The 71,395-nt window shown below is 45.2% G+C and overlaps 3 protein-coding genes and 2 pseudogenes across 11 annotated transcripts; 2 read left to right on the top strand and 3 right to left on the bottom strand.

The window, feature by feature from the left end:
- Positions 1-3,406: 3,406 nt before the first annotated feature.
- On the bottom strand, positions 3,407-6,474 carry LOC120651068 (proteasome assembly chaperone 3-like). 7 transcript variants are annotated; one of them, XM_039928421.1, is made up of 9 exons: positions 6,243-6,469; positions 6,071-6,165; positions 5,833-5,927; positions 5,555-5,602; positions 5,427-5,473; positions 4,841-4,907; positions 4,715-4,758; positions 4,194-4,251; positions 3,407-3,924 (listed from the first exon to the last, which is right to left on the bottom strand). In XM_039928421.1, exons 3-9 carry the CDS (start codon positions 5,908-5,910, stop codon positions 3,874-3,876), a joined length of 393 nt encoding a protein of 130 aa, XP_039784355.1. In that variant the 5' UTR covers positions 5,911-5,927; positions 6,071-6,165; positions 6,243-6,469; the 3' UTR covers positions 3,407-3,873. The 7 variants fall into 7 exon arrangements, 6 of the variants coding, with proteins under 6 accessions (XP_039784355.1, XP_039784357.1, XP_039784352.1 ...); XM_039928423.1 differs by having other exon boundaries at positions 6,071-6,121; XR_005665918.1 differs by having other exon boundaries at positions 4,194-4,334; positions 6,071-6,473.
- Positions 6,475-7,387: 913 nt separating this feature from the next.
- LOC120648647 lies at positions 7,388-8,410 on the top strand (annotated as a pseudogene).
- Positions 8,411-22,755: 14,345 nt separating this feature from the next.
- LOC120651067 (ribosomal RNA small subunit methyltransferase I-like) lies at positions 22,756-27,422 on the bottom strand. Of its 2 annotated transcripts, XR_005665917.1 has the most exons (11): positions 27,133-27,422; positions 26,332-26,396; positions 25,890-25,986; positions 25,662-25,790; positions 25,207-25,315; positions 24,981-25,125; positions 24,690-24,732; positions 24,067-24,240; positions 23,815-23,922; positions 23,272-23,368; positions 22,759-23,184 (listed from the first exon to the last, which is right to left on the bottom strand). XR_005665917.1 is itself a non-coding variant. In XM_039928416.1 (10 exons), exons 1-9 carry the CDS (start codon positions 27,298-27,300, stop codon positions 23,842-23,844), a joined length of 1,011 nt encoding a protein of 336 aa, XP_039784350.1. In that variant the 5' UTR covers positions 27,301-27,422; the 3' UTR covers positions 22,756-23,368; positions 23,815-23,841. The 2 variants fall into 2 exon arrangements, 1 of the variants encoding a protein (XP_039784350.1); XM_039928416.1 differs by having other exon boundaries at positions 22,756-23,368.
- A 1,027-nt stretch (positions 27,423-28,449) lies between these two features.
- Positions 28,450-49,968, bottom strand: LOC120647901 (annotated as a pseudogene).
- A 16,835-nt stretch (positions 49,969-66,803) lies between these two features.
- LOC120651066 (E3 ubiquitin-protein ligase RFWD3-like) lies at positions 66,804-69,495 on the top strand. 2 transcript variants are annotated; one of them, XM_039928414.1, is made up of 4 exons: positions 66,805-67,272; positions 68,200-68,278; positions 68,544-68,633; positions 68,911-69,495. In XM_039928414.1, exons 1-4 carry the CDS (start codon positions 66,938-66,940, stop codon positions 69,187-69,189), a joined length of 783 nt encoding a protein of 260 aa, XP_039784348.1. In that variant the 5' UTR covers positions 66,805-66,937; the 3' UTR covers positions 69,190-69,495. The 2 variants fall into 2 exon arrangements, with proteins under 2 accessions (XP_039784349.1, XP_039784348.1); XM_039928415.1 differs by lacking the exon at positions 68,544-68,633 and having other exon boundaries at positions 66,804-67,272.
- The last annotated feature ends 1,900 nt before the right edge of the window (positions 69,496-71,395 follow it).

The following is a 71,395-nucleotide window of genomic DNA, read 5'->3' as shown; positions in this document are numbered from 1 at the left end:
TGAAAAGGAGTTCAATTCGGTTTGTGGGCCATCATAATCTTGCTTCGTCTCCTCGGCCAATGCAACTCGAATTCAAGATCGACGACGAATCACAGTCGAAACGTACTCCGGCCTTAGCTTCTACTGGCACGGCAAGGTCGCATGCACATAAATAGGCGCCGCGACGGCTTCCAACTCTTAATCTAAAACACCGGGCCGTTAATTCTTCCGTCTCCCGGCGAGACGGCTGGGGCTTGGACTCTCGGCTCGCCGAAACGGCGGCCTCCCTCGCGCGCGAATTATTTAATTATAAAGCCGGCGGCCGGGGCGATGGCGGCAGCGGCAGCAGACGGGAGCTTGACGAAGCACGGGTTCCCGCGCGGGTACCGCTTCGTGCCCACCTCGCTGGAGCTCATCTCCATCCTCTCCGACCAGATCCGCGGCCGCGCGCTCCCCCCGCCGCTCCACACCATCTTCCACGACGTCAGAATCCTCGACTACCACCCCGAGGAGCTCTACGGTCGGTCCGATCCACCTCTTCTCCGATCCCTCTTCCTCCCTCTCCTAATCCCTGTCTCTCTCCCTGCGTCTGACGTTGTCCGATCCGGCATTCCGGCCGGCCATGCCTGCGCACGCAGAGAGGTTCAAGGACGCCGCGGAGCACCGGTACATCTACTTCTTCAGCGTGCGGGAGTTCCAGAAGCCCGGGGCCGGGGCCAAGGTCCCCGAGGACAAGGACCAGAAAGAGCCGCGGCCGGTGCGCGTGGCCAGGGGCGGCGGCTGGAAGCCCTCCGGCGGCGGCCAGGTCCTGCGCTGGCCGCGGAAGCAGGGCGGCTTCGTCGCCGGGAGGATGGTCACCATGGTGTTCTACGACCGCGTCGACGGCGGCGACGGGGTCAAGAGCAACTGGGGCATGCACGAGTTCCTCGTCCCCGTAAACCCGAGTCTCACTTCCCTCCCTGATAACAAGTACATACGTGTCAGTATCGGTATCCCCCCTCCCCCCCCCCCTCTCCCTAGCTATTGACACTCTAAAAATACTACTACTACAATACATGCAGTATTAAATGTGGACCAAATAAAAAATTAATTGCATAGTTTGCGTGTAAATTACAAGACAAATCTTTTGAGCCTAATTGCGTCATGATTTGACAATGGGATGCTACAATAAATATTTGCTAATGACAGATTAATTAAACTTAATAAATTCGTCTCGTAGTTTATAAGTTGAATCTATAATTTATTTTGTTATTAGTCTACATTTAATACTTCAAATGTGTGTCCGAATGCTTCAAAAACTTTACACGTAAAAAAATAAACAAGGCCATAGCCTTTTGTCCCAAGAAAGTTGGGAGATTACCCAAAAAGAAACAAAATACTACTGCACTGCACTATTTATTTCAACTTGGAAGACTGAAAAGGTTAAGGGTCCGATTGGATACTTAGTTGGCTAATAATTAAATAGCGGCTAACTGTTTGTTATTAGTTATCTAATAACTATGATGAGGGGTTATTATTTAATTAGCACATACTAATAGGTACGGTGTTGGATAGTTTGTTGTGTACTGTTAGCAACGCCAGAGCGTTGCTGCTATGGAAGAAGCCATATGAATATACCCCATACTAGTTATCATAGTATAATCCTAAAAGTACTTTTAGAAGAAAAAAAATCCAGATTACCCCTCAAGTATCGCCAAAGTCATCCCAACTATAGCATTCGGTACAATTACCCCTTAATAAGATTTATCTTTTTTATTTATCCATGCACAAGTGAAATCTTAGTTAAAATTGTGCAAGATGAGATTGGACATCATAACATATTTTAGAAAAATGTGTCAAGAATTTTCATCATTATTTCGATAGTGTATGATATTTAATAATAAATTAACTTTTATGATACAAGATTAAGATAAATATGAATAAAAAATTATAATATATCTTTTAACATAAGTTTTGATGCCCACTACAATCCTGCAAAATCTGAAATTAAGATTCCAATTTTGTGTGGAGAAATAAAAAAAGGATAAATGTGTTAGGAGGTAAATTGAACTAAATAACATAGTTTAGGGCTAAATTGAATCAAGAGATAGTTAAGTAGGTTATCCGGATTTTGGTCACACTGGAGGGCAGTAATTTGAACTTTTTCATAATTTTAAGCAATAATACTACGCCGTCAGGAGTATAAAGTTAATTACCACGAGCTGGCATGTAACCTTTGTGCATGTAGTATATTGGCTATGTATCTTTGTTTTACCGTTTGCTCTTGATATGCAGTTCTACGACCTGGCCTTGTACCGCCTCTACATCCTCAAGAGCGGAGACATGGAAAGCGAGAACGGGGCCGGGAGCAGCAGCAGCGGCAGCGGCAGCAGCCAGCAGATGATGCCAAACGCCTATGACCACTTCCCGGGGTCACCGGCGGCGGTGTCGCCGTGTTCACCGCTTCAGCCGTGGGGGGTCTCCACCGGAAACTACCATCAACCCCTCGCCGCCGGCGCCTCGACCTCGCAGTTGATGATGTTGCCGCCGCAGCAGCATCGCCCCAGCCTTGAGCATGCCCAGTACTATCAGTATCAGCAGCAGCACGCGTTCGGTGCGGCGCAGGCTCACACCAGGCACGCCACCGAGTTGCCCGGTAACCTGTACCAGTTCGCAATCCCGCCGGCGCCAGCGCCGGCAGCCGCTGCGAACCCAGAAGCGGCACAGCAGGCCCCGGCGATGGCGGCTCACTGCGCTGGGCAAGACGAAGCCGGTCCCTCCGGGGCCACGCGCTCGCCGTCGCCGTCGCCACTGCCAGCTACCGCGACGGAGCCCGGGCGCTTCGAGGTCCCGGACTGCGTTAAGCCGATGGAGGCGGCGGCGCCGCCCACGCTGGAGGGTATTGTGCCGCCGGCCGCCAAAGACGAGAGCAGCATGGCCGACGCGGACGACTACAGCGAGCTCGGGATGCCGGACTGGAATACTAACTTCGACCTCATGCCGTTGGACGACAGCTACCTGGCGTTCACGATGGAGGAGATCCTGGGGTTCCCGGCGTTCGACGGCGAACCGCCGGCGATGGAGGGAGATGGCAACAACTCAGGCGGAGAGAACTACAGCCAGGCATCAGATGGTGGCACGCAGGAGGACCCACCAGCTGCGTTTGGTTGCTACTAGTTGTTGACAGCATCTTAATTTCAGTCTAGCAACCACGGTGTAGCGTTCCCATCCATTGATTTGAGTAATTGTACGCATGCCCATCATCGTCGTTGTGTATTGGGGATTTGTGTTTTAATATTTATTAATTTCTTGCAAACTTTCGCAAAGCCTGACCTGTGACCTGCGTAGCAAACCTTAGCAGATGGGAGGTTCCCTCCAACTGAAAATTATTGTCAGTCTGTCTCATGCTGGGGTTGTCAAATAGTTTCAAATAGACGCTGCAGAAAAGTTGAAGAAACCACTTCAATGTAAATTAATGGGAACAAAGAGCTTGTTTTACTAGCCTATAAGTGCCTAACAGGATGGGAGCTCATTCTTGCTTGGCTAGGGCAAGTGGCATTCATGTGTTTGTCAGATGAATGGATTGGATAGCAAAAACTTGCTTGCAACATGGGAGGAAAAAACAAGATGCTTCCCCCGAAAGTGATTTTGTTTAGCACGAGAGACCCGACTCTTGGCAACAGGAGAAGGCTCAACCACCACCCCCACCTCGCCCATGGTAGGACAATATCAATCACGGAACAGCTTAAAAACCACCTCTTATATTTGTTAAAGTAGAAAAGAAATTCTGCCTACAAAGATCTAGGAATTTCATACGTGATAAAATGAGGGTTCATCTTGCTCATTGTTATATGTTCACGTCAGTGTCTTCAGCGGCTCAGTGCATCCCAACTCCAGCTCAGTTGATCAAAACCATCACCAAAGACGATTCACAATCACAGCTGCAATTATATCCTTAAGTGTTCCCTGCAAAGTTTATCAGGCAAACATTGTCACTGGTCTCGACATTAATTATTTCAACTGGAAACTGTCCAGAGTGATACGCACAGAGCTTGTTTCACTAAGGATCAGATGTTAAAATTTCAACTGACCATTTCCATAAGTTTGGAAAACTAAAATCAACTGCAACCCAAATTCTAGTCGTGTTGGTTCAGCACTTATTTGGAGACTTGAGACCATCAAATCCATTAGTAAAAACAGTCACACAAAGTGAATTTCTCCAACTTGATTCTTACCTGAGAATGATCTTTCAGACCAAGAGAGATCACTAATGACCGTGCTGAGCCACTGCCACTACAAAAATGAATGTACAATGCTGCGTGAGTTCTCAATATATATGATTTCTTTGTGTACCCAATAGTACGAAAATGGTGTACCTATCATCAGCCAAAGGAACAGTTAATAGTAGCAATAGGAATAATAATAACTAAAATTTGTGATACTACAAGCATAGAAGTCATATGGAGAACAGAGACAAAAAAAATTATAATCAAAGAGCCATTTTGCTGCAGAATATTTGCATAGATGTCCAAGAACAGTACAAAAGAGGAGGCTCCTTGCTGCTGACTATTTTCAAATGGTTATCACTACTTCAACATTAATAGACAGGTACAGACATGGTCTGGCATGCAGCATAGGGTCGTAAATTGTGTGCAGTTTGCCATGACAAGTAAACATATATATCAAAAATAATTATTCAAATATGTGGAGACTGAAGAGAAACAAAACGGCAAAGTACATGGTGAAGGAAGTAAACCTTATGTGCTCAATAAGTTGGCGTGCACAAGCTAGTAGGACGGGCTGCAGTCACAAAGTTTTGTACAGTTGTTGGTCCGTGCATGTTTATACGATATTTTGACGTCTGATGGTCTAATGAGCTTACCTCATCTCTCTTCCCGAAAAGAACAGTCACATTGTAGGTCGGGTCCGAGAAAACACTTTCATCTTTCCTATGGAGGGGGCTTAAAGCTTAATAAAAAATACAGTACAGAAGTTTCAAGGTATATAAATGGAAAAAAAAACAATTACTACCAACATGTCATTTATAAGGCCAACATTCTTAAGCTAGAAATGTCCAGATACACTAACTTTCCACCTACTGTAGAAATGTCTTCAATAAGGTGTAACAATTAGTCAAGCAGTAACTAGTAAGATACCATCTACGGAGTATCTTACTGAGGTAGTAACAAAGGCGTTATTATCTTGCATGTGAACAATCTGGAAGTTATGACCTGATATGGATGTGGCTGAAGTGTTTTGCAGATTTGTTTCTTAGATGATAGTCAGTGACAGTATATGCAGAGGGAGTTTGAGTACTCTTCAAAAGGATCCAACAAAATTGCAATTTCAAAACAATGCGAACGAAATAGCATGGAGGAAGCTACTTTATGCGGAACTGATAGTGCAAATAGCAAAATTGAATTTCACACGTGCAGGAGAATGAATTTGCACAAGGATAGAAAGCATACTTGGCAGCCAGTATGGTCCCCATGCAGCCAATTTGTGTCACAATCACCTGCGAATTTAATAAAGATGAACATCCTTGTCATGTGAGAATCAGGACTCAACTGAATAAGAACTGAGATCTGCAACTTACCAGAAAGGTATCTTCATATTTACTTAAAACAATGTCTGTCTTATTGCCCTAGAAAATGCAGAAGAGGCAAAGGAATAATCAAGTAATCTTCATGTCAGAAAGCTTAAATCAAATCATACTCTTTCCACTACCAAATGACGCTAATAATTATAAATGTTAGCAGACCTTCACTCTAGGAACAAACTATCGTGTCCTACTATAAATATATTCATCATATATTCGCTTAGTCTGACTAAAATTCGACAGCCTTGGTAATATTGCTGCAGGAAGACAGGTACCTTGATGTCTAGCGAGAGGGACCGATGCTGAACTGGGAAGTGAGCACCGGACTGCGCAGAGTTCATTGGCACCTCCATCTACCGAATCAACAGAGCTGCGCATCACAACCTCTAAAGCATTAGCTTACCACGCTTAACACAGCATCCACAAAGCATCGCGACTTAGTCGCCTTTCCCGAACACAAATTTTGCACGGGGTTTTGGTGAAGCGTTACCTGGAAAACAAACTGAGCCATACCTTGATGTCGGAAGGTCCTGTGGTAAGCGTCCACCGTAATCGATCTGCGCGCTGAAGAAGACGAAGAGACAAATCGAGCCCCAAGGAGGGACGGACTGAGGAATTGGATCAGCAGCCTTCTCAGGCAGCAAGAAAATCCGCAACTAAACGGAGTGGGAGGAAGAAAAAATACTTGGATTCTCCTGATTGGGAGCAGAACCAACTCCGCCTGACTGGGAGGAAGCTAGGTTTTGTTTACTAACCGACCGACGAGAGAGGAAATCAATCCGAGTCCGGATATGTTTCCGGCCCGCTCCCAGTCCAGTTTGGCTCGGGGCAAGTATGAGTGGGGATCGCTGTGTGCGCGCCGTCGCCGGGGGCGAGGAGGGCGGCGGAGAGAGAGAGGGCGGCTGGACCTGGACGGAGCGGGCCGTTATAGAGAAGATGGGCCGTAGAGCGCGGATTCGGCCCATTGTTCGTTTTCTTTCAGAGAGACAACGGATGGCCCGTGTGTGCAAATCAGGTTAAAAATAGTGGTCCTGATTGTTTTTTTTTGTTTTTTTCTGTTTGTGCTCCAAACCACAATATGAGCGGGTCCGCGGGAGCGCCAACAAATCTGTGGCGCGTCTCTTCTTAAATTAGGTTGATTTTTTTTTACATCAATATGAGTAAAGCGCTGTCCCGATAAGGATTGTTTTTTTAATTACACAATATAACTCAGACACTCACAACACATGCACACTCACATCCTTAAATTCAATCCCACCCCTATGAGTATCTTCGAAGACTGAGCCGGCAAATCATCGAGATTGATAAAGGCACCACAGGCGTCTCGCTGTCGACGGGAACATCGTCTACCACTTATTGCACAACGTCATTAAATTCCAGAATATTTGTTTTTATGGGGAGTCGAATCCAGAACGTAGATAGTACCGAGGCTCTTATAATTATTAGGCTCCGGACCCTTTCGCCTCTCCCGACAAGAATTGATGAAGAGTCTCCCACCCCTACGGTTTTTTATATTGTGAGAACCCAATGAATACCTCGACTTCGGCTCGTTAACCTTAACGAACCAAGCTAGTTTACGAATTACGCGCACGCGCGGTTGAGGTCGATCAAACTCGAAGCACGCGCACGAGCCGGACTTGGACGCACACGCACGCAGCAGCTACCAACATCGAATCAATTAGCTCGCACCAACCCGCACGAGCTGACGAGCCCAACCCCACAAACTAAACACCGGCCGGTCAATGACGCCGACACGACTCGCCACTCAGCCCAGCCGCTCGTTTAAATTGTTGCCGTGGCCGCCGAACAGAGGCAAGCAAGCAAGCTCGCTCTCGATCGGGACTAGCCGGCCGGGCGCTGCAGCTAGCGACCGATCTCCCCATCTATTGTCCGTCGCCGATGACGGCCGGGACGCCGCCGGCGGTGAGGGTGCTGGGCGGGGAGGCGAGCCCGTTCACGGCGCGGGCGCGGCTGGCGCTGGAGCTCCGGGGCGTGGCGCACGAGCTCCTGGAGAGCCGCTCGGGCCCGCCAAGAGCGCCAGGCTCCACGCCGCCAACCCCGTCTACGCCAAGATCCCCGTCCTGCTCCTCCCCGACGGCCGCGCCATCTGCGAGTCCGCCGTCATCGTCCAGTACGTCGACGACGTCGCGCGGAGCACCAGCGGCGCCGGCGGCGAGGACTACGGCCTCCTCCTGCCGGAGGACCCCTACGAGCGCGCCATGCACCGCTTCTGGACCGCCTACATCGACGACAAGGTAACCCGATTTCGAGCTCTCGCCATGGCATGTTTGGCGGCGGCGCTTGTTTCGCCGCCGGAGGCTAACACGACGTGTCTCACTCGCTTGGCAGTTTTGGCCGGCGCTGGACGCCGTCTCCTTGGGCCCGACCCCGCCCGCCCGCGCGCAGGCGGCCGCCCACACCCGCGCGGCGCTGCGGCTGCTGGAGGAGGCGTTCAGGGACCGCAGCGGCGGCGCGGCCTTCTTCTCCGGCCGCGACGCGGCGCCGGGGCTTCTGGACCTGGCGCTCGGCTGCTTCCTGCCGGCGCTCTGGGCCTGCGAGCGCCTCCACGGCGGGCTCTCCCTCGTCGACGCGTCCGCCACGCCGCTGCTGGACGGGTGGAGCCGCCGCTTCGCCGCGCACCCCGCCGCCACGCGCGTCCTGCCGGACACCGACAAGGTGGTGCGCTTCACGAGGTTCCTCCAGGCAAAGTTCGGGGTCGATGATGTGACCAAATGATATTGTCTGTTTGTGTTCGTGTAACACCTCTCTCCTTGTTGTTCGATTTTAATGCCGAATCTGTGCACTTCTTGTTCTACTACCTTGGCTGCAAATAAACTTGTCGATACATAATTACAGATTTGTTTGCAAGAAAAAGTCGGCAGATGCTTAGTAATTTGTAAACATTACACACGTTACTTGGTTTGGTGGAACAAATTAAATTATACTAGACGGTTAGTCCTGAAGGCTGCATCTTGCGAACAAAAACCCTTCTCCAAGAAAATTTCAAGAAGATAGTCGTAGCATCCTATGTATAAACCTTTCTCCATAGAAAAATTGGACATTGTTTTCAAATTTTGGAGTAAGATTGCATGGCACAATAATAGATTAGATAGCTTCTAGCCATTTTGGGTAAAATAGGAAAACTGTAAGAATGCAAATAGAAAATGAAATGCCTTTTTCAGTATCCTAATTTCACCATTAAGGTCAATTTTACATTCCAGTATTGCCCGGGAAATGAAACCAAGTACCTGCTAAACAATTAATCTTCAAACATTGAACCAACAAAGTTCTCATACTCGAAACCATCTGTGGTGATCGTTGTGTAGATTGCATCAAGTTTTTTTTTGAATGGTCACCGGGGGGGGGGAGCATCCCCACCTGAATTGTATTCAAACATCAAGTTACTATTTATTAAGCATTAATGTATTATGCCAACAATCAAACCAACCTGATCAAAATCTAAATGGGATCCAAACTTTTGAAGTACTATATAGTGTATAATCATACAAAATACCACAACTATCTGCTATAGTGAGGCTAGATACCACTGGTGGGGTTGTGTAGCTACAGCCAGTGCCAGAGCCCCAACCCAGCGGAGGATGCAACAGGATTTGGATAAAGAAATCTGCAGCTACAACTAAAAGCAGAATGGCACTAGATGAAGGATGGCACCGATAAGGGAAGAATATAACTATTAAAGATGGCCAAAGAAGAGAAGCAAAGATGGGATTCTTGGGACATATAGGTTGTCTTATTTTGCAAGGAGGCCTCGAACTAAAGACACAAAACACATAACAGTTTTATAAAACCTATATCTTCTAGAACCAATTAAGATTTCTTGTAAATACATTATTTGACGCAACATCTTGATCCCGACATACATCAAATTCACAAAAGATGGAGAAGTAACTCAACTGGAGCAAGAGAAAAAGAAAACCCGACGCCATTTCTGCAAACTTCAGACGACTACTTTCTTTCATAAGGGCAGAATATTAACCTTACAACAAGACTTCCTGAAGAAACAATAAATATATGTATTATATAAGGTTCTGTTTGGTTCCAAATAAATCACTTACTTATAAGTCGGGTGACTTAAAACCAGTGACTTATAAGTCAGAATTGTTTGGTTCCAGATGACTTATGAGCTCATTAATGACTCTATTAACCCCACCTCCCCATCTTTCCTTCCCGCGCCCTCCTTTCCTTCCCTTCCAGTTCTAGATCCATCTCTCTCGTCTCTCTGCACTCTTTCTCGCTCTCTCCCAATATCCGGTGCCGCCTCGCCGCGCCCCGGCCGCCTCATGCTGCCTCCTCGCGGCCTCCGCGTGGCCTCCGAACTCACTGGGGCAGCAGCAACAGGGCGGGCGGGCGGGCGGATCTGCTTGGCAAGGTGGAGTGCCTCTTGGTGGTGGTGACTGAGCTGAGTAGCTGCAGCAGAGGGCGGAGGCCGGAGCGAGGCCGACGGCTCGGATGGCGCGCGGAGGGGTGGGCGGTGTGAGGAAGTGCAGGTCCACCGGATCCAGGCGGGCGGGTCGGCGGGGAGGAGCCAAGGCGCGTGGGTCGTGGCACGCGAGGCCGGCGGCGGAGGGGCCGAGCCATCGGGTGGCCCTGTGGAGGAGCCGAGCCGCGCTGGCGGAGGGGTGAGATCGCCAGGGCGCGCGGAGTTGGGCACGCGCACGGCAGCGAGTGGGGAAATGGAAATGATGGCGGGCGGCTGCGGCGGCGAGGAACGGTTGGGACGGCGCGGCGGCGGCGGCGGCAAGATCTGGAGGGAGCAGGTGGCGGCGGCGGCGAGAACGAGAGGGAGGAAGGGGAGGGGCGGTCTACGGGTGGGAGGGGGAGGCGCATGGTGTGGCTGGTGCCTCCGATAGGGTTGGGCATGGGCCCCACGTGGAAAAGGTGTGGGCCCCATGTGGAAAAGGTTGGCTTATAAGTTTTAAGCAAGGGTGAACCAGCTTATTGCTTATAAGTTGGAGTGACTTATAAGTTGGTAGTGTTTGGCAAAATAAGTCACTTTTTGACTTATAAATAGGTGACTTATTTGAAACTAAACAGAGCCTAAGGTGTGCAATTGTGAAAAGGAGCATAAACAAATATCTTCATAGCAGCATGTTTTAAGTACAATTAAGTTTAAAAAAAATGAAGCTTCAAAGCAAACCTAATCTGTCAACAACGCCATAATCATCAAGATAACCGCTGCTGAATGGCACAAGTTCCTGGCCTTTCTGAACAACTAGCTCTTTCAGTGACTGCCCAGTGAACATCTCACTAGTTTGCCAAAGTTTTCTATCATAGTCCATCCGGTCCTGCAATCTAAGAATATGAAGACTTGAATAATTTATCATTCCTATACAACATCATCATATTCATACACTAATAACCAAGGAAACATATCAGGTGCAAACCAACCTCTCCGTGCAAACTATGAAAACTTCAATCTGGACCATCAAATCAACGTCCAATGACTCAGATTGAAGTTTTCATAGTTTGCACGGAGAGGTTGGTTTGCACCTGATACGTTCCCACTAACCAAAGCTCCCACCAGTATTAAAAGATAACCATCCAAGATATTTTGGAACTTAGCAATTACTTTTAGACAGACCATACAAAATGACACAAATATTTTCTGAAAAAGAATATGTCGATTGTATTGCAAATTTCCCTTTTTACAATGTAATATATATTAGTAGTAATTAGGCAATGCTGAAAATGCACCAAGTTAGCCAAAATAAAGATGTTGCTTTTAGACAAAAGAGATAGGTAATCTGGTAAGACAAAATTAAAAGGAGAAAAGTGGCTTACCTACATGGCAGAATGCAATGCAGCTTGGATAAATGGCATGAAAAAAATAAAACAAGTGTTATTTGCAGCGCCGAAGTGTTATTTGCAGCGCGCTAATTTGTGACAGCGTTGAGTAAATATCAAGCAATATGGCTGAAAACAAACAAGTGAAAGATTGAGAGTAATCAACTCAAACACCACTTACATTGTTCATTGTCCTCCACATCGCATCAGGGTAGTTTTCTAGAACTTCTTCTTCTTCTTCTTCTTCTTCTTCTTCTTCTTCTTCTTCTTCTTCTTCTTCTTCCACCACCAAGATATCAAGATTTCACCACGCTGAATGATCAAATTAAAAATAAACTTATTGGCCATAATGCACTTAAGTTTATGGCTTGGAACAAAATGCTTCAACAAATATGTTTCCAATGCGGAGCTTTCTGATGTTCCTAGCATTGAGGACCATGTGTTGCATAGTGATACCACTTGACACATTTTAAAACACACACCAAAGCAGATAAATTCCAGCTCCCTACAGAAACTACCACTGTAGAAACCCCATCCCCACATCTACCTAGATCTCCTTGAATGGCTTCTCGTGTAAATCTGTTTTTATATATAAAGAAATGACACTTAATTCTATGGTACTGGATGTGAGCAGTCGATACATAGGTCAACAAACAATGCTGGGTCAAAGACTTTGATTTTTCTTCTATTTCTACTTTTTTAATGAAAAAAAATAATCGATGCTCTCATCATTTGTAATCACACTGACACCTTACAACACATGTTGCTAAATCAAGAGCTCAGAGATCACCGACAAATTCTAGACTCGGACAGAATATTCCTAACGGAGAACGTCTAAAGTATTTTCATGGATCACTTTTAGTCCCAACTTGTGATCAAATATCTTTATAATATATTGACAATTTATCATTAGGGTTTCTACCATAGTGCTATCTTCAAAAGAAAAAGGCAATGACACCATTTTTTTTAGAAAGGAAAGATGAATAACCTTATATAGAACAGCAATACTATCATTTATGAATAGAAGAGACAATTCTTCTTCTGGGACGTCCTTCTACAAACAATATAGCCTGTAATGTTGACAAAATGCTGTAATTTTGGGACAACACCATTAACAATACACCTAAGAAAAGCAGTAAGGCAAAAACCACATAGCCATAAGAGGTAATCTGGGACAGGTTGCTCAAAATCTTCTTAATCAGTGACACGCGGTGCACATCACCTTCAACTTCAGATGTCTCCAACATGTTTACTTCATCAATCAATTTAGCACGAGTTTTGCTGGCAACAAATTCACTAGAGACATTATCCTAAACATGAAAGTGAGTCATTAGGGATACTTGTTTTCTTCAGCAGAAGGCTAGAATGTTAAAGCAATTGTTCTTGATAGCCTATGTAAATTTCAACAGAAGTTTGGTGTCATATATGTACCAAATATGAACAAGTTGCCATTTCTGTTGTCACGGAAGAGAAGATATTCATATCGCCAAATTGAAATTTTGGGATGTGACAGATAGCATGTTGGTTCAGACTTCAGATCCTGAGCTAGTCGAGAATAGACATGATCATCCGTCGGGTCGGGTCGGGTTAAATTCGGCCCGTTGGTTTTTTCCTCCGGCCAGATTTTTCGGCCCGATCCCAACCCGGCACGTGGTTGGGTCGGGTCAGGTAAAACCCAATTTTTCATGTGTAAATTTCGGGTTGGGTTAGGTTTTTTCGGGTTTTGGGTCAAAAATTTCAGCCCGTACCTGGCCCGACATTTATGGCGGGTCAAAAATTTTGGCCCAAGCCCAGCCCTTATATTCGTCGGGTCAGGTCGTGTCGGATTTTTTTTGTGCGGGTTCGGTTGGGTTGGTCGGGTCGGGCGGCCCATGATCAGGTCGAGTCGAGAAATACTAAGCTACCATGATGGTACATGTTTGAGCTTGTAGTGTGTGGCATCAAATCAAACACGACTGTAACCTGTTTTCCAAGGTAATAAACATGGGAAACGACAAAATTCTACGATAGTGCCACTCTAATTGTACAAAGGCTGGTCCTGATAGTTCCATCCATTTACGTAACGGAATTAAGAACTACAACTGAATATAACTAATTTAGGCTACGTACCAATGTTCTTATGTTCATTCGCAAAAAAAATGTTCTTATGCTCAGAAAGGTCTATACATCTCATGAACGATTGGGTGAGTTGAACCATGTTCTTATGCTCTTGAGTTGAACCAATACAGCCAAATGAATGATAACCTTTTACCTGAGAACCACAATAGTAAAAGTGTGAAACCTAACCTAGCTGAGAATCATGGCATGAATTCGTTCTAACAACTAAACCTAACCTAGCTGACAATCATGGCATATATTCATTCTTACAATTAGTCACAGTGTTTATGGCACGGTTGTGAGGAACCAGCGCAAAAAGTAGAAAAGAAGAAGAGAAAATCACGAGATCAGAGGTTCCCGATGACCAACAGCAGCATGATATGGGGATATATGGTCTGGATACAAGATAACAGCCAGATTGGCTAGTCTAAAGCTACTGCTAGCCTATCAAATATCTTAGGGTTTACTTCCGCTTGCTTATTACAGAGTCCCGACCAGCCTAAATAGCAGGTGGCGTGGTCATTAACTTAAACATAGATTAACTAAATTAAATAGAGTTTAAACAGAATGAACTGCTAATTCCTACATCCTTCTCATAAGCCGTCGGATGAGCATCAAACGATCCGGGTGAAATCGCCGAAACGTCTTGAATAGCGCCAACTACCTTGCCGCTCGACTTGTTCACTTGTCTGACGAAACTGACGAACTGAATCAAGGCCTCTGTTGCCTGACAATGCCCCCCCCCCCCCCCCCCCGAAGCATCCTTGTCCTCAAGGATGGAAAGAAGGAAATATGCTGCGGATGAAGTCTGCGTCTTCCCACGTTGCTTCACTTTCTGGAAGATTAGACCACTGAATCTTCCACTGTACAACTGGCTCATTGTTTCTTGGGATCATCCTTCTTTCTAGAATCTGAAGTGGAGCTACTTTGATGTTGCCATCATCATCAACCAATGGTAACTCTTTTGTAGGAACAACCTTAGGACCAATATGTTTCTTCAACTGGCTCACATGAAACACTGGGTGAAGTTGACAGTGGTCAGGCAAAAGGAGCTTGTAAGCTGTATTTCCCACTTTCTCCAAAATTCTGAAGGGTCCATAAAACTTAGAGTGCAATTTCAGAGAATTGTGTAGGCTTAATGAAGTGTGCCTGTAAGGTTGAATTTTCAAATATACCATGTCTCCCACTTCTAAGACTCTCTCAGATCTATGTTTGTCAGCCTGGTGCTTGATTCTGGACTGAGCTTTCATCAAGGTATCCTTGATCATTTGATTTGCCAACTGCCTGTTTGCATGATTTGTCTCGCATTGTCATTTGGACGGTCCGGTAAGACCACCTCAGCAACCATTGGTGGTGGGAAACCATACAAAGCTTGAAACAGTGTCATGTTCAAAGAAGTATGGTAAGAGGTGTTGTACCACCATTCGACTAAAGATAACCAATAACTCCATCTTTGAGGTGCAGTAAAGCACATACATCTTAAATAGTTCTCCAAGCATTGGTTAACTCTCTCAGTTTGGCCATCTGTTTGAGGATGATAAGCAGTGCTTAGATGTAGTTTGACGTCCATGGCTTTGAATAATGACTGCCACATATTGCTAGTAAAGATTCTGTCTCTATCTGTCACCATGACTATTGGTACTCCATGTAGCTTGAAGACATTATCAGTAAGAATGGTGATAACACCAGCCACAGTATATGGGTGACTCAGAGAAATAAAATGTGAATCTATCCACCACTACTAGAATAACATCTTTGCCATTAGATTTAGGTAAGCCCTCAATGAAGTCCATGGAGATACGAGTCCAAGCCATGTCTGGAATAGGAAGGGGTTCCAATAATCTAGGGTAAGGAGTGTGTTCAGCTTTGTTTTTCTGGCAAATAGGACAAATTTTGACATATTCTTTGATCTGTTAGTGCATGTTAGGCCAATAGAATACCAATTTGAGTCTCTGATAAGTTGCTCTTTCTCCTGAGTGACCACCCAAAGCAGATTTATGAAAACTATCCATTAACAAATAACAATGTCCTCATGTTACCTGTAATGCCCACCAAAACTCTATTTTTGTACCTCAGAATGCCATTTTTCAGACTAAAATTTTGTACTGCATTGGCATCAATACTCAATTTGGTTATCAAATCCAAACAATATTGATCTTCTTGATAGGTTGTTGTGACTTGTTCAATCCACACTGGAACAACTACTGAAAGTGCTTGCACTTGGTGTGAATGAGGAACTCGTGAAAGTGCATCTGCCACTTTATTCTCAGTACCCTTTTTGTACTCCACTTTGTAATTGTATCCCAGCAATTTGTGCTGAATACCCTCAACCAACCTTTGATCATGGATGTATCTAAGACTTTGTTGATATGTCCTTATGATGAGGGAAGTACTGGCAAAATAGTGTTTCCATTTTTTTAATGCTTCCAAAATAGCCATGGCCTCCTTCTCATAAGTGGACATGGCTGTTGCTTTTGGTCCTAATGTCTTGCTCAAAAAGGAAATTGGTTTGCCCTGCTGCATCAATACAGCACCAATACCAGTGCCACTAGCATCAGCTTCCAGTATAAAAGGTTGAGAAAAATCTGGTAAGGCTAAGACAGGTGGGGTGGACATTATCTGCTTGAGGGTTTTGAAAGCTTGCTCTTGTGCAGTAGTCCACTGAAAAGCATTCTTCTTTAATGCATCAAACAATGGTCTGCAGATTATGCCATATGCTTCAATAAATCTTCTATAATATCCCGTAAGACCCAAAAATGATCTTAATTCAGTGACAGTATTAGGTGTTGGCCACTGTCGAATAATGGATTTTTTTGCTGGATCAGTTGCTACACCTTCCCTACTGATCACATGACCCAAATACTCTATTTTAGACTGATCAAAAGTACACTTTGAGAATTTAGCATATAATTTGTTCATTCTGAGAACTTGCAAAATGGACCTTAGATGATTGACATGATCAGACATAGTAGTGCTGTAAATCAAGATATCATCAAAAAATACCAATGCAAACTTTCTCAAGAATTCTGCTAAAACAGTATTCATCAAAGTTTGAAAGGTAGCTGGAGCATTTGTGAGGCCAAATGGCATAACCAAATATTTAAAATGACCAATGTGAGTTGTGAAAGCTGTTTTCTGAATGTCCTGTTCAGTCATCCTGATTTGATGGTAGCCAGACCTCAAATCAATTTTGGAAAATATTTGTGCACCAAATAATTCATCCAAAAAATCTTCTATAATTGGAATTGGGTATTTGTTCTTGATTGTATTAGAATTCAATTGCCTGAAATCCACACAAAGTCTCCAAGTGCCATCTTTCTTTTTGACAAAAATTACAGGAGAAGAATATGGACTCACACTGGGTCTGATCATTTGGGAATGCAGAAGCTGTTGAATTAGATTCTCCATGGCATTTTTCTGATGAGAAGGGAGACGATAAGGTCTTTGATTAACATTCTTTGTCTCATCAATCAGGGGGATGGAGTGATCCACTAGTCTTTTTGGTGGTAGGTCTTGAGGTTCCTGAAAAACATCCTCAAATTCTGAGAGAAGAGCCTGCACTGTAGGAGGTATTGGTGATGCCTGATGCTCTTCCTGAGATGCATTATTGTTTAACATCACTACAGCACCCACTGCTTTCTTCTTCAACAATTTAAATAGTTTGCTTGTGCTCAATAATTGATCAGCTGGGTAGGCTAATTGATCAGAGAATGTAATCAGTTGTGTCCCATCCTTGGTGATTGAAAACTCTCTTTGTTTTAAATCCAGCCCCACTGGACTGTGGCCATATATCCAATCAGCACCCAACAACAACAACAACAACAACATAACCTTTTTCCCAAGCAAGTTGGGGTAGGCTAGAGATGAAACCCGAAAGAAATAAGTTCAAGGTTCAGGCACATTGATAGCTAGTCTCCAAGCGCTCCTATCCAAGGCTATCTCTTTAGAGATAATCCAATCCTTAAGGTCTCTCTTAACCGACTCATCCCACGTCAGTTTAGGTCTACCTCTACCCTTCTTTACATTATCGACCCGCTCAAGAACCCCATTACGCACCGGCGCCTCAGGAGGCCTTCGTTGGACATGTTCAAACCATCTCAGCCGATGCTGGGTAAGTTTCTCCTCAATTGGTGCCACTCCGACCCTATCTCGAATAACTTCGTTCCGGACTCTATCCCTCCTTGTGTGCCCGCAAAACCACCGCAACATCCGCATCTCTGCTACACTCAGTTGCTGGACATGTCGCCTTTTTGTAGGCCAACATTCAGCACCGTATAGCATCGCCGGACGAATTGTTGTCCTATAGAATTTGCCTTTTAGCTTTTGTGGCACCCTCTTGTCACAAAGGATGCCAGAAGCTTGCCGCCATTTCAACCAACCAGCTGAAATTCTATGCCTAACATCTTCATCAATGTCGCCATCCTTTTGTAGCACCGATCCTAAATACCAAAAAGTATCCTTCTGGACCACCACTTGTCCATCTAGACTAACGGCTCCCTCATCATGCCTAGTCACGCTGAAATCGCACATCATGTACTCGGTCTTGGTCCTACTAAGTCTGAACCCTTTCGACTCTAACGTGCGTCTCCACAGCTCTAACTTCCTATTAACCCCTGCCCTACTCTCGTCAACTAGCACCACATCATCAGCAAAGAGCATACACCAAGGGATCTCACCTTGTAAGTCCCTTGTGACCTCATCCATCACTAAAGCAAATAAATAAGGGCTCAATGCTGACCCCTGGTGTAGGCCTATGTTAATAGGAAAGTCAGTGGTGTTGCCATCACATGTCCGGACAAACGTCGTCGCATTCTTGTACATATCCTTAATGAGGGTAATGTACTTAGTTGGGATTTTGTGCTTCTCCAAGGCCCACCACATGACATTTCTCGGTACTTTGTCATATGCCTTCTCAAGGTCAATGAAGACCATGTGCAAGTCCTTCTTCTATTCCCTATATCTCTCCATCAATTGTCGTATTAAGAAAATCGCCTCCATGGTTGACCTTCCAGGCATGAATCCAAATTGGTTTTGGGTCACACTTGTCACTCTTCTTAGGCGATACTCGATAACCCTCTCCCAAAGCTTCATCGTATGGCTCATCAGCTTAATCCCACGGTAGTTAGTACAACTTTGAACATCACCCTTGTTTTTGAAGATAGGTACTAATATACTTCTCCTCCATTCTTCCAGCATCTTGTTTGACCGAAAAATGAGATTGAAAAGCTTAGTTAACCATACTATTGCTCTATCTCCTAGGCATCTCCACACCTCAATGGGGATACCATCAGGGCCCATCGATTTACCTCCCTTCATCCTCTTCAAAGCCTCCCCGATCTCTACCTCCTGAATTCTCCTCACAAAACGTCTGTTGGTATCGTCAAAAGAGTCATCTAACTCAAGGGTAGGGCCCTCACTCTCCTCATTAAACAACTTGTCGAAGTACTCTCTCCATCTATCCATGATCTCCTCATCCTTCACTAGCAGTCGATCTATCCCATCCTTAATGCATTTGATTTGGTTGATGTCCCTTGTCTTCCGCTCGCGGATCCTAGCCATCCTATAAATGTCCTTCTCCCCTTCTTTCGTGCCTAACCGTTGATACAGGTCATCATACGCCTTACCCTTTGCTACACTCACAGCTCGCTTTGCAACCCTCTTCGCTAATTTATAGCCCTCGATGTTGGCTGCACTCTTGTCAAGGTGGAGGCGCTTGAAACACTCCTTCTTCTCCTTAATAGCCCTTTGCACCTCGTCATTCCACCACCAGGTGTCTTTCCCCTCCTGTTTGCCTCCCCTACTCACGCCAAACACCTCTGAGGCCACCTTCCGGACACATGTTGCCATCTTTAGCCACATGTCATCTGCGTCTTCTCCTTCTTCCCAAGGCCCCTCACCTAGCATCCTTTCCTTAAACGCTTGTGCCGCTTCCCCTCTAAGCTTCTACCACTTTGTTCTCGCAATCTTGGCACGTTTGTCCCGGTGGACACGTACTCGAAGGCGAAAGTCCGCCACCACAAGCTTGTGTTGAGGGACAACACACTCCCCAGGTATCACCTTACAATCTAAGCAATCACGTCTATCCTCCCTCCTAGCAAGGATAAAGTCGATCTGGCTCGAGTGTTGTCCACTACGAAACGTCACAAGATGTGATTTCCTCTTCTTAAACACGGTATTCGCTATCAACAAGTCGTAGGCTAACGCGAAGTTCAATACATCATCCCCCTCTTGACTCCTGCTACCATACCCAAAACCCCCGTGCACTCGCTCGAACCCTACATTAGTCGCACCCACATGACCGTTGAGATCTCCTCCTATGAAGAGTTTCTCGCTGGTAGGCACAGTACTAACCATGCTATCTAGATCTTCCCAGAACTGCATCTTGGTGCTCTCACTAAGGCCTACCTGAGGGGCATAGGCACTGATCACATTCAAAACCGAATCTCCAACTATCAACCGGATTAGGATAATCTGGTCGCCTTGCCTTCTAACCTCTACGACTCCATCCTTAAGGCTCCTATCAATCAAGATGCCTACACCATTCCTACCCGGAGTTGCTCCCGTGTACCAAAGCTTGAAGCCAGTATCCTCAACCTCCTTCGCCTTCTGGCCCTTCCATTTAGTCTCCTGAACGCATAGAATATTTACACGCCTCCTAATTGCTACATCAACTAGCTCTCGCAACTTACCCGTTAGGGACCCTACGTTCCAGCTACCTATACGAATCCTAATTGGCTCGACTACCTTCCTTACCCTTCGCACCCGTCGAGGGAAGTGCGAAGACCCTTGATTATTTTTCACTACACCCGGGCGTAGATGTAGCGCGCCATTCAGGTGACGACCCGACCCTTGCTCACTTATCATCGTACCCAGGTCATGATACGACGCGCCCTTGGGGGGATGGCGACCCGGCCCTTGCCCATTTATCACCACACCCGGGTTCCGATGTAGCGCGTCGCTAAGAGGGTTACGCCCCAACGAGTTTCTTGTGGGTTTCAAATCCATTAGAGTGGCTATTTTTATGCTGGTTTGCCAAAACCTAACACAACCCTCTTCCTTTATCCGGGCTTGGGACCGGCTATGCTGAGACGACTCAGGAGAGAGAGTCTTCCAGTCAGCATAGGCGGAGTTATCCAGTCAGCACCCAAGATGACATCAAATCCTTGGACATCCAGCAATCTGAAATCTGATACAAAATTGTGACCTTGCACCGAGTATTGGCAAGCTGTACAAGCTGTTGTACTAGTCATTGTCTTGTCATTAGCAGCAACTACCTTGACCTCAGGTACAACAGAGATTTTGTAATTTGATCTGACAGCAAATTTTTCATTGATGAATGATACATCACTGCCACTGTCCACTAATGCTATTGCCACATTCTTGTCCATTTGCAGTTTCAGTGTGAATGTGCTGGCCTGGATAGAAAGACCAGTTAGAGCGTGCATTGAGAGCTGCACTGTAGGCACTGTCTCTGCATCATGAAACTCTGCATCCTCAGAAGCAGTGTCTTCAGGTATCACAGCAAATTCTTCTTGGCCCTCGTCATTTTTCATCAAGATTACAGAATAAACTTGCTTGCCTTTGCATACTTTGGCATGACCCAGGACCCATGGTTTTTTGCACTTGAAAAATTTCCCTGCTGCTCTTAGTTCAGCAATGTTTGGTTGTGGTTTATCTTTCCCCTCTTTTTCCTTGTTCCAGGTTGGTTGTTGCTTGAATGCAGAGTTAAAGGGTTGATACTTCTTTTGAACAGGATTTGCCTGTTCCAACCTCTTAGCAAACCAGAAAGCTGTGGTCAATGATTCAGGCTTATGGCACTGTAAATGATGCTGAATGTAGTCCTTCAAACCAGAAACAAAACTACAAACAAAGTAATCATCAGGTAATGCAGGATTGTTTCTTTTGATCAGTCCCATTAATTCCTCAAATTTCTCAATGTACTCCTGAACTGAGCCATTTTGTTTTAGATGATGAAATTGGCCCACCACCTCATATGAAGAGACCTCATTGAACCTGTCGCCAATCATTCTGCAAAAATGATGCCATGGTATTGTGTTGGCATTACAGCCAATTCCTCTCCACCACATTTCAGCTTTCCCAGATATATAGAGCACAGCAATTTTTACCCTTTCTTCATTAGGTACACCCACCATTTGCAAATATTTCTCAGCTTTTCTTATCCAACCATCAGGATCTTGACCAGAAAACTCAGGAAAATGCAGTTTAGGTCCCTTCGCTACTGCTCTATGCTGCACATGCATGTGTTGGCCATAGTGGTGAATAGGAGGGGGAGGCACAAAATTGTTGTGAATCTGCTGAGTAGGGGGGGTTTGATACTGGTGCTGGGTGGGATTGATAGTATTGGTGTGGTCTTGGAGTGCCAGATCGTAGAATGCTAACAACTCCTGTTCATCCCAAGGACAATCCTCCAAACCAGGTTCATCAAAAATGTGATCTTTTTGGACATATTCATGACCCTGTGCTCTCCTAGACCACTCAAAAGGATCACTATGCATGTGTCTGACTCTAGTAGAAGCATGTGGATCATATATGTGAGCCATAACAGAATTGCTACCCATATGAATAGATCTATGTGTATGGCCAATGGGTGGAGGAGGGTGGGTTTTTGGTACTCCTTTACCTTTAATAGTGGATCCCTTGTCCTCTGGAAATACAGAAACTGGAGGCTTCGTGAGTAACTGCCTGATCTCATCAAGACTCTCAGTGATAGAATCATTCTGTTGCTTCTGTTCCTTCATGAAAAGATCCAAAGTACGCCGGATCCCGTCCACTTCAACTGCAGTTGCATAGAGTTCCTCCTGCTTCTTTTCTGTGACTTCCACCATGGTTATTCTTTGTGAATTCGGCTCAGGTAAAACCTTTACCAGTTAGATTCACAAGAACAGTCTACCGCCGCCAAGGTTGAGGAATTGAGTCCGGAATTTTACACAGAGACTTGCTCTGCAACCCTTCTCAACGTCAACCTTCCACCGTCGCCTCCACAGATCCGAACTGGTTTCTTGGCTCCCGGAATTTTACACTGGAACAGGTGCCCAGCAACCCTCGCCTCAACCAATTCCACCGCTAATTGACGGGAAATTTGGGTGTTTTCCACGAATCGGGGTGGGGTGGGAGGGATTTCACGCGAGTGAGCCATAACTCCGAAACCACCACGCCGATCAGACTCGATTCGAGGAATTGGCTCTGGAAGCGAGTGGATCTCGCCAAGGAAAGTCTGCTCTGATTACCAATTATGAGGAACCAGCGCAAAAAGTAGAAAAGAAGAGAAAATCACGAGATCAGAGGTTCCCGATGACCAACAGCAGCATGATATGGGGATATATGGTCTGGATACAAGATAACAGCCAGATTGGCTAGTCTAAAGCTACTGCTAGCCTATCAAATATCTTAGGGTTTACTTCCGCTTGCTTATTACAGAGTCCCGACCAGCCTAAATAGCAGGTGGCGTGGTCATTAACTTAAACATAGATTAACTGAATTAAACAGAGTTTAAACAGAATGAACTGCTAATTCCTACATCCTTCGCATAAGCCGTCGGATGAGCATCAAACGATCCGGGTGAAGTCGCCGAAACGTCTTGAATAGCGCCGACTACCTTGCAGCTCGACTTGTTCACTTGTCTGACGAAACTGACGAACTGAATCAAGGCCTCTGTTGCCTGACAACAGTGGTGGTGGGGCGTTCCAGCAGTGGTGAACCTGCGGCTGGTTTGCACAAGACATGACATGCAAGCCAGACTAAGTACGTTCCTTGCACTTGCACATTGTCTGACAGTTCATGGTCACTCTCACTCTTTTACAGCGTTGAGGATGAAAGATGGCTTCTGGAAGGATGGAGTTACATGGGCTCCACCTTTGGCTTTGATAGAAGGAAGCTGTCCACCTCATTCTGAAATACATGGAGAATTCGGCCACTTTAGTAATTCTTCCAGTACTAACAGCCCACGGAAGAGGATATTGTACATGAACCAAATCAGCTTAAACCGTGCTGTGCATAAGTTTTAATGAGAATCAAACAAAGTTTATCTGAAATTATAGATGGCAACACAATTAACACATGACCACAAGACTGAGATTTTATTACTATTTTAGCTAAAATGATACTTACTGCACTGTCCAATTTACAATTAATTGAACCAACAAGATTTACTTTCATTTTATTATCAATGAAATGCTTGGATCCCCTATCTTGTTCCAAATTACTAAGATGGTGAAAGGTTGTAAGGGGACATGAGAATAAGCTATGCACAGCATGTTTAAAAACTATACAAAGGATCTTCCCAATGTAATTCTGCTATGGTAGATACGCCAGTACATATAAAGAATTTCAATTACCAGATGCGATCAAAAGTTGCATTTTACTCATTTTCCAAACAACCTCAATGCAAGAGCATAAACATCTTTCTTCTTTGCTGATGTAGCTTCAGTGACCAATTTCACCGCCTATAATTGAAAACCAGCAATAATTTTAAAATAATATGAAATACCCTTTTTCAGGTATGGTATCATCTCTGTAGTTAAAACTTAAATTTCTACAATGTGCTTAAAAGCTTCAAAGTGTAGCAACGAATTGAGTTGAATGTGTACCGCTGAAAGGGTATGTCCCTTTGCCATCAATTCTCTTAGTTCATGCTCAAGGAAATCCTCTGATGGAGTTTCATCAACTGAAATTAACTGCCCCTCTATGAGCACTGTGATTTCTCCCTTAGGCTGTCGAGTTGCAAAGGCTTCATTTGCTTCACCTAGAGTTCCACGCCAGAACTGCAAATGATATGCTAAGTTCAGTACTACATATGGGGGGAACATAAAAAATTAAAGGATTGGAATGAATGTGGTCTACATTTGCACACTATTCCCTGCGTAACAAATAATAGATTAAATGCGAAGATCACTAACAGCCCAGCGTTCAGAGGGGTAACAAAAGGGGTGGGGGTTCCAACTGGATGCCAAAGGCAATGCATATGTAAAAGAGGCTGGACATGTTCTTGTATCCAATTTTTCATCAGTCAGTACCGAGCGTGCTAAGTAACATATGATCAGAATGTGGCTCACAAAACTGCAGTACTACAAACCAAAATACTTCTCTGCAGGGAAAAAGGTATGTGTAACTACCAGTTGAAATATTTTTGAAGATTATATGATCAACAGACAATGAGGAAAAGGTAAAAGGGATGGACAATTACATACAGAATAAAGAACTGGAAAGTTACCTCTTCATGTAATTTTGTTATCTCCCTTGCAATAACACATGACCTGTACATCAAAATAAATGACAGCAAGAAAAATAAACATATGTGATAGAAGGCTTGACCAAAATGCACAAGAATTCCAATATTTTTGTAGTAATCTGCTCATACAGTGATTAATGACTGCAACACCAAATGTCACATAATACATTAACATACAGAAGTGCACATACCATGATTTCCCTACACCACTTTCTAAGAAATGGAATTTCTAAATCATGAAATGGCATGCAGGAGCAACTTAGTGTCTGTTACCTTGAATCGCCAAAAGATGAAGCAGCATCAACAAGAAATTGATGAATACCATGGGGAGGAACATAGAATATTTGTGTAGCAGCTTCACGGGCAGATATCTCAAGCCTATCTCTTCTTGACCGAGCATGCTTTGGTAAAAACCCAACTAAAATTAAAAATTAGGGCTGACTCCGAGTTTTTTATTACAATTGATAAATAATCTGAATACAGTATCAGCATATTTTACCAAATGTGAATTCATTAGATGGCAAACCCGATGCAGAAAGAGCAGTAATTGCAGCCGAAGGCCCAGGAATGGGAACGACAGAAATTTTCTCAGCTGCACATAGTCTAGCCTGTGAATAATAGTACGCCATGCTTAAAGTCTCAACAATTTAGGAGAAACAATAGAGTTAGAAAGTAAGAAGTTGGTACTGTTTATTAAAAATAAATGTACATTGTCCTCTCAATTGGCTGATAGCATGTTCACTTTCCCCAAAAAGACATGATAGCATGTTCAGTTACAATGTTTCGCTCCAGGGAAACACGGGTAATGAGATAGCTATTGTTTGCTTCTTCACATGATGAGCGGATAGCAATACAGATGCAACCTGGCTATGAGATAGCCATTGTATGCTTCCTCTACTGAATACTCGCATGCAAGATGCAACTTCCAAAATTAATTGAGGTTAATCTACTTACCAATTCCATGCCAGGGTCACTAATGCCTGGAGTTCCGGCATCACTTATCAATGCAACTGCTTCACCTTCGTGAAGCCTCCTTAAGATACTGGGCTCTCTCTCACGCTCATTGAACTTATGGAAGCTAAGCTGCAAGCGTAGAGTTTAAAGATTTAAGCTGAATGTTTCATATCAAATACGCAACTATTCATAATTCAGACATGAAAGCTAATAATGTGATTGGCTCACAAGAGGTGTTTTGATGTTATAGTGCTGGAGCAGCTTTCCAGAATGCCTTGTGTCTTCAGATAATATCACATTAGCACATTTAAGGACACGCAGTGCCCTGAAGGAAGAATCATCCAAGATTAATTTCAGTAGTTTGTTTCAGGAAATGATCAATAACACAGTGATTCTAATATATAGCATGTAGCTTTTAGTTCAAACATGCAAGCCATTGTGTATTTCTAAATGGGGATAACTTGAGATCTATACACAATAATAACTTAAAAGATGTTTCAGTAAAATTAAGCTACTTATGGCCTCCTCCTCATGGTAAAGATACAGACCTGACTTCACAATAATGTCAAGTGACTTCAAAGCATAAGCACATCTACTCAAATCTTTTCCATGTGCAAAATCATTACGAACTGAGGCAGTATAAAAGGAGTAGCAGCTGAGGCAAATATACCGCAAGGTGATATCTTCCAGGTTCCCAATTGGCGTTGCGACAAGATACAGACCTGACTCCAGATTCTGCAGATTAAAATGAAACACCACAAGGAAAGGTATCACAAACAAGCAATGAAGAATGAAATCAGACATGCTTATATCCCTGTGAATCGAGCTGATGCCTGGAATGGCAAGAAAGGAGAGGTGGCAATGGGTAGCCTTACTCATTCTCTTCTACATCTCGAACATTTCCCAAACTAGTTAATCCAATTTTGAGATAGCATTGCTGCAGCCATGCAGAGCACTCATACACGTCCAGTTTCTGGTAAAAAATCTACTAAACTCATTGATTGAGCCATAAGGCTACATAGAAAATTTCTTTATCATATTACGTTCCAGATGTAATGTAACCAAGGATAAATACATTTTTTAACAAGGAGATCCATTGCGTTTTTATTATTAAAATGTCACTTGAACAAAAATCTCTTAATTGTGTCACACAAACACTAGCAAGAACATCAAATCCAAATTTCGACAACTATAACATGTCATAAAACAAATCTGCTTAGCTTTGAAATCGTAACGGCATAATGCATTAGGACTCGAGTAACAAACAAGCTAGGTAGTCATCACTCCTAACCGCGCGGAGCTAAAAAAACAGTTTTAGAGTCCTGGAATTAGCAAAAAGTTGTGGCCGCATCGAGACACCAAGCTGCACATGAAAATCACAAGTCCACACTACTGACACACCCCTACAGGAGCTACCCAAAAACATCGGCACACATAAATAGGCATCGCTGGGGTTGGGAGAGGGGATCACCGGTTCCGAGGATGGCGGCTCCGGCGAGCTGGTGGAGGCGGCGGTGGAGAGGCGGCGAGCCAGCGGAGCAGTGGCCGCGGAGGCTAGGCCGAGCGGGGAGAGGAAGCAACGGTTGCGGGGAACGTTTAGGGCTGGAGCGAAGGCCTGGAGGCGGAGCAGCGACGCCATGGGGGGGTGGCGGCGCGCGGAACGGGAGGGAGGCGGAGCGCCGCCGCGTCGGTTGCCTTGCCGTAACTCTAGCGAGAGGATGGAGGGGGAGATGGCGTGAGCATCAGGCGCCGTTGGATTCGATCCTGACGGCCGAAATGGCCTTTAGTTATCATCGGAGGCTCACAGCAGACACCATTGCTCGAAATGTAAGCAAAGGTTGTACATCAATGTTTTATCTGAACTCGAAATATGTCATCCCTGCTATCTGCAAAAAAAATTAGCAAACAAACATGGACATCTTGTTAGAAAAAAAAATCTATTTTCCTGTTATGAATAAACCACTTTATCCATTTGGAAACCCTCCCTAGACAAAAGTTTAGCTCATCTTACTCACTCGAACCATTTCAGTTAGTCCAATCCATCTCCAATAAGATTGGAGTTTTCACTTCTCTGTGTACGAATTGAGTTTTATTTTATGAAGTAAAAAAGGACATGATATCCTATGTATGAAATATATTTGATCGTGCAACTTTGTATTTGTAGTAGGGTTCATTTAGTATTAAATCCTCTAGCCTATGAAAATCAACATGAAAATTTCTTGATAGATTTTCTAATATAAGTTGCAATGTCGAATTAAAAATTCAACTAGCACTATGAGGAAGAAACAAAAAGAAACTCTTATTATGGATAGATTAAACCAATTGAAATAAATAATGCCACAGGGGTGGGTCGTTGCCTCGTTGGGCCATTTCTTAGGTCTGCATAACCAAAGGAATAGGGTGTCGTGGTTGTTCGTTTGGTCCTGCAAAACAAAAGAGCTGCCAAAAGAATTCCATGTTCAGACTCCAACGGGTTAGTCCTTCATTCTTCAGGAATTAAGACCGGCGTATTTCCTGTGAACTCATTATTTATTCACTTATAAGGTTTAAATTGTTGTCGTTTAATGTATTTAATTATGTAGGAATTATCCGTACTAGCAAACTCTGATGATAAATAATCCATGCTGGATGCTGTTAGCATATAAGACTTTACTATTACATATATCAAAATGAACTAATAATGGCGAAATTTAAATCCCTTTTATTCAAATATCTGTTTGACTACGAGCCAATTGTCTTTTACATGCACAAGATCTGCCACAAAAAGGTTTTCAAGCAATATGTCAAAGTGAAAGTAAAGGTAAACTGAAAAGAGAAAGATAGATGATAAGAAAATCAGTATTGCACACATCCTTAATTAATTTTACAACAACAACATACTTTACATTTCAAAAGGAAAAACACCAGACTTTAAAGATTTATCTCATAAGCTTTCTATGGGTGAAATCGACATAGTAGAAAAATGAGATTCTCCATGGAGCGAAGAAAACTAATGATCCGAACCACAACCACAGCCCAAATACAACTCCGGCAATTATCGAGTAGAAGACATAGATACCTTCAAATTCTTTACTGCGGTCCAATGTTTGTATACTCGAACCATTGAGACATGATATGCTCAATGGAAAGCCACAAAGCCCGAAGTTGTTGCTGTAAATTGAAGGGTCGGCTAGTGTTTGGAGTTGATTACCAGTTGGTATTTCACCTGAGAGCATATTGTTAGAGAGATTTAACGAACTAAGAGATACCAGTTCCGAGATGCCTGAAGGAATATGACCAGACAGTTCATTCCATGAGAGATCAAGTGATTCCAAAAGTTTTAAATCACCAATATTCGCTGGAATAGTTCCAGATAGATGATTTCTTGACAGGTTCAGAAACCGAAGGCCTTGAAGATTTGTTAATTCAGTTGGAATTTCGCCACTGATAGAATTGCCTGACAAATCGATACCAATCATCAGCGCAATTGCCTCCTGAAATTCATAAGTCTGCATCTTCCAGTTAACATCCACTCATAATAAAAATTAACTTCCAGATATAAAATTTGATGGTGCATTGTCGACCTCATGTTGAATTCAGTCTGTGGTTGGATCATGGAAGTTAAGTTGGTGAGACCACGTGGTATGTGACCTTCAAAATCGTTGCTAGCCAGGTCCAGCAGCTGGAGATGAGAGAGCTGTAGCAGCTGCAGAGGGATACTGCCATTGAACATATTCGACCGCAGTCGAAGAAATCTTAGCAAAGGTAACCTTGAACCTATCCATGATGGAATTGCGCCGGAAAAATTGTTACCAAGGTCCAGGACAGATAGCATCTTCAAGTACTGAATTATTGATGGGAAACCTCCTGTGAATCTATTATTTGCCAAATGCAATGACTCCAACGATAAATTAGAGTTTGCGGAAGCCAGTACATCCCCTGAAAGCGCATTGTTGGACAAATCCATGAACTTAAGATCCTGCAAGTCCCATATGCAGCTTGGGAGCTGACCAGAAAGTTGGTTGCTAGATAGGTCCAAGATATCCAACGAAGTTAACTGGCAGAATGATAGAGGGAAGCCTCCGGAGAATTTGTTACCGTACAATTCAATAGTAACCAATGTCTAACTAGCAAAGCTCGGGACAGTGCCGACGAAGTTGTTACTCGCCAAGGAAAGATAGTGAAGATCTTTGAGCAATGTCAGGGTAGGAGGCAGCTCACCTTCCAACTGGTTGCTGATGAGGTCAAGGCCTTGCAGTGCTGTCAGGCTGCCGATTTCAGCAGGGACCATTCCTGTGAGGTTGTTGAAGGACAAAACCAGGATCACAAGCTGAGTCAGGTTCCCCAAAGAAGGGGCGATCGGCCCGGTGAGGCAACTCTGTCCCAGGTGCAGCATCTGCAGGCCCGGCAAGCCGCTGATCTCCGCCGGGATCATGCCGGTGAGGTTGTTGCTCAAAAGTGATAGCCGCCGCAGTTTCTTGGCCTCTCCAATCTCCGTTGGGATGGTTCCCGTGAAGGAGTTGTAGTGCAGATAGAGCACGGTTAGGTCCGGCCAGTTAGGCGGAATCGTACCCGAGAGCCTGTTTCTCGACAAGTATAATTCCTTCATCTTGCTCATCCCTGCGAAGGACGGCGGCAGCCCGCCGGAGAGGTTGTTCCTGGAGAGGTCCAAGAAGCTTAGGCTCGCCATGCCTCCCATCTCCGGCGGCAGCGTGGATACTAGCCCCCCGGCCTGCAGGTCCAGCCGCTCCAGCGTCCGCAGCCCGCCGAGTGTGAGAACTGTCCAATTTGTGATCGATTTAGGTGAAAATTATTGATTAATTGATTAAGATGTTAACACATGACCATCTCTGGACACGCCACGTGTTAATCCACATCTTAGAGGTACTTAATCAACACAATTCACCTAAAATGATCGCAAATCCGGTAGTCCCAGTACGTGTTTGCCACATGTCTAGAATTAACCACACGTACCGTTATACAATCGCACACACAGTGCCGATGAACCACAAGAGCAGTTTTACATTATCAAAGTTCAATACAGGTTCGATATAGGAGACTTTAAATTAACTTCCATTACAAGCCTTGAGCTCACGAAAATCATATTAAACAGAAACTTAAATTTTATTGAATTTACATTCTCTCATGGAGTTCGATTACGATAAAAGCATACTAAGATAACGATGTTTTGCTTAAGAATACCATCACAGCCACAACAACCTACTCCTTCCCCGCACTTGGATCAGTGGGGTAGAAATAGCCGAACACCATTTCCGGCTCACCTGCAACTAGATTTAGAAAGCAACTTGAGTACACAGTTACTCGCAAGTCTTACGCGAATAAATAAATAAGGATTATGTAATGGCTCATATAAAAGCTTTAAGGTCAAATCATTATTGCATAAGCATAAGTTCTCTGGACTATCACCTAGCAAAATTAATTAATATTGCCTACCCCACACTTCGGCATCCTCCTATTGTCGGTCAAAACCCACCGGTGAGTAGCGAAAGGCAACACGAAGAGCCGGGAGGTCGCTGGGGAGCTGGCGGGCACTACTTCCTCGGACAACGGCCCGCAATCCGGCACACACCGAAGATTCCGGAGAATGTAAGGCGTGCCACCTGACCTATACCAGATCAGGAAGGTGCAAACGTGCTTGCAATGATTTGCCTGCATACACAAACACGTGGAAACGTAAGTCCAAGCCGTGGTCGGCTCCGCGAGACGACTCTTGCATCGGCTTTAAGGGGCCGATCGTGTCCCGGTGTCAGATTGGATCTGCATCTATCCAGATATTGATGAATAAAGCAAATAATTATGGAAAACTTGCTTCAATTAAATCTAGCTGATCTGATCCACGATGGTAAAATCCTCACTGCTAGATCGGAACATCCTATACGTAACTAGGCCTAGCGAACACAACAGATAACTTAACCATAACAAAAAACAGAGGCCTAAGAACTAGCAAGAGCCGATTCCCGGAACAATCCCTATCAAGGCTAAGATAAAGCATATATTACATCACCGGAACATCCAATCCGTTTGGAGGACCTAACCTAGCAGATATTGAGCTAATCCTTATAAAATAAGAACAAACTGTAACAGATTGGATCTACTAGATAGAAAAGAAGTAAGGTGTTGTCTCCGTGCAACTAATTCTATGCAACAAGAATTAACATAAGATTAAAACGTGACTGCACAGAAACAACATGATATTCGTAGATGGTGAGCGACAAAAGCATAATGAATCTACTAAAAGCCATGATACGAACATCAAGATAACTAGTACTACTCGCCATCAAAAACGCTTCAGTACGAGTAATACCAAGGTAAAAGCAAGAACAACACTGCCCTGTTCACAAGAAGCGATCAGGGCAGCATGGCGCTTACTTGGATGAAACCCTAGATTTAGGGGTGGCGGTGCGCCGAGAGTTGTTGTTTGCAAAACGTGACGACGTTCTCCTTTTTTTACGAATATCATGGGGTACATATTTATAGTCCGGAGACTTGGGAAACAATCTAAACTAATGTGTCCATATCGGACTCTATCTCTAACTCAATCTGAACTAAATCTAATGATACACGGCCCATAGGGCCCAAATGCTCACGCAGGAGCCGATTCGTAAGCCTTATTCAATCTCTTCATTAAGCCCAACTCACTCGCGGCTCATAAATTAACCCTGTTAATTTATGGCGATAACACATACCCCCTGTTTTTGGCAATGATAATTCCAAAACCACTATGTCGCTTCATCTTCCCGTTAATGCTCACTAAAACACACTGAAACCACCAAGGAAGACGTTGTCTCTGCAACTGGCTCCTCGTAGAATGTGAAACTGCCGATCCATCTCCCATTTTTTTTACTATTTAATCTCATCCCGAATAGGCTCTCTTCACGGCAAACTCATCTTTCTCCCAAAACCAAGTAGCACAGAAAACCCCCACCTTCAGCAGCCATGGCGATTTCTTCCTCCTCCGGCTCCAACTCCATCGGCCATTCTTCCTCCCCTCCTTCTTCTCCTTCCTCTTCAGACCTGTCTGCCTCCTCCCTCGACTCCATTCCAGAGAGTCGAGAACCGACGCCGGAATACAATCCGACGGAGGCACACGAGGCGCTCGCTCCTCTGCATTGGGATCGTCTCTGAAGACGACGAGCCCGAGACCGAAGGAGAAGACCTCCAGCTCATGTTCCAGGAGGAGCCGGAGAGTACCAGCGATGACGGCTTCTCCTGGGATGGAGCTGATTCCTCCTCGGAAGAGGAGATCGGCTCCCCCTCCAGCGACGACGAGCCGATGGGCGGAAAACCCTTCCGGTTCCTCGGGTCCTCCGAGGAGGACAGCGAGGAAGAGAGCGGCGGTGGCGGCGGCTGGAGCGACGACGCCGAGACCGACGGCGGTAGCAGCGCCTTCGACGGCGCCAGCGACGACGACGACGACGACAACAGCGATAGCGGAGATGCGCCGGCTCGAAGCCCCAAGCGCTGTAGGTACTAGGTACCTACGAGTAGTAAGTGTAGGTAGTAGTATAGGAGTAGTACTGTAAAGCCGAAGGAATTATCCTTTGTCAAATCGGCTTCTCGCTTGTAAAAATCCAATCTTTAATGAAGTCTTTTTCTTCATCTTTTTTGTTCGGATCTCACCCAAAAAGCCGATGGCATCGCATCAGGCTTTACTAATGCCCAAGAGCCGACGGAATTCAAAATTTGAAGCAATCCGCATAAGAACAGAACACCACCTCCACTCTGAATCCGACTCGTAATAGACACTCCAAGTCCGAGCGTAATTCGAGAACCCCGCTCCATAAATTCGAGCAAAAACTCGCAAAATCATCCAGAATTCGAATCAGAACCCGTAAACCAACCAAACCCTAAGTCAGCAGATCTGAACCATGGCGGATTCTGCAGCTCAGACAATGAATTCTGCAACCAGTGATGTAGGAATCTGCGGCCTGAAGGTAATATTCAGCCTACCCTTTTGACATTTTTCAGCTTGTTGAGCCTCCAACAAATTAAACTCTGAAATATGACACCACATGTAAATTTCTGAATCTTTGGACTTCAGGTGTCAGACATCCTTCTGCCGCATCCTTCCAATCCCAAATCCTTTTGTCTTGGCCCACGAACTTATGAAAATCCCACAGATTTAATCTCTTGTGAAGCAAATAGGATTCCTTTCGTAAGTCAAAACATTGATTTGAACCTCTGGGCCGACTGCTTTAGAGCCTGGCCTAACCCTCATGAGAGCTGGACTACATGGTATAGCAGAGTGACAAAAACTTATATGCCCTTGTGGCAGGAATTGAACATAGCCGATGCACTTAGCTTATCATTATCATCCCTTGACAAAGATGAGAATCTTTTGAAAACCATCGGCTATTTTTGGTCTGATGCCCTGAACTGTTCCCTCTTTGGCCACAGTCCCATGACCCCTACTCTGCTAGATGTCACCATGATCACTGGCCTAGACATTAGATCCCCTAATACAGCTGCCCACAAAATGGCAGAAGTTCCCTTTAAACTTTCATCTAAGGAAAACTGCACAAACTGGGGCACTTACATGAACCAGCACATGAAAACAAAAGGTCCAGTGACTGAAAATGAACACACAACATTTTTAAATCTTTGGTTAGAACATTTTCATCTTCTGGGTCCTTCCTTAGCTCCAACTAAGAATTACCTTCCTTTGGCCTACCACCTGGCCCATGGCAACCGCACCGGCCTAGGCAAACTTTTCCTTGGAGAAACATACAGATGTCTCCACCTGATGACCACCAATTTCTCAACCAAAGGAAACTCAGAACTAGAGGCCCTTGGTGGTTTATTCAATTATGGGCACAACTTTACTTTTAGCATCAGATCCCAAACTTTCAAAGCCTAACCAAGAACTCCTTTCCCGACGAAAACGGCAAGCTAATTAGATGCACTAGCTATGGCCAAGCCTTATTCAGCCTCCCTGGCAGCAGACTAAATTCAACAGATGTAGCAAACTGGTTCAGAATTTTCTACAGAGGTCTAGAGAATCCACTCTATTTTCCATTCACTGAATCTGAAGCTTTTGAGAACCCAACTGCCTTTAGACTGGATAGTTTTGCCGATGACGACAGCACTCGACATCTATATTCCCTGATGATTCGACCTGGTTTCCTCCCTATTGGCATGAGTACTTCCAATAGAATTATCAAACCAGGCTATGAAACCTATCAACCAGTCATAGCAGTTCGGCAATTTGGCTTAGGACAAGACCCTCCCCACTTCCATATTCACCACTTGGTGGAAAGTAGAGCCGATCTGCCTGATGGTCTCACCAGTTCAAGATGCTACAGCATGTTTGACAACCTCCACATTCCAATACCAGCCGATCTGTCCTTCACTCCCTCATCAATCGACTTCTACACATGGTGGGGAATGTGGAAAACTCATGTTTTCAGAAAAGCTCTAGGTCCTCGACTGCAGCAAATTGATCCTGAATATGTAATCCCCGAGGAAGAGGTATTGAATATGTGCACTTTATCCTGTCTGAGTCCTCTATCCCTTTACTTGACTAATCCTGCCCACCCTGCTTACATCAACAAGATGATCCAGAACCCGTGACTAGTAACGGGGAACCATTCCATTTTCTTCCAACTGTTCCTCATGTCCTCTTTTGCAAGGGATCACCATCAATGAAGAAAGTAATAATGGCTGCTCAGCCAGACTTACTCCAGTCGGCTTCTAAACGAAGACAAACCTCTGCAAGTGTTGCCCCCCGAGTCCCAACTAAGAAAAGAAAGATGATCACGAGGCGAGTCATCAAGAAATCAGCACAAGCTTCCCCGAGTCCATCAGAGTCTAACACCAACCAAGTAATTCATCTTTCCGAAACCTCTTCCTTATTGCATACATATGTGTTCTGGTTGACTGTAATTCTATTTCCAGGACGCAGCTGAAGACGACCTTAATACTCGTAGACCGGTACAACACGTAGTCATCGTTCATGAAGCTGACACTGGAGTAACTAAAACTTACAATGCTCTGACGGATGTGCATGACGAACAGGCTGACATAATCGAAGCCCCTGTTGTCACCTCCAAACCAACTGGATCGGCCACACCTGAACCGATCATCACTCCTTGTTCAGAATAGGTAACTTTATGAGCCGATTTAAATCAGTTGATCACTCCATTAATGCACTTCGCTCCCAACTAATCTTCATCATATCGGTAGGGCTTCAATATTTCAGACCTGCTCTCCTTCGACCCATCATCAATGGGTCTGAACGCACCGGATGTAGAAATGCAATCACCACAGCAGCCGATTATAATTACAAATCAGCTTCAGAATATCAAGCAACTGTTCTCTGCTCCAATTACTACTCTAGTTGGTGATTCCAGCGAAATAAAGAACATCTTCGAGCAAATAGAATCCCAACTCCCGGAGCCGCTGCAAATCAAGCTTTGGCCAGCCAGCAATCTTCCATTCTTCCGGGTAGAAGTGAATAGAGCACAACAAAGAATAGAAGCACGTCATTCTCAAGTCTCTCTGAAAGCTGACATTGCTCAAAAGTGCAAGGCCCTCAACCAGAAGAAGGCAACTCTAGATATCAAAGCTGACATGTCTGCCAACATGAACTCGACCTCCTAAAGAAAGAGTTGGCAGAGCTCGAAGAAAAGGTCCGCACCACCAAGAAACTCATCCAGGCCGAGGAAGCTTCTATTGCAAACTCCAAGCAAGAAACCCAAGAAATGACCGAGCAGATACAAGCAGAGTTTGCAGAGATAAGCACCTTGAGTCGGCAGATAGTAACAGGCGATAACAAAGATGACGAAGCAATCATAGCACGAGCAGACGCCGTTCGCACAGAAGCCATCCATGCCATAGAAGAATTCATGAACCAATAGATAGGCTCAAGAAACTTTTAGTATTGCCTGTTAACCTGAAACTTGTAACTGTTTAAAACATCTTAAGTCGATGGTCACACATCGGCTGTCTCGCTTCTCATATATTATCTCTCCTTTTTTTTTACTGGCCAACTCAACGTGTTGGCCTCTCGTGATTATTTTTTTACTGGCCAACTCAACGTGTTGGCCTCTCATGATTTTTTTTGTTTACTGGCCAACTCAACGTGTTGGCCTCTCATGATTTTTTTTACTGGCCAACTCAACGTGTTGGCCTCTCATGATTTTTTTACTGGCCAACTCAATGTGTTGGCCTATTACAATGCAGCCAGATGGATCTCATCGGCTCTTGTTAGTCGCCTTCCCACATGCTCGGAAAATATTTCTTGAGGTGTTGGCCATTAACCGCCACAGGAAACTTGACACCATTCAACTCTTCAAGCATGTAGGCATTTCCAGGCAAAACTTGATCAACCTTGTACGGCCCGTGCCAAGTTGGAGACCACTTGCCATATTTTCTATCTTTGGTTCCCAATGGTAACACTGCCTCCCAAACTAAGTCTCCAACCTGGAATTCTTTCGGCCTGACCTTTTTGTTATATGCACGAGCAACTTTAGCCTTATTTTCCTTAATCTTCTCTAACGACCAAAGTCTTAGCTCTGTAAGATCCTCCACATTATCGCTCATCAAGGCTGCATACTATTCAGCCGATAGATCATTCTGAAACTCAACACATCTCGATCTGGCCGTAATCTCCCATGGTAACACAGCATCTTGGCCATAGACCAAATGGTATGGTGACGTCTTGATGGATCCGTGACATGAAATACGATATGCCCACAAAGCCTCTGACAACACCTCATGCCAGCGCCTAGGATATTCATCGATCTTTCTTTTGATCAGCTTGATCAGGCTCTGGTTGGATGCTTCAGCTTGTCCATTAGCCTGGGCATAATATGGGGATGATCTGATCAGCTTGAACCCCGTGTCATCGGCAAACTTTCTAAATTCCTCCGATATAAAGACTGATCCTCCATCGGTCGTGATGGTCTGAGGGATCCCAAACCTATGAATAATGTGCTCTTTGACGAAACTGATCACATCTTTTGATGCCACCGACCTCATGGGTACCGCCTCTACCCATTTTGTGAAATAATCTGTAACAGCTAACACTCATTGGTGACCTTTACTAGACGACGGGTTAATCTGGCCGATCATATCCATGGCCCAACCCCTGAACGGCCACGGCTTAATAATAGGATTCATTACTGATGCCGGCACTATCTGAATCTTGCCGAATCTCTGACATGCCTGACATCCCTTATAATATTTGAAGCAATCTTCAAGCATGGTAGGCCAGTAATATCCCGATCGCTTAATCAACCATTTCATCTTATGAACCGATTGATGAGTGCCGCAGGCTCCTTCATGAATCTCATACAAGAGCCGATTCGACTCTGCAGGTCCCAGACATTTAAGCAGTAGCCCTTCCAAAGTCATGTAGAACATGTCGTCCCCAATCAGAACATACTTCATGGCTTTGAGTCTTATCCTTCTGGGTGCCCCCCAAGCCGAATCCTTCAAATAATTGAAGATATCGGCTCTCCAGTCTCCAGGTTCTAGAAACTGAACCTCCACATCGACTCCATCGGCTGTTTCCTTGTAACCGAAAGCCATCTGTGCCAAATCATTGGCTTCATTGTTCAGAGTTCTGCGTATCCAGTGGAAATTAATGTACCTGAATTGTGACATCAACTCACGACATTGCATCCATATTGGGAAAAGAGCCTCGCTCTCACATTTTATATTCTTCCGTGAGCTGAGAAATCACCAGTTTCGAATCCCCAAATACTTCCACTGCCTCTGCACCAGCTTCTTGGAGTAATTTCATCCCTCTGCATACGGCTTCATATTCTACTAAATTATTGGTGCATGGAGCAGTCATCCTGATGGAAAAAGAGTAAGTCACCCCTCGAGGTGACACCAACAGAATTCCCACGCCGCATCCATCATCGCATGCCGATCCGTCAAAAAACATGGCCCAGGCACGTATAAACAGTGCAGCTATATCGGTGCTGACCCTGTCTGCCACGAGATCCGCCAGTGCCTGTCTTTTGACTGCCTTCGCAGGCAGATATCGGATATCGAACTCCGATAATGCAAACATCCACTTTCCAAGCCGGCCTTTCAGAACTGGAGCCGACAACATATAATTTATGACATCCGATTTGCAGATGACAATCATTTCCGCCGAAAGCAAAATATGACGAAGCTTTGTGCACGTAAAGAATGTTAACAGAGGCAAAGCTTCTCGATCTCAAGGTACCTAGTCTTGGCGTCTAACATGCGCCTGATGAGGTAGAAAACCACCCTCTCCTGGCCGTCGTGCTTCTGAACCAATACTGAAGCAATGGAAGTGTCACCCACGGACAGGTACACGTAGAAAGGCCTATCTTGCTGGGGTGGAACCAACACTGGTGGCTTCGATAGATATTCCTTGATTTCATCAAAAGCCTTCTGTTGTTCTGCCCCCTAGCGAAACTCAGCATCAGACTTGATTTTCACCAAACCCATGAACGGCTCGATGCGCCCAGACAGATTGGAGATAAATTATCTGACAAAGTTGATTTTGCCGATGAGCTTTAGTAACTCCTTCTTCGTAGTAGGCGGTCTCATTGTCCCTACTGCCTCCTGACTCTTCAAGCCGATCTTGATTCCCCGCTCGTGCACCAGGAATCCTAAGAACTGACCGGCCGATACACCAAAGGCGCACTTCTTTGGGTTCATTCTGAGCCCAAACCTTCGAGTCCGCTCCAAGACCTGACGCAAATCTTCCAGATGTCCCCCAGCCGATGTGGACTTGACCATGACATCATCTATGCAGAGCTATACCAACTTGCCGATGAGATCATGAAAAATGTAATTCATGGCACGTTGATACGTTGCACCGGCATTTTTCAATCCAAAAGTCATGACCAAGTACTCGAACAACCCGACCGCACCTGGTACTCTGAACGCGGTCTTGTGTACATCCTCTGGGGCCATAAAAATCTGGTTGTACCCGGCATTACCATCCATAAAACTCATCATCTTATGACCAGCTGCTGCGTTGATCAATATTTCTGCAACAGGCATCGGATACTCATCTTTTGGCGTTGCTCTATTAAGGTCTCTGAAATCCACGCAGACTTGCCATCGGCCATCTTTCTTTTGTACATGGACCACGCTGGAGATCCACTCCGCATACCGACATGGCCTGATGAATCCTGCATCCAGCATCTTTTGTACCTCTTTCTTAACCTCCTCTAGGACTTCGGCCTTCATCTGACGTGCTGGTTGCTGAAACGGCCGAAACCCCTTCTTAAGCGGGAGCCTATGCTCGACAATGTCTCTATCCAGGCCGGGCATCTCAGTATAATCCCAAGCAAAACAGTCCCGGTACTCCTTCAACAGTGCTATCATTTGCTCACGCAAGTTCGGGTCTAACTTTTTGCTGATAAATGTCAGTCGCGGCTTATCCCCGGGACCGATATCGACTTCCTCCAAATCGTCAGCAGACGTAAACACATACCCTAACTTGCCACCGTCTGAAAGATCGACATCGACAGCAAACACAGGGAGATAACAAGAAAAATTTCCCGGCCAACCGCACGGGCTGGCCGTTCCCATATTTCCGTTATTATTCAAAACTGAATGCTCAGCAAAGGCCATTGTTTGTACATAATGTAACAATTGTAACCCCAAGTATATATTACTCATTTTTTGGGGCCGGTCGCTGGGACCGGCCTCTCTAACCTTGCTGGATTCTATAGCTTGCTAGGATGTGTCTACTCTGTGAGGCCAGTGGATAAGACCAGCCTCAGCCCATTTTTTGTCGCTTCAATCCATCACAGTCTTCCAGCGCGATCCCTGAGATCGGCTCTTGCCCTTCCGCATCCCAGGCATTCATGTTTGCAAGCAAAACCTCGCTGGAATCATCTGCACGGACCACCTCTACTTCATCGCCATCCCACTAGACCAAACACTGGTGCATCGTGGTAGGAACACAACAATTTGCGTGAATCCAATCCCTCCCAAGCAGCACTGTGTACGTACTCTCACTGTTGACGATGAAGAACGATGTTGGAACGGTCTTGCGGCCAACTGTCAACTCCACATTGAGGACACCCTGTGCCTCCGACGGCTGACCATTGAAATCATTGAGCATCACATTGGTCTTGATAAGATCAGCAGTAGAACGACCCAACCGGCACAGCACTGAGTACGGCATCAGGTTGACTGCGGCGCCAGTGTCGACCAATATCCTGTTCATAGGTTTGCCATCGATGAGGCCCTTGAGATACAATCCCTTCAGGTGCTTGTAGCTTTTCTCCTTGGGCTTCTCGAAGATGATCGGCAGTGGGCCGAGATCCAGCTACGCAATGGCCAATTCCTCCGGTTGGGGCGCCCGAAACTCCGATGGGAGCACGAACACCATGTTCACATCAGCCGATGGCTTATCATCGGATCTTGGCTACTTGGGGTGCCACTCCCTCCTTGGAGGGCGCTTTTCCACCCTTTGCGGGCGCCTGACTTGCTCTGCGAGATCTGGACGTGCTTTCCTCAGCATGTCAAGGTACTTTGCTTCCGCCTCTTCGAGATTGCGTAGGCGCTGCACTCTGCGCTTCTGTGATCGACTGAGCCCGTCAGGACACCATCGTGGACGATGATACTTATCTTCTTCTTCTGGCTCGAGATCATCCCTGGATGGCCGCCTCACACGGTCATCGTGACGTGTTCTGGGCCTTAAGCGCTGGAACACCGATGTCTCGCCTTGCTGGCATCCCCGAGGCCTGCACTCCAAGCAATCATCTATAGTAGGCAATCGGCTCATGCCGAAATTCCAACAGTACCTGAAGAACGGGCAATGCCAGTGATCTCGTATAGCCTGGCGTCTCCCCAGTGTCCTCCCTGTGCGGTGCTCATACTCATCCTCTTCCGATTCGTATTGGCGGCGCAACTTGTACTGATACTGGTATTTTTCCAGAAGCCGATTAGAAGCTGGGAACTGATTGCAGATGTGACGCACTTGCTCTTCAGTCACATGTTGCTGCTCCAGCTCGTGTTCATCTTGGGGCCCTTTGCCAGAAACGGCCTCTTTCCTCTGCTCGACACGGCGGCGGATGGGTCCTGCCATGTTGATCTGAAACGCCAAATTCTGGCCCTCAGGTCCAAGATCCGACAGCTCTACCATGTTAGCTTGTGGGAATGGTTGACTGTCCACTTTCATCGTGTGTTGAGCCAGAATTAATCGGCCCTGCTCGATAGCCGATTGGATCTGCCGACGCAGCTCGTTGCAGTCATTTGTGGCATGGGTGAATGAGTGGTGCCACTTGCAGTACAGCCTCCCCTGCAGCTCTTGCGCCGTCGGCAGCTTGTGATTCTCCGAGAGCTTCAACTACTTCTCCTTGAGTAGTAGATCGAATATCTGCTCTGCCTTGGCCACATCAAAGTCGAAGCCCTTCACAAGCCCCTTCTGTTTGACCCACTTGCATGGGATGGGGTTTGCCACCCGGGTCCACTCTGCCACAGCTACTTCTTGTTCCTCGCCAGAATCATCGGAATCGCCAGCTTGGGCCATATTGACATGGAGTTTGAACTTTTCCTAGTATAGATCAGGGTGGTAGTGTTCATACGCCGTAAGCTTCTGCACCATGTGTGTCAGCGGGGAAAATTCCAACTGAAAAGCCAGATCCTTGATCGGCTTAGCGAGTCCTAGAACTGCCAGATCAACCGCTTCCTTTTCTGTTATGCGCGACATGTAGCATCGGTTCTTGTCCTCTCGGAAGCGCTGTACGTACTCTGAGACACTTTCCCCTCGCTTCTGCCTGACTTGGGCGAGTTCGGCAATCCCGGCTTCAGCAGCCTCTGAATGATACTGGGTGTGGAACTGATCTTCCAGTTGCCTCCAAGTCCGGATCGAATCTGGGGGCAGTGATGTATACCATTCAAAAGCTGAGCCTGTGAGAGACTGGGAGAAGAAACGGACCCTCAGAGGATCCGATACTGAGATCATCCCAAGCTGCGTCAGGTATCGGCTCACATGTTCAATGGAGCTGGCTCCTTCTGCTCCGCTGAATTTGGTGAACTCCGGAAGCCGATACTTGGGTGGCAACGGGATCAAATTGTAGTCACTTGGATACAACTTGGAATAGCCGATTGCCTTTCTCTTGGGCAGGATGCCAAACTGGTCCCTTAGTATTGCAATGACCTGCTCCACACTAAGAACTCTTGGGGCCGAGGGTTCAGCACTCGGCCCGGTAGCGTACTTTGCCAGCCATGCCTGTTTCTGTGCGTCTGCTCCTGAGGCTCCTGTACCCACCAGCTGCCCCGTGCGTGTTGGGTTGATATTGTCAGGTATGTTCTGTAGCCAGGCTCCTGTAGCCATGCGGGATCTCCTTAGGTGGCTCGTTCTGGAACTGGCCTTCTCCAGGGTCACCGCCGATCTTGTAGACGATGTAGATCGGTGAGCTTTGCTGTCCTGCTACTGCGAGTGAATATGGCAATGGCGACCTAGACTGGAGCGAGGCTTCCCCCCTGTGACTCCCTAAGATTGGTCCTGACGGGGAGTACTGGTTCTTGATGACCTCCTGGACGACGCGATGTGCCATATGCTCGAGCTCATTCACCAGGCTTTCTGAGTGCCGATGGAGCGTGTGAGCCACCATGTAGTTAATCTTCTGGCGTAGGGCTCTGGTGCGCTCCTCTAATGGCGCAGACAGATCAACATTGTCAAGAGCGCCCTCTGGTTAGAACCCCTTCCACCTGATGCCATGGTTGCGGGTCCTCTCGATGGAGCCGATGAGATCGGCTTCGAACTGAGCTTTGACCTCATCATATTTTTGCTGGTGTTCTGGAGTCAGCTCTTCATATGTGACAGGTTTGGTGACTGGCGGAATAGGAGCTTGGTCTTGAGGTCCAGTCATCTCTACGGTGGGCGTTGTTGCTGATGAATGTCCCACCGGGCGTGCCAGAATGTGTTGTCGGTCAAAACGCACCGGCGAGTAGCGACAAACAACACGAAGAGCCAGGAGGTCGTCAGGGCGCTGGCAGGCACTGCTTCCTCGGACAACGGCCCGCAATCCGGCACACGCCGAAGATTCCGGAGAATGTAAGGCGTGCCACTTGACCTATACCCGATCAGAAAGGTGCGAACGTGCTTGCAACGATTTGCCTGCATACACAAACACATGGAAACGTAAGTCCGAGCCGTGGTCGGCTCCGCGGGACGACTCTTGCATCGACTTTAAGGAGCCGATCGTGTCCCGGTGTCAGATTGGATCTGCATCTATCCAGATATTGATGAATAAAGCAAATAATTATGGAAAACTTGCTTCAATTAAATCTAGCTGATCTGATCCACGACGGTAAAAGCCTCACTGCTAGATCGGAACATCCTACACGTAACTAGGCCTAACGAACACAACAGATAACTAAATCATAACAAAAAACAGAGGCCTAAGAACTAGCAAGAGCCGATTCCCGGAACAATCCCTATCAAGGCTAAGATAAAGCATCTATTACATCACCGGAACATCCAATCCGTTTGCAGGGCCTAACCTAGCAGATATTGAGCTAATCCTTATAAAATAAGAACAAACCGTAACAAATTGGATCTACTAGATAGAAAAAAAGCAAGGTATTGTCTCCGTGCAACTAATTCTATGCAACAAGAATTAGCATAAGATTAAAACATGACTGCACAGAAACAACATGATATTCGTAGATGGTGAGCGACAAAAGCATAATGAATCTACTAAAAGCCATGCTACGAACATCAAGATAACTAGTACTACTCGCCATCAAAAACGTTTCAGTACGAGTAATACCAAGGTAAAAGCAAGAACAACACTGCCCTGATCGTAAGAAGCGATCAGGGCAGCATGGCGCTTACTTGGATGAAACCCTAGAATTAGGGGTGGCGGTGCGCCGAGAGTTGTTGTTTGCAAAACGTGATGACGTTCTCCTTTTTTACGAATATCATAGGGTACATATTTATAGTCCGGGGACTTGGGAAACAATCTAAACTAATGTGTCCATATCGGACTCTATCTCTAACTCAATTTGAACTAAATCTAATGATACACGGCCCATAGGGCCCAAATGCTCACGCAGGAGCCGATTCGTAAGCCTTCTTCAATCTCTTCATTAAGCCCAACTCACTCGCGGCCCATAAATTAACCCTGTTAATTTATGGCGATAACACCTCCGAAACTTCTTCAGCAGTGGTATAGTTAAGATGGCCACGCTTAGGAGCTTGTTATGGCTTGACTTCCTGACATGGTGCTTGAGGTGGATTATTGGGACTAGGTGCATTGAAGGCACCACCACGCCTCGGAGAGGGGCAATTCTTGGAGATGTGACCTATGCCACCACAATTATAGTACGGACCCTTTGCGACAACACCTGGGTTGATCCAATAGACATTGGCCGGCCTAAGAGCTTGTCCTTGAGGAGGTTGAGGGTGGCGCACAATCCACATAGGACGTGGAGGTGGGGCTCCTGGCCCCCGAGGTGGAGGAGGAGGTGGAGGCCCCATACTTGAATGTGAGGAGCTACCGCTTGCCGAAGTAGGAGCAGGACGCTTGTTCTTTGCCTCAAGATTCTTCATCTTGTGCTCAGCTCTGATGGCGATATTCACCAAGTCATTGAAGTCTTCAAATTTGGTAGTAGAGAACTTGTTTTGTAACTCTTCGGAGAGCCCATCATGTAAACGTTCTTACTTCTTGGCATCGGTGGCCACTTCTTCAGGTGCATATTGGAAGAGAGTGTTGAAGGCATTGACATAGGCCATCACGTCACGATTTGCTTGAGTGAGATTCAAAAATTCCTTCTTCTTGATGTCCATGATACCCTTGGGAATATGGAAGGAGCGAAAAGTTGTGCGGAACTCCTCCCATGTGAAGCGGTGGTTAGCAGGGTGAGAGGCCTTGAAGTTCCGCCACCAAGCCCCAGGAGCGTCATGAAGTTGGTGAGCGGCAAAGAGAACCTTCTCATGTGGCTCACACTCAATAAGACCAAGCTTTTCTTCAATCACATTGAACCAGAAATCTGCATCAAGAGGATTCTTGGAGCCACGAAAGATGGGAGGGTTGGTTCGGAAGAATTCCCCGAACCGATTCACTTGAGGCTCAGCTCCTGGACCATGATTGCCGGCATTGCCCATCTAATTGACTATGTGCGCCATAAGTTCAGTTTGTCGAACCAGGACGTCCGCGAGGGTTGGATGAATGGGAGGTTCAGGAAGGGGAACCTTGTTGTTGCGGTTGTTATTGCCACCCGAACTATTAACACCATCCCTCTCAGTTCCCGAACACAACACCATTCTGTTAATAAACAAAACGATTAGCGGTCAGAAATGAAAGATAGAGAAGGATACTCAAAGGAAGGGTGGAAAGAAAATGTGTAGATAAAAATCTAACACACGATCAACATAGGAGTAGCCATTCTAAAAGGAAAAACAGATTTGGCCCACTAAGATTAACCAGAACCAACTAGGCAAGATTTTGACAGCATCACACTAGATTGATTTAGCACAGATTTAGAGACCAGAAAAGAGTATGCATGCATGCGAGATATGAATGCAACATGATGTCTCTTCACATCGTGAGCACGCCTTAACGTTCTAGCACTCACTCACGACCCGATACAACCACATTGCCTAGCAGCGTTACAACCCTCCTACTAGCACTTAGGACAATGGGTGATTCCCACCCTCTCAACTCCGGTAGATGTCTCAAAATGTTTTCAGAGGGTGAAAGGGTTTTCCTACGCTCCCACTACTCATAAAGGCAAGAGGAGTTAAGCATATGTTAATTAAAAAAGTGAAGCATTAAAGAAGAATTAGCTCTAAGACAAAGAAAGAAAGGTAGTATTTTTCTTTAACTTCAAATTTTTAACAAAAATAAATCTTAGTGCAAGTGATCAAATTTTTATTTTTATTTTTCTCTCAACCCACTAAACAAATTTTAGGTTCACTTTATGGAACCTCGGCTCTGATACCCGTTGTGAGAACCGCCCAATTTGCACTCGGTTTAGGTGAAAATTATTGATTAATCCATTAAGATGAGAGTTAACACGTGTCTGTCTCTCGACACGCCACGTGTTAATCCACATCTTAGGAGTACTTAATCAATACAATTCACCTAAAATGATTGCAAATCCGGTAGTCCCGTTACGTGTTTGTCACATGTCCAGAATTAAGCACACATACCGTTATACAATCGCACACACAGTGCCGATGAACCATAAGAGTAGTTTTACATTACCAAAGTTCAATACAGATTCGATATAGGAGGGTTCAAACTAACTTCCATTACAAGCCTTGGGTTCACGAAATCCATATTAAATAGAAATTTAGATTTTATTGAATTTACATACTCTCACGGAGTTCGACTACGATAAAAGCATACTAAGATAATGATGTCTTGCTCAAGGACACCATCACAACCACAACGACCTACTCCTCCCCCACACTTGGATCAGCGGGGTAGAAGTGGCCGAACACCACTTTTGGCTCACCTGCAACTAGGTTTAGAAAGCAACATGAGTACATAGGTACTCGCAAGTCTTACGCGAATAAAGAAACAAGGATCATGCAATGGCTCGTATAAAAGCTTTAAGGTTAAGTCATTATTGCATAAGCATGAGTTCTCTGGACTATCACCTAGCAAAATTAATTAATGTTGTCCACCCCTCACTAATTTTTACTTGGTTAAGAGTATAGCATAAAATATAAATAATTGTAGATGTAATATGAACCAAAGCCAACAATACCGAAATTCTCTACGAGGAATTCGACGAACCAAGAGCTTGCTCATAACCGAGAGCGTAGCAATTCGAATCAATTAAAACCTTGCAAGGGTGTACTACTTTACCCACACGACACAAGGACCATGCAGCTCACCCAACCGGCCAAGTTGGGTAAGGAGATACTCGTGTCAGCCGTTCCCAACGCGGCTCAATCGTTGAGGGTATGCCCAGCTTGCGCGGAGAATAACCTAGGTCCACTGGGGACACCCCTAAGCCTCTCTACATAGCCCCTTGGCCACTCATCTGGGACCGGACCTCAACGATCGAGTCAAAGAATGTAGTTGGCTCATCCGTACCATTATTTGGATATGTGGTAGCACGGAAAGGTGCTAAGAGTCGATGGCATCCACGGATGGTCCTTAAACGATCCAAGCGGACTATGCCCATGTGACTTCATTCTCTAGGCCCTACCATTCCGCTCGAATCTCGGTACTACTACTCCAATAGAACTCCAACTACTCAAGTGCGGTCAAGGATAACCAGTAGGGGTGATGTTCCAAACTAACCTCTCTAGCGAGCAAAAGGAGTACTCTAAGTAGAGCTAAGCATCTAATCAGATTAAGTAATTAACTGACTAATAAGTGACAAGAACATGAGTAACAATTCAAGGAAAGACAATGCATGAAATTAGGTACAAGAATACAATACATACATAATATGTATAACCCAACATTATCTGGTGAGATAACTAACTAACTCGATTAAATAGGAGCAAGGAATCATGCTTAACTGCTTGCCTTGGTTAGCTTCAGGCTCGACCACGAACTAGACTCCGGGTTCAGGCTCAACGGACTCGGTGGGCTCCACGGGTTCGGCCTCCGACGGTTTGATCACTATAATGCATGAATGTGATGCATGCATTAGCGAGATGCCACGAATTATGCAAGAGTGATATGACATGAAGATTGAATGACACAACATGCAAGATTCATGAAAGAAGTTGCACCTCTGGAAAGAACATCTCACAAGGAGTCTAGCAAAACTTGATTTGGCATTTTAGAGCAGTAAAGAAATAACTAAGCAATTAACTCAATTGCAACACTAACTCAAAGAAAAATCTACAGCAAGATAACATGCAAAATAACATTTTTCCTAAGTAGATCTGAGCAGTACGAACCCAGCAAAACAAGTTTCATATTTTTCGGAGGTCTGTACGATTTTCTACGAATTTTATGAGTTTGAAGATATATAAAACATCAAAAAACCCTAGCAAAATGCTAGATCCACCCACAGCCGGCCAGCCCAGAGCCGACAGGTGGGCCCCATGGGCAGGCGCCCCACTCAGGCCGGATCAAGGCAAGACCGGGCCTGGACCGCGGCGTGGGCGCGGCCACAGCGCGCGCGTCGCACGCAGCGGCGGCGGCAGGCGCAAGCGGCGCGACGAGGCGGGGCCAGAGAGGGGCCGGGGACGCGAGCACGACGTGTCCCAGGGGGCGGAGAGGCTCACCCCAAAGGTGGACGGCGAGGAGAGGCGACGAGGGGGTGGCGCGATGGCGACGGGTGGCGGCGGGCGGAGGTGCTCGCCGGCGGCCCTGCACGGCGAGGGGGAAGGCCGGATTAGGAGTGGAATGGTCGAGGAGAAGGGGGAGATGCTCCCCACGCGAGGAATCGAGCCACGACTCACCGGAGATAACGAATCGGTGGTGATGGCGGCGGAGCTTTTGGCGGGCTCCAATGGCGGGCAGCCGGTGCGGGGTCGATTTCGGCTGGGAGACGCGAGGGAGAGCTCGAGGAGGCTTGGAGTAGGTAGAGGGCGAGGTGAGGAGGCCGTGGGCGCGCGGAATCGAAGAACGGCGGCTGGAGTTGTCCGGGGCGCCGGCGGGGGCAGCTCTGCTCGTCTCAAGGTCGAGGAGGGAGAAGAGAAGGGGAACGCGGCAGAGGGGATAAGGTCGACGGCGAGGTCACGGATAAGGGCATGCACAACGCGCGGAACGAGGATGGCCGACGGCGAGGCCGACACACGGCATGCCGCGATGCGTGCGCCGGCACTCCGCGCGCTCAATGTTTTGGGGTCGTGACACCGAGAGACGCCGGGATGGCACCGTCGAGCGAGTTGTTGCACAGCACGAGAACCCACAGCGCAGGCAGCACCACGAGCGCCGCCCCCGGGATGCCGCCGGTGAGCGCGTTGCCCGAGCGAGACGAGCGACGCCAGCGCGGAGACGCTGGCCGGGATGGCGTCCGCGAGGCGGTTGCCGCTGAGGTTGAGGCCCGCGAGCCCCGGGAACGCGGCGAGGTCGAGGGCCGCGAGCGTGCCGGCGATGCCCGCGCCGGGGAGCACGATCTCGGCGACACGGCCGCCGGCGCTGCACGCGACGCCGGCCCACGATGGGCACGCGGCGGTCGCGGGCGACCATGAGGAGAGCGGGGTGCGGGTCGGGCCGAGCGGCGGCAGAGTGGACTTCCACCGCAGCAGCGCGCGGGCTTCGGCGGCGGCGGCTGCCGGCGGTGGAGAAGCGGTGACCGCGGTGGTGGATGCCGCGTGCGTCAGTAACCGGAACGTGTTGCGCGTAGAGGAGGGCGGCGTCTGTGTGGGCGCGTGTTCTCGTGGCGCTTGCCATGGCGATGGCATCCTCTGCCGGTCGGAGCAGAGGTCTGTCATAGTTTGACGTGCTCCTTCTTCCTAGTCCACCGGTTAGTCTCGGTTGCTGGATACACGCCCTCGCTCAAAAATCTTCAAGGTAGAGAACTGGACGATAGCTAGGTCTGCGGTTGTGCAGAGTGCAGACCACCCGCTTGGAAAAAGTCTCGGTCAAAAAACTTTTTTAAGGTAATTTAATTAAGTTGGTTAACCAAATTTCATCATGTAAAAACTTATCTACATTCTTGCGAAAGAAATCAGGTGCTCGTAGCTTAAGACGAACATGGGATGAATTAGACACACAAGTTGCAATATAAAATATGAAAAATATAAAAAGATAAAAGTAAGTGAACTCTTACACAAGGATGTATCTTATAGTATTGGTACCCTAGTCCATGTTATTGAAGCAGTTAATCAAGAGTATCGCTTCTTGGCCAAAGTCTTTTGGAGACATCTTGACTTGCCAAGAAGGTTAGGCCACCAAGGCTCACGTCAAGTTTCCGATCACCTTGATCTCACTTTCTACTAAGGAGATTCTCCGAGAAAGAGGGGTCTTCACGTCCCCCGCACAAAACCGTCAACAACGCTCCACACCAAACTCGAGGGCTGAAGACGTAGCCGGAGAGGCACCAGACTCCAAAGCGGCCAGCACACCGAGATATAAGTTTGAGTAACTCTCAAACACAACACACAAGGTATAACACCTTGCTCTCACTCGAACTCCAACTAGTCTAGGATTTTTACTTATAAAACTTTGCGCTAAATCTAAGTATATGATCAACGACCTCTTGGAATGTGAGCGCGTAGAGGAGGAGGTGCGCGTTCTCGTGGCGCTTGCCATGGCGATGGCATCCTCTGCACGTCGGAGCAGAGGACGTGTCATCGTTTGGTGTGCTCCTTCTTAGTCTCGGTTGTGCAGACCACCCGCTTGGAACCAAGGCCAACCGGTCAACCGGATTTGTTTCCCACAAATAATTTAAAGGGTCCTAGGCCTACATTTGCATGCGGAGTTAAAATGGTGCACGTCGTTGTACGTGGAACTAAAATTCTACGGTGACGTGATCCTCTCCGCAAATGTTAAAAGTCACACGTGTAACTGACAATTAAATTATCATAAAAGATTCAATAACTATTTTTTATTTTGAAATAATTTTTTTGTTGCTGGAATAATTGCATTGTTCGAGCAACAAAAAAAATTATTTTAGCAATAAAATATGAGTAAACCGGTTTGGTGGGCTAAATTTAAATCCAAAACACATAAGGTGGAAGTGGTGTGACAGGTCCACTCGGGGTTACACGTGTGACCCCATGCAGCACCTGATCCTCTTCTTCAAATTTCAAATGCTTTGTTGATTTCTAGAATAACATCTCACGTGTACAGTTTGTATCCTCCTCTTATCCCTCCGTTCTAAAATATAAAGTATTTTGCTTTATCCTAAATCAAAGTAGTTTGACCAAATTTATATAGAGAAAAATATTAGCATCTAACACATCAAAAAAAATTATGAAAATATATGTTATAGTGGATCTAATTATATTAGTCTATTTGACATTCAAAAAATATTATTTTTTTTATAAATTTGGTCAAATTTAGAACAATTTGACTTAAAACTTTATCATGTGAAAACTTATTTAGCGTAGCTAGCTTTACGGCGTCTCTCTAATTTTTATCCTAGGTTTACGTCTGGCAACGAGGTCCTTAGCCACGTAGTACATAGCAGTAGTTGGAAGCTATGATGACCATCTATAGTCATCAGCTCCCTCTCCCTCTACTTTTTTTTTCAAAGACCCACTTTCACACCTCCAGATTCTGTATTTTGGATCTAAAATCGGCCTAACAAATTGGCACACTTGCATTTTGTTGCTAGAATAATTTTTTTGTTCCAGAACAATTTTTTTGCTCAAACAATGATAATTTTTTCGGAACAAAAAATAGTTATTGGACCTTGTGTGATGATTTGACTGTGTGACTCTTAACATTTGCGAAAGCGGCGGCCCTAGAGCTGGCGCGCGCACCTGTTTCGTGTCCGTGAAAAAAAAAAGAGAACCGAGGGTGAGGAGAAAAAAAGGAAAAAAGAAGAATCGTTGGGTGGAATCAGGATTTGAACCGCGCTGGAGGGAGGCTAGGATAGTTGAGGCGCCTGATCCATACAATTCTGGCCATCGATTTAGGTTGAAGCATCACGGGATAAATCCAAGTTGTAGATTTTGGTGGAATTGTAATTATGGGTACAAGCGGGGGACATTTTCGTGGATGGATGCAGTGTAATTTTTTTCGTGCTTTAGTAGAGGGATTAGTGATGTTTGGTGCTTCGATCACCGCAACTGGAATGGACTACTGCAACGGCAGAAGGCGGCGGGCAGCAGGGATGTAAGTGGGTATCCATTGGTGTTTTTAGGTTTTTCAGTTTAGTTCATTTTTTCTCCCAAACTAATTACGTAGCATGTCATTTTATTTCATTTTATCAAATTTTGAGTCGACCAAATGACCAAAAAAATGTGAGACTTGTATCCCTAAGCAGGAGCGTCAAGGGACCGAGGCAGCGGACGCTGCAGCTATATGTCGCGTGACAAATTGATCAACCATTATTTGAAAAAGTTGGTGAAGTCAATTCCGCGCAATATTACTTAGCGCACAAAACTTAATATTTATTTGTTTATTGATTCTCTACTGTGTAGTAGACTGTTGCTATCTGCATGTTTTAATCTATCAATCAGTTGTTGCACACTTGAACTACTATTGTGTTATTAGGATTGGTGGGCTTGTTGCAGCACCTTCTAGCAGATTCTCATTAGGCAAAATTTTCAAAATAGACATATTTGTCCTTCAACTTTACCACGAGAGTCGAGTTGGTACCTCAATTTTCAAGTTGACCAATCTATTCCATTAGCTTTTATTTTTAGATCAAACCTATCCTTATGCTGATATGTCGCGTGACAAATCGATACCATTGTCTGTACGTAACTAATTTATTCGCCACATGAAATTACTTGTTTGCTTTGTAGATTAAATTGTTCCATGACATTGATCTATTTGGTCATGATATTTATTTTTATTTAATATTTATGCTATACAATTAAATGTTTGCGATGTGACGACGTGTAATATTTTGTTCATTGCACATTTTTTTGTTCATTATATTTAACTTTTTGTTTGCAGAAAATAATCATTTGTTCGAGTCTTGTTTGTTTCAGTAGCTGAAACTTATTATTTAGTATTAAATATATTTTAAAAAATATCGTACAAACATGTATTATTTTGAAAAGCTTTTTATAAGAAACAGAATTGTAATCCAAATTTAATCTGAATGCTCAGAATAATCTTTATAGCTTTTTTATTTTTAGAATTTGCATGACGTCTGCATTTATCTACTTCTGCATGCATGTAAAAGTTTTCTTCTATTTAGTTAGCATCATGTGCAACAGTCAAATAATATCAGACCGGCCCAAAACATACTACAGAGCGGGCATTACGCTCTTGAGGTAAGAGTGGGAATGTGCGATCAATGGATCACGGGGTGCTAGAGGAATCTCAAACATCAGAATTTTGGTAATCCATTTCTTATTGTGGTTCACGTGTCTTCTTTTTTTTTTCTAAACTATGTACATAATGGCTAGAAAGACATTGATGTTTCCCTTTTCTCTTCTTTAGAATATTTCTTAATTTATTAGGTTTCCCTCATTTCTTATATAATAATTATTTTACTTTATCTTTCTATTTCATATTAAAGTACTTATCAATTTTTTACCTATCTTTTATTTTATTCTTATTTAGTTTACATTCTCCCTTACCTTTTATACATAATTTTATCCATTTATTTTTTTAAGATTATAGAAGCGATTGATTGTTTATAATACTAGGTGATTCCTCGGCATAAGATCAGATGAAAATTATTTTAGCTAAATAGAAGATTAATAAAACAAAAGACAAAGTAGCACTCATGAAACATTTCTTTGGCATGGAGTAAACCACAGTTTCGCTGTGTGTTAAATCCAACAACCCGATCAAATAGGGGTTGGATCAAGTGCATATGGATCTACAGCGGCATACGACCTGCCGCATGCCACAAAATTGAGGGGAGATACAGGAGAGAGTATAGCAACAGAATTGGAGGGGGGGGGGGGGGGGGGGGCAAGCGCGCACCTGGTCCTGAAGGCTGAAGCGTCTGAGTGGGGATGACCGGAGCCATCGATGGCGAGCTCAACGGTGAGGGCGGCGGCAGCGAGGACCGCGAGCGGCGCGGCGAGGTGTGCCGGGACCGCGACGCATCTGCTCGGCACCACTAGCCTCCTTTGTATCGGCATCACGCTTCACGCCGCCGTCGATCTCCTTCCTAGCGCCATGGAGACCTCGGCGAGCAACAGCACGATCCCAGCCAGCGTGGCGCCAATGGCCTCAGAACCCCATCCAGTACGTGCTCGAGGACTGGCCCGCAGGCCTCCCGGAGCCGGGCCCAACCCCGAGCACCGTAGGGCCGATGGAGAGCAAGACGATGGCGTTGGTCGAGAAGGGCGTGTGCCGGAGACTGCCGAAGAAGAACGCGAACACCGTGCTGAAGGCGAGCTGTGCTACCAGCAGCAATGACGACCTGGATAGCGGCAACACCTGCAAGGCCAGCCAATAGACGAAGCAGCAGATGGCGTAGAACGCCCTGAGCACGGCCGCCGCGAGAAGGAGATGGCGGCATTCGGGAGATGAGTCGACACGCTATGCCGATGCCGATACGAAGGAGGCTGGTGAAGCCGAGCCGATGCCAAATTGCCGATACGCTCGCGGAATTTGGAGATTTGAAGCCGAGCCGCGCGATACGAAGTGGTGCCGTCCAATCCAATGGGGCTTTCAGGGCACGTGATATGAAGAGCTGCGCGATACAAGCGTAACTGAAGTTTTTCGAAAGATTCCACAATTGAAGTGATAACTCAAAGCCTATTGGTGTTTAAAGTGATAACTGAAAGTCTGTTGGTGTTCTTTTTTCTAAATGCGCTAGGCAGGAGGGGAAGAATGAATTGCCATGATCTAGTTGTGACTTAAGATCGAACGGTCGAAACAAAAAATGTGACGTGACTTAACGTGGTTTTAGAGAAATCGCAATCAATGATTCTAAGTAGAGAACTTTTTTATAAGAGATATAGATTTGTTCCAGGTACAAATCGTTGTTCCGTAAACTCATTTTCTTCTGGGTGTATAAATATTTGTTTCCGAGTTCATATTATTTGTCAGCGCGTAACTAATTTGTTCGCGACACAAAATTATTTGTTCGCTTTGTAGATTAAATTATTATGTGACGTTGATCTATTTGTTCGTAATATTAATTTTTTTATTAATATTTATCCTATACAAATAAAGAGTCACGATGTGTAATATTTTGTTCGTTGCGCATTATTTTTTGTTTGTTATGTTTAACTTTTTATTTGCAGAAAATAATCATTTGTTCGTGTTTTTTGTTCCTAGCTGCTAAATTAATTATTTAGTATTAAATATATTTTATGAAAATATCGTACAAACATAGGCAAGTAGTGTATTATTGTTTTGAAAATGTTTTCATAACAAAGATAAAAGTGCAATCCAAATTTAATATAGATGCTCGATTTAATAGTCATAGTTTTTTTTTAGTTTCAGAATTTGCATGACATCAACATTTTTTCTACCTTGCATGTATGTATAAACTTTCTTCTATTTATTTAGCACCATGCGCAACAGTCAACAATAATAAACCAGCCAAAAACACATTACAGAGCGGGCATTATGCACTTATGGTGAGAGTGGGAATGTGGGATCAATGGATCACGAGACACTGGAGGAGTCTCAAATCTCAAAATCTTGTTTAGGAACCTATCAGGTGCAAACCAACATAATATATGTTCTCTCGTAGCAAACGGGTCGGTGACTTGCTCGGCCCAGAAAGTCGTGTCGCTACGGGCCAGGCCCACGGCCAACAGAGCACCAGCAGCCATCCATTATGTCCGTAACATTTCGGATTGGGCTAGGAATTACTAGATTGGACTGGTAGTTTGGTGGTGGGCCATTGCAGCAAAGTGATGATGGCTGGTGCGGGTTTTTTTTTCTTTTTTATATTTAAAAAAAATAAAAATTTCAAAAATATATGTCCGTTTTGCAATATTTCAAAAATACCCCCGGTCGCCCCCCATACGGCGACAGGCCTAAAGTGTAATTTTTTTTCTTGAAATTCGCAACGAGGTCCCTGGAGAAAAAAAAAAGGGCCTGTCGCCCCCCCAACGGGCGACAGGGGCCTGTCGCCCGTTGGGGGGGGGGCGACAGGGTCCCCTCCAAGCCCTGGCCGCCATTCCCTTTGTCATTTGAGCCTAAAAATTCAGGAAAAAAGCTGGAGTACTTGCCGTGTTGTCACATCTTTTTGAAATTGTGGAAGAGCACTACTATTGGGTCACGTATGTCTGGGCAAAGAATGCGATATTTGGGAAACCCGTGATCAGCCGTGCTGAGTAGTGGCAACCTGTGATCTCGTACTCGCAGCTAGATACACTATGGTTCCTATTTTGAGCTATTCGAGCGTGTAGTCGTCATCATCGTCGGCAGGATCTCGGCCGCTAACTCCTACCGCACCTAACTTGTCCTTCATTAAATCACGGAAAAAAATCGCAAGAACTTCCCTTATTTCACGAGCATTATGGAACCCACAAACATAACAAGTTCACATCAATGATACCTATAGAAACAAATGACAAGTAAACTAGCACAATCATAAACATCGGATACAAATAAGCGGTCCGCAGCTATCTCATTACAAATAAACATCAGAGATACAAACATCAGATATATCTAACCACCCCTAGGGCATCGGACCCTCTTAGCCCTCTGCTGGGCACGGACATGGCCCTCGGAGTAGGTGAGAACATCCGGAGAACTCACCTGTCGCTCAGAACGCGCAAGGGGCTGCGGTGTCTGCTGCTGAGAAATCCCAAGTGGTGCTCCTCCTAGCTGTGAATACCCCAAGACATCGGGGTCACCTTGCGCGGCAGGCTCTTCTGGACTCAAGCTGTCGAAGTCGTCTAAGGTGAAGGTCTCGTTATCTGGTCGAAAGGAGGAAGAAGAAGGTCCGGCGCCCGCATGGGGGTAGAATCCTAAGCAAAAAATGTGGATGTTAGCGTACGCTCGTATATTTTGTCATGACATGTAGAAACCGAAATACGAAACATAAACTAACCTGTGTAGGCCGGTATCTGTGGCCCTGGTACCATCCCTAGATACGGTCCGCCAACTGGTGCTGTCCCTCTAAACATTCCAGTATGGCCGAACGCAGTAGCTGGATCGTATCCTGTATGTGATATTAGTAAATATGTAGGAACACTTGATGTAATTTTAAAGAGATATGTACGTTACCTGCACTTGGGAAGAACTGCGACGTCGGCCCGTGCACGGTCGACGGACACGGGAACGACGACGAGGCCTGAGACGACCCGTGGCTGTCTTCGTACTGCACGCGGCTTCCGAAGTTGTGCACTACCTGATGCAACTGATCACGCTGCCTCGACCATGCCTCTGTCTGCTCAAACTGGGTCATTGGGGATCCGGCACGTACCCTCGTCAAGTAAGTCGAGCAGTTCGTCTCCATCATGTTGCAAAGGCGAAGCTGCATCAATTCTGGAAAAATACAGTTACAAACACATGAATTATCTTATGAATATGATTATTTATATATATATATATATATATATATATATATATATATATATATATATATATATATATATATATATATATATATATATATATATATATATATATGGCAGCGCTATTCTACACTCTAGGTGTAGAATGCCATTCTACACCCAACCCAACCAATATAGCCTCCCCACCGTAACTCCACTGCCAGCCCAGCCCAACAAGCCCACCACCTGTAACCAGCCCGTCACCAACCCCCTTCCCCACGCCAAAAAGCAGATACGCGAGCGCGAGCCGCGAGATGCGCGGCGAGCGGCGAGCGCGAGCCGTTTCGTGCTAGCTTCTCCGCGGCGCTCGCGTGATCAGCGGGGGACAGCGCGGCGCGCGGCGTGCGGACCCAGCAGGCGCAGCGAAGGGAAGCGGGTGGCGGTGAGCGCGACGCTGGGAGCGGCGCCGGCGCGGCCTGCTCAGAGTGGGCGCGGCCGCGGTGCACGCAGCACAGACGCGGCGGCGAGCGCAGCGCATAGCGTCGAGCGGAGCCGGAGCTGTTCCTCCCCCCATCCCTCTCGAATCAGGCAGCTGATCCTCCCCCAATCCTTTCTGATCTCTCTGGTTTTGCTTTAAGTGGTGGGTAATGTACATCTACCTCAGTAATTCGCTCTCTCATCGCCCCTAACCTCTCTACGCCTAGTGATTTTGTTGAAATTTTGGTCAAATCGTGGAGTGCAGATAGGTGGATTGCAAAATTACTGAAACCATACACTGGAATCCGAAAAAAAATACTGAAAACCTCTACGCCTAGTGATTCAGTGAGTTGAGGGTTCGGTAGACTAGTATTTGAATCCAAAAAAATAGTTCAGTAATCAGTAGAATCGTATTTGATCCAAAATAGTTCAGTATTCAGTAGACTAGTATTCAGTATTCAGTATTTGATAGTATAGTAGAATCAATACTATCATGGGTCCCAGATATTTGTATTTTGTAAAGCTGTATCAATACTGACCATGTTCAGTAGTAGTTTTCCCAAAAAAAAGATTTGGCAGTTTAATATCTCATAGTCTGGATTAGTTTTTTTAGATGGAGTGTGAAACTAGGGTGCAAATGTGGTGATCTTGCATTGTTTTTTCTTTTTCTTTTGTAGCAGTCTGCTTCGGATATAGAAGGTGGTGATACTGCAATGAATCACTCGAGCCCAGCGATCAGCCTTGTTAGTAGGCGTGTGATGGAATCCCCGGTTTCTGTACCTGTATCAGGAACAGCTACGCGGCCTTCCCCGGGTTCAGTACCTGCGGGAGCCGCTACCAAGATGGTTTTCACATCAAGAAAAAATAGGACTATGAAGAATGGGCAAAAATTCAAGCAAGGTTGGGAATGACCTCAAGACGTCAAAGTGTCAAAGCATGATGGGTGCAAAAAGCAAATGGTTTGTGCTAGAACAACGAGGATGGACAGCGTGCCTTTTTAATTTATGCGCATTGTGCTCCAGCATAACTACAAGCTCGTCCCTGCAATGTGCATGCCGTGAAGGATCCAGCTATGATGAATCCATTTACGTTATGCGCGTTCTACAATGTGTCGATGAACGCAATGTTGGATTACTGAATATTTATTACTAGGGCTCTTGATTATTGAATCCAAGACATATGCATAGGTATTACTGGATCATGAAAAAAATATATGGATTTGCTGCATAAATTTTTAAAAGAATTACTAGGCTTCAATATATGGAATAACTGAATCTCTGTATTATAGAATCTATGTATGCATAGGCATTACTGGATTTATGTAAAAATTACTGATGATTAATGAATACTGGATCTGCTTGAGAAAATATTGAATATCTGAAAGGTACACATTTGTTGATTACAAAAAATGATTTATGAAAAATAAGATGTTAGTGAATCCGAAATGATCACTGGATGTACATAATACTGAATAACTGGGTTACTGAATACAAGCATCTGATGAATATTTATTACTAAGTCCCTCAGTTTTGAATCTAAACACCTGAGCTATTTGCAACAATTTCTGCCCTTCAAGGGATCCTGAACACATCCAATATACAAACAAGTTCTGAATAACTAGATATCCGGATTACTGAATCCATCAAATGGGAAAAAATATAGGAAGAAAGTCCCAAGTCACAAAAAAAATATGTGAAAAAAATAATGGATATACATAAAAAATACTGAATAACCAGATCTCCCTATTACTGAATCTAAGCATGTACATGGTGTGTTACTGGAAAAACAATTTACCAAGCAGCCTTCAAAACACAAAAAGTTACAAAAAACACAAGAATCATCTCTCTCTGTGCTTGGAACCCACTCCCTTGTGAAGTCCAGTATTATCATTGTCGTATGCACGAAACGATGAGTTGAAAAAGGGGTGCCATGCCCACATGAACCTGCCACCAGTAAAATCTGAATAAGATCAGTTCTAAATAACTAGATCTCCGGATTACTGAATCCATCTAGTATACAAAGAGAAAATACTGAGCCTAAACTGTACAACAAATGTTCAGTAGGGACTGAAAAAATTACTGATACTGGATGCTAACAAATTACTGAACAACAAATGAACTTACAGAACTACTAGACTACCTACTCGGTTCAAATCGTTAAATTGCTCAGTAATCGAAAAAATACTGGACTACTAAACATAACAAATTACTAAAACTAAAAACCCTAACAAAACTACTAGCCTAACTACTAAATTCAAAGCATCAACATTCAGTAATTTGCCAACAAAAAAAGAAAGGACATTCGATTTTAGATATTGAAAATGCCTCACACTGTTCTCACATCAAAAAATGTTAGTGGTGTTGCTTGTTTAAAACACTAGCTCGACGGGATTAGTATGGCAACAGATGTTACTGGATTACTGCACTGATGATCTCATATATATTACTGGATTACTGGATTGCTTGACTAAAGCACTAGCTCGATGGGATTAGTATGTCTCCATTTCCATTATACAACCCTAGACACTGTAGATAGGTGCCAAAAAAATCAAATTAGAATCAAAATTGCAAGCAAAAAATCCGGATCGGGGGATTGCTCACCGGAGAACCGTGGGCTCGTGAGGAGCCAGGCGCATAGGGGCTCGGTGCTCCGGATAACCCTACTGCGGATCACAGGTGCCCCGCACTTCAGGGTTGGGCGAGCGCGCGCTCACCACAAGCCGCGCTCCCACCCCCAGCAGGTCTAACTCCTCTCACATCGCCGGGGGCGCGCTGAGCCGCGAGGGTGCCAGGCCAGCCGAGCTCACGTGGCTGGAGAACGCCGCGCTCCCCGGCCGGGCCACCCGCTAGGAGGGTGCCTGGGTTCCGGCTGCCGCCGCTCGAGGGACGCGGAGGTGGGTCCTGCAACCGCCGCCGGATGGCTTGAATCCCGCCTCCGTCGCCGCCCGCCTGGGATCCCGGCGCCGCCATCGCCGCCCACCTTGGATCCCGCCGCCGCCGCTGCGGCCACCGAAGGCTAGGTTTGCGTGGGATGGGCGTGAGTGGGGAGGGGGATGAGGCCGAGGCAGCCGGGCCGAGGGTAACGAGCGCGCGGGGGAGGGGGGATGGGCCGTGGGCCTGGGGGTTGCGAGCGCGGGTGTGCAGGTTGGCCTGGGGGTGGGAGCGCGGTGCGCGGTGGGCTAGTTGGGTTGGGTGCTGGGTGTAGAATGGTATTCTACACCTAGGGTGTAAAATAGCACATAGGTATATATATATATATATATATATATATATATATATATATATATATATATATATATATATATGATCAAGAGACTCACCGCGCCAGCTAGTGCCTCCACGTGGTGCCGGGCATAGCCATCCTGAGGCCTCGCCTGGTGTGGCTGCGGGTGAGTGTCAACAAAAACCAGACGAGCCCGAGTCCGGGGTAAGTACCAGGTGAGGTAAGCTCTAAAGGAGCTGTCTGTGTGTGGTCCTGTAGGATGGACCAAGTGCTCGTCTGCCTGTTCCCATTGGTCAACCCACGGCTGGATCTTGGTGAGCCAATCATCAGAGCACGGCAAGCCACTCCTTGACAACCTACAAAGTGGGCCACGAAGAATCGTTAGATTCGACACGAATGTATGAGCCAAGTTCATTCATAATTACCTGTAGTCCTGTCGACTGACAAGCTCCAACGCGGTGGGCACCGGAAACTCCTGGCGCTGCCCAAACTGTCTCCTGACTCTCCAGGGGCAATATGCCTCAACCGCGATGTCATAAACCAGGACGGCGGTAGTAAGCCACAGGCTCGCATTCGCGGAGCAGTGCAAAGACAGGCCTGCTGGTGCACGGGTAGCCACAGCCTCTGGGCTATAAGGCTCCCAGACAACGTCCTCGGGCGTCAGCATGTCGAGCTCCGAAACAAACTCAGGATACGCGTGTCTAACCTGCGCATGGGCCCAGGACCTCTGCATTCCGAATAAGTAAAATTAAAAGTGCGCTAATGCATCATGTAACAATGAATAACAAAATTAGATTTGTTGCGAACATACCTGACGCCAGATCCAGATAGTTCCCATAGTGGGCCTCTCGTCCTCCTCGTCGTCGTACATGACCCCGTGGTAAGGCTAGTGGCTGACCATGGGCCGACCAACGGCTAGCCTCTCGTACGACCAAAGCTGTAGTAGCAGTGGGCACCCTGCCAGGATAGCGTTCCCATGTGTCTTCATGCAGCCGTCGCAGAGTCCACGGTACGTGGCTGCAAGTACCGCCTCACCCCAGCTGTAGGGCGGTACGTCCTCGTCCCCATCCGCAATCTCCCGTGCATACGGAAGGAGAATCCTATCGACCGAGTTGCCATGAGTGTTGTTGAACATGATGTAACCAAACAACCAAAGTAGGTACGCATCCAGCGATCTGGTCACACTGTACTCGTCGGCATCCGCAGCCAACAGGGCAGGCTGCATAAACAATTAAGATTAATGGTTTTAACTGACAATGGAACATGTGAATTGTAACAATTAAATTTAAATATGGAATGAATGTGTACTGTAAACTGTAGGAACCAGGTCTTCGAAGGACCTGCTGCTCGCGGGTGCGGGTTGATCGGACTTGCTTCTTCCACGCGGTCAACCAGGGCAAAACAGGGCCTCCAGGTCATCCTTCCACGAGGCCGCCACCACACGCGGACCTACAGCCTCCCCGACGATAGGGAGGCCGAGGAGGTAGGCCACGTCCTGCAGCGTAGGAGTCATCTCCCTACACGGGAGGTGGAACGTGTGTGTCTCCGGCCTCCATCTGTTAACGAGCGCCGTCAGGAGGGATCGGTCGAGCTGAATAGGCCCAACCTCGACAAGACGGCTCAGAGTCAGTAGACCGGCCTCACGTAACCTGCAAAAAAACAAAATTGTCGAAACAAAGGAATACCGACGAATACATAAGTGATAAACAATAATATTTCATTACATACCGGTCACACCAATCGTGGTGTATAGAGATCGCTTCCCCGGGTGGACGAGGACGTAGCACCTCTAGGGCTCGGTGCTCAACAGCTGCAAAGTAAGACCTGTGGCTCGAGTCGATAACTGGGTCTAGCAAGGAGTCCATCTCCATACCTGCATTCAAAAATATATGAGAACACATATGTAAATATATATTTCATACAAACTGGACACATAGGTACAATAATAGTTCATTACATACCTGCAATATTTCATTACATACCTGCAATATTTCATTACTACATATTACAAATAATGAAATACAATTGTGGATCATGACACCGAATGCCTTCCACGAGCAATTCTCACCGATGCTCATCTGAACGTAGGAGGTGCTCCATCTCTGGGATTTCCGGAAGGACCGACGTCAGCAGCATCGTGAAGTGCATTCTGAGGACACTTCTTGTAGTTGTGACCCAATGCTCCACATTGGCTGCAACGCTTTTGTGCCTTGCTTGCTTCCGACTCGTCCATACCATTCTGAATACGACATGTCTGACAACGGCCTTTGCCTTTCTTACTGGCTGGATCAGGAATAAACATCTTATTCTCATTATCCTGAGTGAAAGGCCCCACAATTCCAATCCCGTATACCTCATGTCCCCAGGTGGATACAGCTGCTTTCTTATTCTCATTATCCTGAGTGAAAGGCCCCACAATTCCAATCCCGTATACCTCATGTCCCCAGGTGGATACAGCTGCTTCCTTGCTGAAGTACGGTGAAACAAATACTCCTGGCTGCAACGCAGACTCTGCACATGCCGCAATGAGATGGGAGCATGGCATATGCAATAACTTAGGCTTCATGCAGGAGCAGAATGCTTTGCCATCAACTGTAATCAAACTCTCCTGTACCACCCTATCTCTACAGATACCACGACCACTTCTATCCTTACATAGAACATCAAATCTATGCTCCATTGTACCTATGGATATGACACGGTGCAGTTTGGCCTTTTCAATCTTCTCTTGCATATATTGTGTCACTTTTTTGCAAAATTGAATTTGGGGGTTGCTGATGTTTATGCTTGCAGCCGTGTAACGCTCTCTGAAATACTTCATGCACCCATACATGATGAACTCAACAATTCCCACAAGAGGAAAGCCACGACAAGAACGCATAACCATATTGAAACACTCTGCATGGTTCGTTGTCTGAATACCATACCGTATTCCGTTGGTATCATAAAGGAATGACCATTTCTCCTTAGGTGCACCTCGAATCCAGTGTGAAAATGACTTCTCAATTGAATCCCTAGCCTCTGCAGTCTGACTCGTGCAGTCAACTGATCAAGCATTTGCCATAATGCATTGAATTTTCTCTGTTGATTTTCGGTGCACAACCTCTTAAACAGGTTCTTAAGATCCTTGTTCTTGAAATGGTCATAGAAGTTTGCACCCATATGCCTAATGCACCACCTATTTTGGACATCGGGCCATAATGGAGGAGTTGTCGCAGTTCCACATTGCAATTTCAGTATTGATTGCAGAATACTTGCATGTCTATCACTAATAAGGCACACATCTGGATGTGCAGCAACAACATGAATCTTCACTCGTTCAAGGAACCAATACCAACTGTCTAAGTTCTCATTCTCAACAAATGCAAATGCGAGCGGAACTATTTGGTTGTTGCAATCTACCCCGATTGCGGTGAGTATCTGACCTTTATACCTTCCAGTCAGAAATGTGCCATCAATGCAGATCACCGGAAGACAAAACTGAAATGCTCTAAGACAAGCACCTATGCAAAAGAAGGCTCGTTGCATAATTCTTTGTCCCCTAATCAAGGCTGGTACAAGGTATGTGTCATAAAAGCTTCCAGGATTTCTAGCAGCAACCTGGGATAACATACGAGGTAGGTTATCATATGATGCCTCGTATGTGCCGAACCGCATCTCGAACACCCTTTGTTTAGCCCGCCATGCCTTCAAATAGCTGATGGTGTACTGGTAAGTCTGCTCAATGTGTCGAACAATCATTTTTGGCTCATAATTTAGATTGTCCATAATAAACCCATACATTTGCTTTGCAACAAAGTCGCATGATATATTGCGATGCGAGGGAAGAACTTCTGACAGCAAACAAGTGTGCTCTGTGACAATGGAATATTTCCAGTTTAACTTCCATTTTCCCTTGAATGCATGTACCCGCCACGGACATCCAACATTCACACACTTCACCTCATATTCTTTACTGCCAGACTTTACGACTCTGAATTCTCGTTTCAATGATATTGCCCATAGTCTCACAGCATCTTTTACGGCTTCAATATTTGGATATGTTGCACCTTGCACTACCTCATTCCCTCTGTACTCCCACTCCTGATTTCGTACATCTTCTGCCATATGACTGCCAAAACTATGCTCCTTCCACTCTTTTGGCAATGAGTACTGCTCGTCATCAGATGAGCCCTCATATTCTTTCATCTCTATTGCGGTTTGGTCTTCTGCCTCCATCTCGTCCACAATGCTATGTATCCTCTCTCCCTCATCAGCAAGGCCCTGTGGTCTCATGTTTTGGTTCTCTGTCTCTTCTGACTCATCTTGCTCAACATAATTGGTCTCTCTTCGAATACTCGGAGTTCCTTGATCTGCACAATGTTGGATTTCATTTTGTGTCTTCTCCCGGATTTGAACAAGAATGGCCATAGGCCACCCACGCTCTAGAGCTGCTTGCATGTACTTCTGCCAGTCATCAGTGCTGTGTATCATCATCAATTCCCATAATTCACTTTCTACCTCCCAATTAACAAGAGACTGGACAGTGATCACATGTGCAACGGATCAACATGGAACCCACGCTGCAGCCATTTACATATGGAACCAAAACTTCTTTCCAGAGGTTTATCTATACCGCTAGATGTGCGCTTAAAGGCAGAAAGATCTACTCCATTTGGCCCATACATAACATTGTATTCACCATAAAATACTTGAAACTGCATCTTACTGGACATATCTGTATATCACATAATGCTTATCGAGTTATACTCTTTACTTCACTACCTTATTCAATAATCCGTAAAAACTAAGTATGAAATTCAACTACAACGTATAAGTATTCATAACTACGTGATGACACTCAAATTCTATACTGCATATGCCAAATTCTATTCTAAATCATAATTAATTTATAAACACGTCTCTAATAGTACTGCAATTATAATAATAAATGCGTACTACTAATTTTCTAAACTAATTTACTACTACGTAACTACAAACTAAAGTATCATTAAACTCCTACTTAAATGGTTCTACTATAGCACTAATTAAATTAAATTACTCACCCCTACTTAAATTACTCATACTTAAATACGTAGTACTTAAATATAACAATATATAAAATAAATGTAATAACCTGCAGATCACAAGTGCTGAATCCGGCAGGGCTTCGCCGCTTTCCTTCTCCTCACTCCTCTCTTTTTTTCTGGATTTTTGGTGGAATTTTCAGGCTCAAATGAGGAGGAAAGAGAAGGGTTGGAGCTTATATAAGGGGGCACACCCCGGTCGCCCGAGGGGGGGGGGGGCGACAGGCCCCCCTGCCGCGCCCGTGGGCTAGGCCCAGCGGTCGCCCGAGGGGGGGCGACAGACCCCTTTTTTTCTAGGGACCTCGTTACAAATTTAAAAAAAAATTACACTTAGGGCCTGTCGCCCTTTGGGAGGGCGACCGGGGGTATTTTTGAAATATTTCAAAACGGACATATATTTTTGAAATTTTTATTTTTAAAAATATAAAAAAGAAAAAAACCGCACTGGTGCGGCCTCCGCACCGCCCGCACCAGCGAAGCCCAATTTTCCAGAGCCGTGCCGCCGCCGCAGCCGCCGTCCCAACGAGCTGCGACCCAAAGTCTGCTGCGGCCTGCTGCCGGCGGCCGGCCGAGCGATCCTCCGAGACCCCGGCCCCATGCCGCCGTCGGCCGAGCTCCACACGGACGCGGGGTCGGAGTCGGAGTCGGAGGAGTTTGAGGACGATGGCGTCGAGACGGACGACGACGAAGGAGCGGGGCCGGAGTCGTCGGAGGATGGCGTGGAGACGGGCGGCGACGAAGGATTCGGGTCGGGGTCGGAGGATGGCGTCGGGACGGAAGACGACGGAGCCGGGGAGGGGCATGATGGCCGCGCCGGGGCTAGGGTTCCGGATGCGGCGGCGGGGTGCGATGGAGGCGTGGAGGCAGGGACGCCTGCTGCCTGCTGCGTGTGCATGGAGCCCTGGACCTGCTCCGGCGCGCACCGCATCTGGTGGGTTTGTTAGATACGGACGATCATGGGAAAAGGCCGGGTTTATTCGTTTATGAATTCGTGTGATTGCTTTCTTCGGGTGATTATTGTTGCTAGTGCTGCCACCGAAACGCTTGCTAATCACGCCTAAGGTTTTCTTGTTTTCTCTCGTTTTCCCGGATTAGGGAGATTGTGGGAAAATGGCACTATGGAGTCCGTAATTTTTCAGCTGTTAAGTTGAATAGCTCACAACTCAGATGTCGGTTTTATGCTCTACTTTTAGAATCAGGAATATAAACCCACCGTCAATTTTGCATGATCTAGTGGTTAAGATGTGCTGCTCTTCTTAGGACTATTAATTAGGAGTAAATAAGTGGAAATGGTTTATTCCATATATAGCTAGGTTGTCAGAGATAAACATGGATTGGTTTGTAGTCACGTGTTTATTAGGCTCACTTGTGGATCTAACCATGAAACTGTCTGTTAAGTAGCAATGTAGCATGGCTATGTTCCTATGTGGTATCTTCTTTTCAAATATATGAAACTTCAGTGACCTATTCTCATAATTATTCAATGGGTTAATTCACTTAATGTTTCACAAGGCTCATCATTTAGTGGTTACGACTTACGAGTTATTGACATATCGGTTGTTCTTGTTCTTAACCATAACTAAAACTGGTATGTTAGAGAAAAGAAAGGACAGGGCACATCATTGATCTGCATGCATATTCTGAGATGATGACCCAGAATGAGCAGGCCATAGCATAAACAGAGACTAGAGCAAGAGAGAGAGTGATGTGCATCATGATTTAAATTGGACCGACTAGTTCGTTTGTTTCATGTGATCTGTCTTTTTTTTCATGCTATAATGCGTGCATGACTTATATTCTAAGAAGAGAGTGCTTAATTTTAGCAAATAATTGTTGCTTATCTATCTACCACGTGCAGTTGCATTCCCTGCGGGCATGTGTATGGCAGGTCATGCCTGGAGAGGTGGCTGCGGCGCTGTGGTAGTAGGAGTGCAAAGGTACCATACGTGGCTTTACATCATCAACATCAACAAAGCCTTTTAATCCCAAGCAAGTTGGGGTAGGCTAGAGTTGAAACCCAACAAAGACCATTAATTTCATCAACATCAACATCAACAAAGACCATTAATTTCATACGTGGCTTTAGAGAGGCAAATTAATTTCATGTTAGATACGCTTTATAATTAAACAAAAATTTGATCCTAATACACACAATCATAAAAGTTCTCAATATTTCTTTCATATGCTTGTCAATCTTTGCAGTGCCCCCAGTGTGGTGAACGATTTGAGCTCAGGCATATTACTAACCTCTATGTACCAGAAAATCTATGGGATGATTGTTGCCGTGTTGAGGTTCCCCTTCTTTCTGTTCCTCATTGTTCTATGGAAGCCTCATAATTGATATCATATCTCGCTTTCCTCAATGCTTCTTCTGAGGAAGCAAATCTCTTTTCAGTCTCATCCCCGATAGACTCAATTCCTGTCGCTATTTTTGTTATTAATTAAACAAGAAGTGTAATCCTTAGTTACAAGGTTAATAGTTAAGACAGTATGCATTTTAACCAAACTCCTTAACTTTAATTGTTCAATGATAATGCATGCATCTCACTAGTCATCTTTCAATGCACAGATTCACAAGTTGATGGAGAAAGGTAAGGCTGCATTTAATGAATTGATCCACAAGCACATACCAGAGCTTCGGTCTGAACTTCAGAAAGTGTATCAGAAGCAGCTGGACCATGATGTAGGGGCGATGGTTGAAACATTTGTGTCAACGAAGGAGCAGATGAAGAAGATGGCGGAACAGAATGCAACGCCCATGGATCTGATAGAGTTCATGGAGCAGTCCTGCAGTCAACTGCCGATTCCAAGTAGATATAGCCCGCCAGAAGACCGGGCCAGTGAATGAAGTTATAAGTGGCCGGATGAGGCTGTTTAATTTGCCGCTGTAGTGAACGGCTATTGCTGTATGGATGGGATGCGCTGATTGCATTGTAGGCTCGGTCTGTACTGTACCAGTCTGGTTTGTGTCTGTCGTGGTCAGCCTTACTGAAGACCTGTACGTTGGTGGCCCTGTTAATATGATCGATCAAGCTGTAGGTACTTGGTGCGCTGATGAGTAGTATGCGTTTACAATGCAAGTGACCTGAACATGTGATATGTCTATGTATTGGGTTTGATCATATTATTATGGGTCGTGGTGGTACCTGTCTCTGTCTGGTATGTGTTGTGCGTGCCATGGTCATTCTTGTCAGCTTGTGATGATCGCTCATGTGTGGCCGCCAACAATACAGTATTGAGATTGCTGTATTATGAAATTAAACGGACCTGTCAGCCAACTGAACTCACAAGGGCCATGTTTGTGGTCTGTATATGTCCATGTTCATGTTCATTTTCATTTTTTTGAGGGCTCTTTGTATGATGTTCAGTTCTGATACACGGGCCTCCAACCACACTGGAGTCAAGTGATTTCCCGGTCCGAAATAGATCCGGCCTCGGCCTAACACCGTAACAAAAGTTTATGTAACAAAAGTTGTAAATCTTGTTTCATAGAATTCAGAATAGTTGAGTTTGTATTTTTTTTATTTTTTTCTACAATTTTATATCGATTTTACAAGTTCACTGTTTAATGTACCCTGGGCGTCAGGATCTAAATATAATTTTTTTTACATTTAGGTCCTGTCACCCATTACGGGGGCGACAAACACCTATTTTTGAAAATTTTCCTATTCAACATATATTTTTGAAATTTTGTTTTTTTTAATATAGAAATGAAAAAAGCGCGGTCGACGGAGTGCGCTGCACCCCTGGGGCCGGGGCACATCTTGATTTCACTCTGTCGGCCGGAGATGCCACCGTGGGGAGCCACGCCGTCGGGCCACCTGGATGTGGTCCCCAAGAGCAGCAGCGGGTGGGAGATGACTGCTGTGGGCTGTTCGTGGAATTATGGCCCTGTTTGGTTTGCGATACGCTAGGAACAGTAGCAACTTTGACCGCTAATTAATGATAATAGTCTATCAATCCGTGCTTCCGCACGAGCTAGTTAGAGATATCTAATAATTATCTATCTCACGCTCTCTTTAATCAATTAAATATTATAATTCAGTATTATAAAAATACATATTTATATTATGTAATTGTAATAAGTGTGATAGGTTTAGTTACTAACAATTTTTTTTCTCACTTTGCATCATACTTAAATATATGTTTGATATGTATTTAATTGAACACTTTGTTTGAGCTATGTGAACAATATAAAAATTAGTATTCTTATCTCTTCTCTTATACATGAATATATGGTGACACACAATATGGTTAGTATTTTTATATAAATAATAAAATAAATAATATACTAATAATGATAGAAATAGTAATCTAGAATTTTATATTGATGCGCTTTAAAATTTTATTATAATAATATAATTTTGATTCAGCTTTGAGGTTTATTTTAATTGTTTATTATGATATCATTGGATAATATAAACAAAAATTTAAGGGGTTATTTGATATTATTTTATAATGGCATAAGTGGGTAATTTACATGAAGATTAGGGGTTACTTTAGATTATTTTTTATAATGGCAGAGGTGGGTAATTTAGATACATGTGTAGGGGTTTACTTTAGTTTATTGTCATAATAGCAAAGGTGGGTAATTTATTAGAAAAGATAATAGATCCAATGGCTATTATGATTAGAGTTGCTGAATTGATGGCTAGATATTTCTGATTTTTATGAGAATTTGTAGAATTTCTCTATTTTTTTTAGACTATCCACATAGGATCCTAGGTGGCATCACCTGAAGGCTTCAAAAGGAGCCTCCAATTAGTAATTAAGATAAAATGAAGGCATTTTACAAAATCAACTCCAGAACCCCTGCGCTAGGAATCCTGAAGAATCTAATGAAACATTTGACGGCATGATTAGAGGATGGTTACTGTAGCATCACTATAGCCAATCATGGATTAATTACCGTCATTAGATTCGTCGCGAAAAGTTACACCCATCTCTAAAAAGGTTTTGGAAATAAATTTCATTTAATACTCCATGTATGTAAAAGAAATTCGTGCTAGGAAGTAGCATGGAGAAACCAAACGGGGCCTATATGTACTCCACCG

This window comes from Panicum virgatum, chromosome 9K, assembly GCF_016808335.1.
Source record: "Panicum virgatum strain AP13 chromosome 9K, P.virgatum_v5, whole genome shotgun sequence".
In the NCBI taxonomy this organism is placed as follows: Eukaryota; Viridiplantae; Streptophyta; class Magnoliopsida; order Poales; family Poaceae; genus Panicum; species Panicum virgatum.
The sequence above is the reverse complement of the archived record's forward strand: the minus strand, read 5'-3'. Positions and strand labels throughout refer to the sequence as shown.

Excerpts from the sequence above, each read along its gene's own strand:
- LOC120651068 (XM_039928418.1), bottom strand. The coding sequence starts at position 5,910 with ATGGAGGTGCCAATGAACTCTGCGCAGTCCGGTGCTCACTTCCCAGTT. Across the intron at positions 5,474-5,554 it reads AATATGAAGATACCTTTCTG|GTGATTGTGACACAAATTGG; the intron begins GTAAGTTGCAGA and ends TTAAATTCGCAG. Across the intron at positions 4,908-5,426 it reads GGGACCATACTGGCTGCCAA|GAAAGATGAAAGTGTTTTCT; the intron begins GTATGCTTTCTA and ends CCCCCTCCATAG.
- LOC120651067 (XM_039928416.1), bottom strand. The coding sequence starts at position 27,300 with ATGGCGTCGCTGCTCCGCCTCCAGGCCTTCGCTCCAGCCCTAAACGTT. Across the intron at positions 25,791-25,889 it reads ATAACATCAAAACACCTCTT|CTTAGCTTCCATAAGTTCAA; the intron begins GTGAGCCAATCA and ends CTACGCTTGCAG. Across the intron at positions 24,241-24,689 it reads TAACAAAATTACATGAAGAG|TTCTGGCGTGGAACTCTAGG; the intron begins GTAACTTTCCAG and ends TATCATTTGCAG.
- LOC120651066 (XM_039928414.1), top strand. The coding sequence starts at position 66,938 with ATGCCGCCGTCGGCCGAGCTCCACACGGACGCGGGGTCGGAGTCGGAG. Across the intron at positions 67,273-68,199 it reads TCCGGCGCGCACCGCATCTG|TTGCATTCCCTGCGGGCATG; the intron begins GTGGGTTTGTTA and ends TACCACGTGCAG. Across the intron at positions 68,634-68,910 it reads ATGATTGTTGCCGTGTTGAG|ATTCACAAGTTGATGGAGAA; the intron begins GTTCCCCTTCTT and ends TTCAATGCACAG.